Below are 72,089 nucleotides of genomic sequence, written 5' to 3'. Positions count from 1 at the left end.
CAGACAAATTTCTAAAGTCAAAACACATCAATTCAAAAAATTCTTTCTAATTAGATTTGTACTTAACATTAATTTGTAAAAACCCCAAGTATTTAATTAGATGTTCTGACAGAACTTATTTACTTTTTAGTTGTTCCCTGATTTACATAAACTTTGCTCATGTCATGAAGTATGAGATAAATTTAAATTGCAAACCTGGTGGGGTTTTTCCCCACTTAGGAATTTCACTGATACTACGTTCAAATTAGTTTCATCTCCCTTTTCTCTAAATAGTGAAATTACTTTCCCTTTGCACTGAAACAATAAATCTGTCACTTTTCAGGGAAAGGGTGATAAAAGATCTAAGAAAGTTTCATAGTTCTATTCCCATTTTTCCTTAAAAATAAATTCTACTAAGTTACCTCAAAACTCACTAAAACATTTCAGCATTTATAAAACCATTCAAATGATATTTTAGAAATTCACAGTAGAAAAATCACATTAGTTTCTAATTAGTTTACAATGTCATAAATGTCTGCAGAAATAAATAAAAAATCTCTCTTATCTGTGTCTCTTATCTACCTTTTAACTCAATCTGAGTTAAAAGTCAGAGAGATTTTCTGAAGGGAAAAAAATATTCATTCTTCCATTGACTGGACTTCTGGAAAAACTTAGTTTGACTAATTAAAAGCTGATAATACAAGAGAGACACAATAATACTTAAAAATCAATGTGACCAAGGACAAATTCCTATACACATCAGATTTGAGACTCTCTTATATAACATAGGCTAATTTTACTTTATTTTAAATTATCCCCCAGGATAATGGGATTTTTTTTCATATTTCCAAGCTTTCCCAATTCCTTTGGGGGGGCGGGTTGCAAGGCAATGGGGTTAAGTGGCTTGCCCAAGGCCACACAGCTAGGTCATTATGAAGTGTCTGAGGCTGTATTTGAACTCAGTTACTCCTGACTCCAGGATCAGTGCTCTATCCACTGTGTTACCCCCACCCATTCCTTCTTGAAGGATAATTGTCCATGTTTCCAGCCTAATAAGATTCCTTTCAGTTTGTATCATGTCTTCCCACTTGGAGAAAAAAATTTCCAAGGGTTTATTGAAATCCCTTAGGGAGATTTTCCAAAGGAATTTCTTTTTGCTAACAATTCACAAAACATAGACATAAAATCAAAACAGATAAGCAAAATTGCAACTTTCCCAACTGTGGGGGGTGGGGAGGAGGGGGAGGAGGGGGAGGAGGAAAAGGGGACCTTACATTTGCTCAGAAGAGTTTGGACCAAGGGGCCAGTGAAGTCTCTCTGGCATAAACCTCTAGGAGTTCTGCAGATGAGGTGGATTAATCTGGAAAGTTTAATGGGCAGATTATGTGGGGAAACTAGTAATGAGCATAGGACTATTGGAGAAAGGTTCAGCACCATAATCTAATCACTTCTTGGAGTACCAGATAGATTGGGAAAAATTCTACCTGAGAACTCTGAAGGATGTTTTCCTAAGGGTTTGCTCCAAGGCCTAACCTCCCTCCCCCAATATCTTCCTGGTTGCTTCTGTCACAATTGAAATTAAGATTAACTGAGGTAGAGAGCTCCAAATTATTGGTAAAGTTAGCAGTTATCAGTACAAGAAATCTGAAGCTCCTCATCAAGTCAAAATAATCTGACCAAGGGCAGAAAGTGTCATTTTTACAAAGAAAAGGAAAGTTTCCAAAAACTAGAAGGCAGTCCAATAGATGGGGGGAAACAATATGATTGGTTGGAATCAAGAATCTGGGGCTAGGCTCTACTCATTCTTGCATCTTGTTGCTGATTTGTGTTCTCTTGCGAAGTTAATTAATGGTTCCTGGATAACAAATCAGTCTTTCTTGAAAGCCTGTTGATGGGATAGAGATAACACATTTCTTTTATTTAAAGTGATTTATAGGGAAACTGAACTTTTATACAACTCAAAAAGGAAGATTGAGCGTCTGGTCCTATGAACTTCTGAACCTGACTCAGAGACAAAGAAATGTGATTTAAGCAGTTATACAAGATGCCATTGGTTAGTACAGAGTAGAATCAATAACAAAATGGAATCCATTTGACTTTCTCACACCCCTCAATCCAAAGAGTTATACCCTAGAACCAAGTCCCTTTGTACAACCAGCAGACTTTGGCTCCAGTGACTAGGACCCCCTCTTTGAGGATGAGCACATAGCTTTTTAATAATTGAGGATTCAATTCCTAGCTATTCTCTGCTATAAAACATGGACTATGGTCCCAGTAACAAAGGGATATTTTTGTGTGGAGGTAGGAAGAAGAGGGACTTAAAACTACAAACAGACATACTAGTGAGTTTTGGGGCAACCCAAATGGAGTTGCTGCCTATTGAAGACAAGTTCTGACTGCTTACCTAAATCTCCAATCTATCTGGTACTCCAAGAAGTGATTAGATTTATGGTACTGGACCTTTCTCCAATAACCCTATGCTCATTACTATTTTTTCCTAAGCAACTGGAGATTTTTCCCTAAGTAATCTGCCCATTAAACTTTCCAGATTAATCCACCTCATCTGCAGGACTCCTAGAGGTTCATGAGAAGTATCAGTTCATGCCCTAATCTCTGATGAACAACAAAAATGATTCTTTTCGTACATGGCCAATTGGAAGAGTTGTAGACAGACAAGAGGTCTGCACAGTCACTGTGCAATGTCCCTCCATCGGTCATAGTTCATAGCTAAAACTCCCACAAACTTCTGTTCCACAGCCATTGGAAAGCTACTAAGAAGGGTAAGAATTCTCCATGACTCGCCATTGTGGTCTATTCCTCTAGCCAAGGATGGAGTAGAACCTGTTGAACCACAGGACATAGAGCTCTTGGGTGCTGAGTAGCGTAAACTCTCTGTTTCAGATTCCCTAAGGTGTTCCTGTCAGAGTTGTCTGCCCCTGACCTTTTGTCTTCCACCCACTCCATTCCCTTAACTGGGTGTTATCTACTATCAAGATTCAACTTCTCCGATTTGATCTTGCTTATCCCTACTTTGACTCTCCTATTACAGATTAGAATTTGTTTCTTCCAATTTCTCTTGATATGATTGCATCCTTCTTCTCAAGGCTATACTTCCTAGGTTTTGCTTTAATAAAGATTTCTAGTTGGCTGCCATTTTGTCTGCTTGGAATGCATCTTGCAAGTACCCCCTGGAGAAAGGATATGTCCTCAGTGGTCATCTTTCATCCAGGGCTCAGAACAGTTTATATAATTCAGGATTGAAAATTGTTGTCTAGAGAATAAATCAAAGTTCAAAATTAAAGTTGTTGACTTCTAGAATTTCTCAAGCTTTAAACTGATCAATGATGTTGTTGTCCCCATGGGACTTTTGACTCATGATCCCTAGATCACTCCACATTCTTCAAATATCCGATTTGTCACCTTCCAGAAGAGAGGAAAACAACTCCTCCCTAGCTTCTACCCTGCCCCACAGAGTTCAGGATCCCAGTGATCTTGTGATCAGTATATGATTATGGGTCAGTAGAGGAGAGATGTAAATGTCTTTTGACTTTGTGTTCTGAATGTGTTCATCAAAATATAATTATATCATACTCCTCCTCTCAGATCCTCCTTTAATCCCTTTAATTCCATTTGAGTAAGAGTAATGATTGTCTTTGGTAATTCCCCTCCTATCTGCTGATTGGATCTAGGCAATTCATGAACCACAAAATTATAGCAATCTAATGAGAGACCTGGGGCCGGGGGGGGGGGGGGGGGGGGGGGGGGGGGGCAGAGACAGATAGAGATGGAAACAGGGAGACAGAGACAGAGACAGAGAGACAGAGAGAGACACAGACGCAGAGAGAGACAAACACAGAGACAGACACAGAGCAGAGAGAACAAAATAAACTTCACTTTGGAGGATTTCCCCTGTATTTCCACATGCAATACTGAATGTGACATTTGTGCACCAGAAGAAGCAAGAAAAGACAGCTACTCACAGAAGTGGTTGAAGGTTTCCATTGATCTATCACATCTCTTTTTCCAGGTAGCCTGAAATTATTATAAAGAAAATTATTTCACTAATAAAGCAATGAAAGTGGCCTCCAAGATATACATACATAGTCTCCCTCTGTTATTATCTTCCTCTCATCCCTCATTTGAAACTGGATTTTCTAATGTTATTGTAACAGAGTGCAGGTTCTGCCACATCCTACCAAACTAGGTCCATGGACTTTGGAATGGTCCACTGACAGACCAACATGACCACCAGCCAAGATCAATAAAGAGAAACTCATTCCTGGATTGGCTGCAGATTTACTTCAGCTATGGAGAGCAATTAAGTAGAGAAGTTGTAATTTGTATTCATGATAGGTGGATCCATTTGTAGGGGTGGAGGAAGCAGGAAAATTCATCATCAATGCAAAATACATAGATCTTTCAGTTATCTGAGAAGGGTTTCTATCATCAATGCTTATTTGCATGGTTTTTATTTGGTCATTTCAATCATGGCCAACTCTTCATGGCACCATTTGACGGCAACTGGAGTGCTTTGCCGTTTCCTTCTCCAGCTCATTTTCCAAAGAAAGAAAGTGAGGTAAACAGGATTAAATGGCTTGCTCAGGATCACATAACTAATAAATGTATGAGAGAAATTTACCTGCCTCCAGATCAGCTCTCTATCTGTGTCACCTAGCAACTCATCAATGCTTATTATCCATCACAAATAGGTGAATTTGGAAAGGCAGGAGGTCCAAAGCAAGGGATTCAGAAATATAAGACCCAGGTTCACACCCTGGCTCTACTCTCTTTCCCTTTCTCCTTATCTCTAAAATGAAAGGGTTGAATAAATCAATCAACAGGAATTTATTAAATATTTTCTATGTATTAGGTACTGTGCTCAAATGCTAGGAACACAAAGAAAGGAAAACACAGTCTCTGCCCTCAAGGAGTGCACAGTCTAATGGGAAAGACAACGTGGAAATGTATATATGAAGGTGGTGAAAGGTAGTAGTAGGAAGGCTACTAGCAGCTGGGGAGGAAAAGTACAAAGACTGGGAAAGATCTCTTATTGAAAATCTAATAGATTCTAATTAGTAGATATCAAAGTTGTCTTCCAACTCCAGATGCTAATAATTTGTAGAAATGGAGGCTAAGAGAAGGGTAGATACAGTTAGAATTGAATCTCTTCTCACAACTTCCTATTCTCCTATTACTCAGAATAACAACTGATCATTCCCAAGAAAGCCCCTGACACCTCTAGGCAGGGCCCGTGATTTCCGGATTATCACCATATTCTGTATTGTCCACCATATCCTAGATATAGAGGGCTGGTAGCCCAAATTAATTAAAGGTCTATCTAAAGACAACTAAGTATACAATAAGTGATCTGCTTTTTTGCTATAATTATATCATCATCACCATCTTCATTATCGTCATTTATCATCAGCGTCATCAAACCCTTTATCTTCAGCATCATTGAGGATATATCAACAAGCATCATCGTCCTACTCGGTTATCATCTTGTCATCATGATAATCATAGTATTTTATTCAAAATGATCACGGCCTCCTTCCTTCTTTATTTTTCCTTTACCTCCCCCCCTCCTCCCCGTCAGCTCCTCCTCCACTTTTCTCTTCTTCTTCCCCCTCCTCTTCCTCTTCTTCCTTCTCCTTCTTCTTACTCTTCTCTGCTATGAGAATCATTTTACAATCTGTTGGACTGTGAACTGACTTGGAAAAGATATAAATTTAGTACCAAGTTAGAGGAGCGAGTCTAACTGAGAAGATAAAAAGGCACTGGTCATAAATCAGCAGTTCCAATGTGGCATAAAAGCAAAGTGAAAAAATGGAAAATGGATGAAGGCTGATGTTGAACCTGATTATTACCATTTGTTACTGAAAATTAGTTTGTGTGAAATAACTGCCGCAATGAGGAGGTCAAAGAAATTCAGAAAAATGTCAAGCACCAAATACTTGATCCCCAGTCCAACCAAATTGCTCTCACAACCAAGGGCCAAGCCGTTCTGTAATCTGAGGCCATTCATAAAATATTAAAAAAAATGAAAATTAAAATATAATTGTTAGATTTTCTTAAAAACAAGGGAGAAAACAGTTGAGGGAAAATATGAACTTGGTAGAACATGCTGGAAATCACAACTTAGCCAGATCAGCATGAGAGCATAGGTAGATCAAACCAGAAAGACAACAAATGGGTATAAAGGAGACCACAACTTGTGATGACAGTGGACCCGCCATAACATCTGGACTCTAATGTCTTAGTGTCTGATAAATTCAATTTAATAATCAGTGACCCACACATTTTAAAAATTTTGATATTGTGCCTAACAGTTATTAAACTGGCAAAGCTAATTAGTTCCATAAAACTCACCACCTGTGGGGCTGTGAAGAAATAGGTTTGCTAATACACTGCTATTGGAACTGTGAATTGATGCAATCCTTTTGGGAAAACAGAATGACATTTTGCAATAAACTGCTATCAACTGTCCAGATACTTTGACCCCGTGATACCACTGCTCGGACAACATCCTAAGGAAGTTATTGACAGGAAAACATTTGCTCCTGTGAAAAAACATTTCTTTCAACTGTTTGTTTTTTTGGGGTTTTTTTTAGGTTTTTGCAAGGCAAATGGGGTTAAGTGGCTTGCCCAAGGCCACACAGCTAGGTAATTATTAAGTGTCTGAGGCCAGATTTGAACGCAGGTACCCCTGACTCCAGGGCCCGTGCTCCATCCACTGCGCCACACCTAGCCTCCCCTTCAACTGTGCTTGAATGAGAAGAAAACTGAAAAAAAAAACCCAACAACAAGCAACTGTGGAATAAGAATGTGATACAATATCATTATGGATAAAGAGAGAATAAATTTGAAGAAGTGAAAGAAATATTAAAAGACAAGAAGCAATGCAGAGGGAGCAATACAGGAGCAAAATAATACACATACTGATCCCATATAAAGCTATGTAATAAAATAAAATCTGAGGTGCATAGAGAATAAGAGGTTTTTGTTTTTACAACACTTACACAGGACCTAGAATTTTACACATTACTTAACAGATAGCACATTCAAGGTTCATGGCAACCATGTAGGACAGGTACCGCTGTACCTGCCACCACTTTATAGATGAGGAAAACGAGATACGGAGCAGTCAGATAAGGTCACTCAGCTGGGAAAGGTCAAAGTGAAGATTTGAATACAGGTCTTCCAGAATCCAAATCCAGCACCCTTACGTGAGCGAGTTGCAACTGGTTTGTTGCTGTTGTTTGACAAAGTCAACATACATTTTGAAATAAACTGTAAATAACTTGGACTTACAATTTTAGAAAGACTTTTAGATTTTCATTTATTGGAATGTGCTTATTGGTAATTACTGAGTTTAGAAATTTTATTTAAGAACACAAAAAGGTCCGGCTAGGTGGAACAGTGGATAGCGCACCAGCCCTGGAGTCAAATCCAGCCTCAGACACTTAATACTTACCTAGCTGTGTGGCCTTGGGCAAGTCACTTAACCCCATTGCCTTGCAAAAATGTAAAAAAAAATCCACAAAAAAAGATCCTAGGATTTAAAGATGGAAGCGATCTTTGATACTCTTCTTTCATGCATTCAATAAGCATGCATTCAGTGGTCTAGGATGTGAAAACCCTGTCCTAGGTGCTGGGAAAGAAATATAAAATGGTAGTCCCTACTCTCAAGGAGCTTATATTCTCTTCCAGTCAAGTCCCCCATTTCTCTTGAACTCAGTTAAAAAAAAGAGGTAATAAGTCTAGGTGACCTCTCTGAAGGTCTCTTCAGTCTCCACATCTATGGTGTTGTGAAAAATTAAAGAAACTAAACACAAGAAGGTTGAAGTGATTTGCCCAAAGTCACATCATTGGGAAACAGCCCAAATCTTTGAACACTTATCAAAACAGACCCTCCAAATCTATGTGTTTCTACTTAGGAAGACTGAATCTCTTGTTTGAGGTGGAAAGGCTGACTATGGAAATACCAGAATAAAAAAGATGAACTAGTTCCCATTCTCCATTGAGTCAGGTAGAACTGCAAGGCCCATTTCCTGAGTTCTCTCTCAAGGCACTCTAGAGGACTGAGTTCAGGTGTCTGTGGAGGTGTGCTCTCACAGTCAGGTCTTTGCAAGAAGGACCTACAATGACAATTCCCCATTGCAGATATTCCTCCATTTCTAAAAATGTCAAGAAGACAAATACTTTGACTTTGAGTCATTTGCACTGGGAATTCAAAACTACTTGATAGCAAATCCCATCATAGATGGAAGAAAACTCCAAAGCAAGACAAAGTCACTCTTAACATTAGAGGTTCTTAAACTTTTTTGGTTCATGGATCCCTTTTCTAGTCTGGTGAAACCTTTTAACCCCTTCTCAGAAGAATGTTATTAAATAATTGAAGGAAAATGCTAAATTCATTTAAAAGTTCATGAAAATACTTGTGACATTTTCCCATCCTAATTCTCAGACCCATACATGGACTATCCATACATGGACTCCATATTAAGGATGCTATTGTTCTTGCTACTTTCTTTGGAGGGATTGGGTTTTTGCCTACCTTTCTGAGAGCCCTAGAACTATGCATCATGAGTGTTGGAGTGGACTTCCTTGGGGCCGGTGCTTGCATTGAGGTAGATAATTCAGGACAACTGCTCCTTTGAGAGTAATGCCCAAAACCTGGGAACCTTACCAGTCAACAGAGAGGTTTTCAGAGACCCTCAGATGTAATATTCAGGGATCTTAATCAAGAAAGAAGTCACTACATCTGGAAGCAGCCCCTTTTACATTTGGTCATCCCACATTAATGGAAATTTTCTCCATATATGAAGTCTTAATCTACCTCCTTATAAGGTGCAATCATTGTTTCTTAGTTTTAACCCAGGGGTTCTTAATATGTTTTGGGTCATGAAACCAACTCTTTGGCAGTTTGGTGAAATCTTCTCAGAATCATATTTTTAATTGCACAATGCATGGACTTATAAAGTAAATCAATTGGATTGAGAAACAATTATCATCAAAATATTTTTTAAAATCCCAGAACTAGGGGGCCGCTAAGTGGCACAGTAGATAGAGCACTGGCCCTGGAGTCAGGAATTGAGTTCAACTCCGACCTCAGACACTTAAAATTTGCCTAGCTGTGTGACCTTGGGCAAGTCACTTAACTCCACTGCCTTAAATACATGTTAAAAAATAATTTAAAAAAAATCCCAGAACCCAGGTTAAGAATTCCTGAGCCTAGCCTCCTGGACCAATCAAAATGAGTCTATTCCCTGCTCTAAGTGACAGCCCTTCAAATACTTGAGGAAAGCTACTGTTTCCTGCCCTCCTCCACAGTCTTTTCAAATAAATACATTCTCCATTGCTCTCAGTCTTTTCACCATTCTGCTTACCGGCTTCTGGAAATTCTCCAGCTTAGCCAAGTCCTTTCTATTTAAACTGTAGAGCCCAGAAATGAACACAGTCTTCCAAATGTGGTGTGGTTTAGGAGAGAGATATTTTCTGATCCGATTCATCCAGACAGACTATAATGGCCTTGGAGTTTATTGAGAACCAGAAGAAAGAAAATGTCACTGAACATCCAAATTGGCAGCAAATGTGCTTAGACTCAAAGTGCTGGCTTGGTTCTCAGTAGACAAATGGATTGACCTTGAAGGAAAAGGGGCTTTGGGATCAATTTCCATTTGATTTTTTTTTTCCTCCAGAAGAGATGTCTCATTAAGCCAAATCAGAAGTCAAAACCTCCCTGGCCCTGTGGTTGAATAAGCTTGTCCTGAGAGCTGGCTGTGGAGATGTCTGGTGAACTGTCTATAGCTGGGGCATCCCAGAGCTGCCCTCAGCCCTTCCTTAAGGGAGCCCTTAGATCCCTAAGACTCACTTCCTTCATAGAAGGGATAGTGGCAGGCACTGCTAGTCTCGGAAATGACTTCCAAAGATTCATTAATTCCAAAGGTGTGCTTATGGAGGATGGGAAGATAATGCTGATTTCCAGGCAAACTCTCTGGCAGCAGAGACACATTTCTAATTATAGGGACCACAGAAAAGACTTTTTCTTTGACTAAAGTTGTTTTGCTGACACAGGAACTGACTGTGGATGTAAGGCCACATCCTATTTCTTTCATATATGAGTTGTGTCACCTTGGACAAGACTTGATCCCCTCTGAGACTGTATTTTCTCACTAACAAAGCAGATAGGAAAAGTCTTGTCTTCCCTCCTTCCCGGAACTGAAGAATTAAACATGGTGCTGCATAGAACCTTCTTTTTCAACCATAAATTCAAGATTAGAAAAATTACTTAAGTACCTACCAGATTCTATGCCTTGGACAAGGCTCTGGTGGTATAATAAAAAACATTGAAGCAGTTGCTGCCCTGGAGGAGTTTATATTCCTGTAAAATGTATATATATATACATGGCATCATTTACATTTAAAATCTAGTTGTGATTCAGAAAGGGGGAAAGAAATCAACATTTTGAGATTTACCTACTAAGTAAACCCTTTTTTTGACAAATATCTCATTTGATCCTCATAACAATCAGTGAGGTCAGTACTATTATTATCTCCATTATACAGTTGAGAAGACTAAGGCAAATAGGGTATGTTATTTGCCCAGTCATTTAGCTGACATCTGAGGATAGATTTGAACTTAAGGCTTCTGACTCTAAGCCAAGTGCTTTGTCTTATCTGACCCGAAGAAGATAACATATATTAAGGATGGGGAGAGATTCCCCTCCAATTAATTACAGAAGCACCAGATGTTTTGATGGACCCATTCATTCAATCAAAATTGCGAACAATTAGGTGAGAAAAGATCTTAATCAATATGAAAGAATCCTTGAGGCTTTGAGTCATTGGTTGAAAACAGACATGACACCATCCAGGAAACAATTCATGGATTGCAAAGGACTGACTTATCTTGAAGTGTGTACTGGAATGTGACTATACCCCATGCAGCTATGGGCAAAGCAAGAAGACAATCTGGAAGTTGATCAGATCAGTGTAGTTGCAGAAAATTCCAGTCAAGACCCTACAAGGAATTTGAAATCCAATGGAGGGAAATAGAGAATTTCTCCCTTTCTCTCTCCCCCAGATCTTCAATGGTCATGTGAATTGGGGAGATTCTGCAGTTTCATCAGACATTCCCCTTGTATATGAAACTGTTAAGAGAGTCTACTTGAACTGGTTTCTATAGCCATAGCGCTCTGGAGGTGATAGATCAGTGACCCTGAGGTGGTTCCTCAAAGTTCAGCAAATAGCTAAATGTAGAAGGAAAGGACTTTCAATCATTTCTCTTTTAAACCACAATTATTCTCTCCACATGTGCCTCATTACCTTTGAACTATGAGTTTGACTCTTATCTCCCCAAAGACTTTCTGTGTGAAGGTATAAAATGTGTTCTGTTTTTGTTCCAGCTGCCCTTGTTCTTTCTATTTTGTAAAATACCTTTTTCAAAAGTGAATTAATTTTGTTAGATAAACAACAGGAAGAACACTGGTGGGGACCTATGTCTGATATGAGTAGAAAAACACTACTATCTCCGAACTCTGAAATAGCTGTTCTTAGGAGACTGGATCTGCTGATAAAAGTGGCCCAGGAGATGGTGCTACAAAGGCAAGGATTATGTCTTGAAATGCCAAGGTTTTGGAAGGCCTATATAATTTGGCTATCTATGCCTCAGTTTATCCCAAAGTGACTTCTATACTGGCTTGATATTCCTCTCCCATTGACCTATTTTCCTTAGCTTCTCTGCCAGCTATGACCGGGATATACTACATATTTTATTCTCTTTATCACTCTCCATTTCTCACCTTAAAACATGGTGACATCAAAACTAGGGTGACTTGCTATGGCAGGACTGCTGGTATTTGGGAAAATAGGGACAGGCAATTGACTCATCACCTTCTGCACTCTTGCTGGCTCTGCCCCACCATTGGTCTTATGATCCTCAGGATCATAAAATCTCAGAGCTAGAAGGATTTGGGACAGCGTCTAGCTAATATCTGAACAGGACTAGCTCTACACCACACACAAGGTGTTATCCAGCTTCCATGGGAAGAATTTGGTAAGAGAACTTATTGCCTCCCCAGGAAGTTCGTAATCCAGGAACTGTGCTAAGAACCACGATGAACAAAAAACGATAGTCCCTACCTTCCAAAGACTTACCTTCTAATGGAGAGGATGGCTAGAAATAACATCGATGGGAGCTAAAAAGTAGGGAACAGGGAGAATAATTAGGAGTCAGAAAGATTTAGGAGAGGAATTTATGGGTGGATAGCCACACTTCCAAATCCTCCCTCTTGGGATGTTGAACCCCATATATGCCTCTACCCCTTCCATTCATACCTCTTCATTCTGCATTTTGAAACCAAACTGAACAAGTCTTCCACATAGTAGTCCTTCAAATACTTAAAGATATCTATTATGCTTCCCCCCTCCCTCCATCATAGAAACCAGTTCAAATAGACTCTCATAACAATTTCATATAATACCAGGGTGATGTCTTATGGGACCTCAGAATCTCCCCAATTCATATGGTCATTGGAGATCTAGGTAAGAGAGAAAGGGAGAAATTCTCTGTTTCTCCCACAATGAATTTCTCCTTCCTTTCCTTTTTTTTTCGGTTTTTGCAAGGCAAATGGGGTTAAGTGGCTTGCCCAAGGCCACACAGCTAGGTAATTATTAAGTGTCTGAGACCGGATTTGAACCCAGGTCCTCCTGACTCCAGGGTCGGCGCTTTATCCACTACGCCACTATGCCACCCCTCTCCTTCCTTTCCTTGAAAAAAAAATGTGGTTCCCATGAACTCAAGCACCTTCCCTCTTCCTACCAAAACTCAGGGTGCCAGTCCTACTTCACAGCAGGACCATTGCCTGTCAAGAGAGGCAACATAATGTCATAGAAAACGATTGATTTGAACTCAAACACCCAGGTTTCAAATCCAGTCTCTTCCACATGCGAAGTGGTAAAACAATTGGATTTCTCTGTACTTCTGTTTCCTCATCTGTTAAATGGGCAACTTGGGGGCATTTGCCTCTTTGCTTCCTTTCCATACTACATCTATGCTCTTATTTTTCTCTGATCTGCATCTACTTGGAAGATAGTCTGAGTTTTTTGTCCTTCATTCTCAAAGAAGACCAGGACATCAGGGGAATGATGCCATGACAAGCACCTGAATTGGATGCAAATTGGGGGGGGCTGTGCTAAGTCACCAGCCTTGCTTTCTCCTCCAGAGCCATCTGGATCCAGCACCCAGATACGAGACAACTGGAGATGGCCCTGGATGTGAGGCAGTCAGGGTGAAGTGACTTGCCCAAGGTCACCGAACTAGTTAGTGTCAGTTGTCTGAGGTCAAATTCAAACTCTGGTCCTCCGGACTCTAAGGCCAGTGCTCTATCCACCTTGCCACCTGGCTGCCCCGGATAGCTGCCCCAGATAGCCTGAGTATCTTCTCTTTACAGTTGATGGACTGTTTCTCCAGTGTTCTTTGTTTTTCACCAAGGAGTAGAAGTAAACTTATTTCCTCATCCAGCTCCTCCCTTTGTATAACAAAAAGGGAACCTGAGAAAACCTCAAAGGGGCTGTGTTCCAGTCTGTTCAGGTCTCTAAGGGGCCAAGGTAAGAGGGGAATCATGGTGGAACAATGACCAGTGATAACAGCAGTTGGGTCCATGCTCAAGCCAAAGAAGAAAAGAAAGTGAATGACCAGGCAGAAAAAGTCCTCTTCAAGATTCTTCCAGAAGGAAACTTTGCTCTTAATTTCCCTCACTCTCTAGGACTTCTCTCACCTCTCTTCTTCCTGTGGGTTGAACCTTCTGGGGTCTCTGCCTCTGACCAGAGGAATCATTGCTAGGGGGTTGGAGTTGGAGGAGTCTGTTATCTGGGCAGAGATTCAATAATTAATTTGATTGGATAGGCCAACTATGTATAAATATATATGGCGTAATGAACAGGAAGACCTGAATTCAAATCCTATTAACAGCATGTAATAGTCATTTAACCCTCCCTGAGCAAATTACTCAACCTCCCAGTATGGTCCAGGCCATTGCTAGATTAATTAAAAATTCCAGGAATTAATGCTGCAGGAAGTGGAGGAAGGAAGGGAGAAGAGAGGATAAGCAAAGCCCTAGACTCTGATCTTAGTTTCAGTCTCTTCTCCCCTGTGACCAAAGAATGTGACCTCATGAATTTTAGAGCTCTAGAAAGCTTTCCATCTTCCCATCGATGCTCGTGCGACTTCTCAGAAAAAGCTGATGGCGGTGTCTGCTTCCAAAGCCAAGGACAGACTGGATACAGATTTAAAGTTCTACAAAGAGCCAGTAGAAAATCTAGACTATATCTAAGGACAATGCTCAGCAACAGGACTCGAAGGAACTGTGAATTATCTTTGCTACAAGTGGACTGAGATCACCTTCCCTTGGACTCTATGGACTTAGGGGAAAATGTGTCACAGACTTGGGGGGGGGTGACGTTTTTATATCAACTATTCTTACTGTACCACCTTATACCCCTTTTGAAAAGATAATTAGACCAGGGGTGGCTAGGTGGTGTAGTGGATAAAGCACTGGCCCTGGAGTCAGGAGTACCTGGGTTCAAATATGGTCTCAAACACTTAATAATTACCTAGCTGTGTGGCCTTGGGCAAGCCACTTAACCCCATTTGTCCTGCAAAAACCTAGTAAAAACAAAACAAAAAAAAGATAATTAGACCTGGCTGACTAATTGATGATCAATCAGTAGTAGTAGTAGTAGTAGTAGTAGTAGTAGTAGTAGTAGTAGTAGTAGTAGTAGTAGTAGTAATGTAGCAGCAGCAGCGACAGAAACAGCAACAGCATTCAAATAACATTTTAAGATTTTCAAGACACTTTACAAATATTATTTCATTTGATCCTCACAATAACCCTGAGAAATAGGTGCAATTATATCACATTTTTCAGATGAGGATACTGAGGGAGACAGACTAAGTGACTTTTCTCTACTGTGACACAACTTGTAAATATCTGAGGTTGGATTTGAACTCAGGTCTTCCTGACTCCAGATCCAACATTCTATCCAGTTGGCTACCTAGCTGTCTCAGTTATGTTAGGGAGCACACCAGTGGGGATTCATGAGTTATAAAATTTGAAAACCATAAAACCCTCAGGGTTATCCCTAGAACACTGAGTGAAGATATATTTGTTTAGCTTCCTCTAACAATCATATAGATTGAAAATAGAAAATCATTCTTAATACCTTTTCATTTATCCTGTAATAACTTCATCCTTTCTCTAAATATGCTTTCCAAACATCTACATTGCCTCAAGACCTTCCTACTCTTCCTCTTTTTCCTAACATAATTCTAAGTTGTAGTAGCCAAATCTCCAATATGTCAATGAGTTGGATTTGGGATAAGGACTTCCAGAGACTAAATATATATTAAACCTAAGTTTACCTTCTTACAACTTCTTCCCTCTATTCATAATTCTTTCCTCAGAGACCAAGGAGGACAAATTTAATATCTCTAGCACAAGACAGCTCTTGATATACTGGAAAAAAGTTGTCCTCTCCCCTCTCAGATCTGGTCCTTTCAAATGAACGTTCTCTAAGTTCCTTCACCAGATTTTCATATGGCATGGACTTAAACGTTTATAAGTTCCTTTGATTTCTCGAAACCTTCAACCAGAGCTGATCACCATGCCTCAAGTGTTATATGATCAGAAGAGAATGCAGAGGGACTTTTGCCACTTTCTTCCTCGAAGTTACGCCTCTTTAACGTGCCAAGAAACTCCACAATTTGCTTGGCTGTTGTCTAGCATTGATGACTAAAACAACACGATCTTTTCCAATGAACTGTTATCTATATAACTCTCATGTTGTAACTCATACAGTGGACTTTTTACTATGAAGGAAACTTGGCATTTCTTCTCCTTAATTCTACCTTTAGGCGAAGCTAGGTGGCTAGCTCAGACACTGAATAATTACTTAGCTGTGTGACCTTGGGCAAGTCACTTAACCCCACTGCCTTGCAAAAATCAAAAGGCAAAAAAATTCCACCTTTATCAAATTTGACCCATCTTTCCAATCTGTCATGATCCTTTTGAGTCCTAGATATGTCCTTTAGTATGTTAGCTGCACCTCCTAATCTTGTGGTATTTCACAATTTTACAAGCATGACATCTATGTTTTTTTTAGATCATTGATAATATTTCAAATTAGGAAAGGTCCCTCCTCAATCCCTGGTACACTCTTCTGGAGATCTTCTCTCCAGGAGACATGGAATGATTGATGACCAGCCTTAGGGTTTGGCCATTCAGCAAGCTCTGACTCCATCAAATTGTCAGATGAAGCCCACCTTTCTCCATCTTCTCCACAAGAACTAAATTATCCAATGCTTTGTGAAGACCAAAGCTAACTATATCTACAGCATTCTCTATGTCAGTAAAAAGAAATGAGGTTAGTCTGGCATGACTTGTTCTGTTGGGGAGATACTTGCTCTTGGTGATCATTTCTTTATTAAGGACAATCAGGGGAGGCCTCCTGGTTGGTTGGCCCAAGATTGGCCTCTAAATTCTCATCCCAAATTCACCAACCTTCTCTTTAACAAAAGATTCTCGAATTTCACCAGAAATTGCATGTGACCATACTACAAATAATGATTGAACCTCTCTTTTTTTCACTTCTTTAAAAGTTGAAATATTTGCCCTCTCCAGTCCTGCCATACTCTGCCCATTCTCTCATCTTTCAAAGGTCATTGACAATGGCTCAGCAATTTCCTTGGTTATTTTTTTCAGCACCTAAGGATATTATTCCTCTGGGACAATTGGTTTACCTTTAGCAGGGACAGATAGCTGCTCTCTTATTTTCCTGCTACTCATCTGGACTGTCATTTTTGTTGTGATCTTGTCGGTCCAGAGATCATTCTCCTTGACAGAGGAAAAAAAGATGCAAAAGTGACCCTAGGCATTCTTGTTCAAGTGACCATCAGTTCCCATTGTCCCGTCTGCCATTAGCAGGAGTCCTAATCTTTTTATGATCCTCCCTTACCTTCATTATTATTTTTTTTTGAAAACCAATCCCTTTTTATTGTACTTTGGTTTCCTCTTCCATCTCATCTCATTCCGAATATCGACATTCCTGACATCATTTTTACAGGGCCATACTGTACTCGTCCTCTGATATCTGTCCTTGCCTCCATCTCCTACATGGGTCTTTCAAAATCAAAATCGATTAATGATCTAGTTTCTTGTGCATCTACATGGGTTTATTTGGACAACTCTCCATTTTTAAATTTTCCTCTAATGTTCATCTGGATGACTTCAAAGGATCATTCTCGACACTTTCTCAGCTCTGGCACAACTGCAACCTCTCCTCATTTTATTTTCCCCATCAGCAAAACGTGGGGGTTTCTTTCTGTAGGATTATTGACATGATGCAATTGCCAGTTATTTTTGGAGGAAGATGGGAAAATAAATAACTCTGAAATTATTCATTTCGACTTACTGGCAAGTACTCACACAGCTACTTGATTCAGATCCTGATCTCTTGTCTAAATCCTTGCAACACCCTCTTAATTACTCTCCTTGTCTCAAATCTCTCCCCACTCTAACTCATCCAGCACTGCTGCCAAATTTAGTTTCTGTAAGCACAGTTCTGGTCATATAACTCCTCTATTAATCAACTCCAGTGACTCCTTTTCTTTTTAGTTTTTGCAAGGCAATGGGGTTAAGTGAGTTGTCCAAGGCCACATAGCTAGATAAGTATCTGAGGTCAGATTTGAACTCAGGTCCTCCTGACTCCAGGGCCAGGGAACCACCCCTCCCATGACTTCTTGTTTGTGGAACAAATTAAATGTAGTGAGTCTTCCCTGAGAAGGAGGCCAGATATCTATTCCCTTTAGGAGGAATTTAGACTTCTCTTGAGATGTTAGGGTCTCTAATGGTACGTGCTCAAGCTCCTATGTAGAATGCTTCTCCCACTGTTAGCTCCTAGTGATTAGCACCCCATTAGCACCCCATTCATTAAATAAATTAACATCAATTAACTCTTTCTAAAAATCGTAGTTTTTGAAGAAAAGAGACCTGGAATACAAATACCCTTCCTCCATCTCCAGAAGGGATACACACTCTCCCCTTTACCATTTTTGTCTTTGGGGAGAGTGTACTCTAACTTTAACATAGTTTCTACATTGCGTTGGTCCCAAAATTCATTTCCAAATAAGGCATCTCTACTGAATGAGTGCTTGTTTCAGGTACTGTTAGGCTGAATCTTGATTTATTCTCCTGGCTTCTCAGAGTCTCAAATCTTGACCAATTCTCTGTAAACCTTCCAACACTGTCTCTTTTCTCTGACTTATATCTCACCAGACAAGAAGTCAAATCAAGGGGAGAAAAAATGGTCTGGGAGACTGGTGCGCTTTAATACCCTCCTTTGTAGCTACACAGCCAATCGTAGAGATTTCTCTTCCCCAAGGGGCTCATAGACCAAAACCAGTTACAGAATATCTCCCAGGCTTCAAGGAACACCGGGGGATTGCACTAGCCTAACCCTCTGAGCAAGCTCATAATGATTAGCTTCCTTAGTCCCCCATTATCTGGAAACTCCACTATTTGATTTTTAATCCCTTGAACAGCCTGGCCCCAATTTACTTTTCTATGGACACTAAGACCTTCCCTGCACTCTGGGATCCAAACTGGTCTTCTGTCTCTCACATACATGATGCTGCACAGCCCATCTCCATGGCCTTGCCCTGGCCAGGTACCATTTCTGGAATGCCTTCCCTCCTCATTCTATATCACAGACTTCCTTCTTTTCATTATAATTCAGGCATCATCTTCTAGAGGAAGCTTTTCAGCTTTGCATGATCTCCCCAAATCTTAGTGCTCCTTCCCAAACTACCCCATTTATTTTATATTTATCTAATTTATATTTATATATGCACACACACACAGACACACACGTATCTATATATCTATCTCTATATCTATCTATATCTATCTATCTATCTATATGTATATATATATATATCTGTAGCTACGTGGGTGGGCGTAATCCCCATTGTTAGACCATAAGTAGTGCTTCTGTTCTCTTTATCATCTAACACACTGAGCCCAAACTCTCATCCCTGAACCACCTCTAGGTCTCCTGTGTTTATCCAGCGTCTGTGGTCATGTGCTGCAGCTCAGAACAAGTTAATCAAAGTGAAGCAACAGCTGGCATTGGTGGATCAAGGGGAGTGGACCCTGCACTAGTAAAATAAGAAGTGACTCTTATCTACAGCTCTGTGACCCCTCAATGTTCAAGTTCATATATGACTGTTCACTCTCTTTCCTGGAAAGCAATTCTCTCACTAATTGTGGGGAAGAAGTTTCTTCTACCACTTAATTTCAGGATAAGTAATTTCCCACCCAACGGACACCAATGGGAAGCTTCCTTTGGAAAATGGCTTCCCCTTGCTTGTGCGTGTCATTGATTTGGCAGGCTGACTATCCCCTAGGTGGGTCTCCAATAGGTTCCCCAACATTTAGTCTTTGTAGATGCAGAAAATAACACCAAGAAGGCAGCTAGGTGGTGCAGTGGATAGGCCCTAAAGTCAGGAGGACCTGAGTTCAAATTTGACCTTAGACAATAATTGCCTAGCTGTGTGATCTTGGATAAGTCACTTAATCCCATTGCCATAAATAAAAAAAAGTTTTAAAAATATAACACCAAGAGTCAGGTGCTATAGTTCTCTGATGATAAAAAGTGAAAGAGACAGAGATAGAGGGATAGAAAAAGAGAGACAGAGAGACAATTTGTTAAGTACTGACTAGGACCAAACTCTGCACTAAGCATCAGGTATCGAAAATACATTGATAGTTCCAACTCATGGACAACTTTTCATTCTCTAAGGGAGGAATTTAGTATGTGAAAAAGCTAGAGGGTAGGGGGGCTCAGTGGTTTCTGATGTCCCTTCCTACTGCATGATCTTATTGGAACAATTGGAAGGCCAGGTTTGTGGCTGATCAACTCAGGGTTCCAGAATCCGAGTTAGTCGGTCAATCAGTGATGGCACAGTGGGTAGAGTATTGGCCCTGAGATCAGGAGGACCTAAGTTCAAATTTGACTTCAGACAATTATTAGCTGTGTAACCTTGGGCAAGTCACTTAACCTGGACCACCTCACTTGCAGGGCCATCCATCTCCAGTCATCCTGATTCATATCTGATCACTGGATGCAGATGGCTCTGAAGGAGAAAGTAAGGCTAGTGACTTAGCACAGCACCCCCTCCCCCACCATTCAAGTCCACATCATATGCTTGCCATGACATCATCTCTCTGATGTCATGCTCTTCTTCAAAAATGAAGGACAAATGGTCAGCAAGCGTTTATTGGCGCACTCACCATGTGGCAGGTACTATCCTGGATGGTACCTCCAGGCCAGAATCTGCCTCTCAGAAATTTCCACGAACTGCTCCAGTCTCTGTTCTCTGCCCTCAAGCTGAACAAATCTGATCCTGCCATATGCAAGGGTTCCTTCAGTTTTTGAGGATGGAATGGTAGAGAGGACTGCTCGATTAATCTATTGATTAAGATGCCACTGTAAACTAATTCCCCTGCCCTCACAGTGTGCACATAGATGGAAAGCCAAAAGGGTCCCTAGAGGCCATTTATTCCAACCCTTTCATCCTACTGAGGAGGAAACTGAGTCCCAGGGAAGGGAAGTGACCCACCCAAGATCACAGGAAAAAAAAAGGAAAAGAGCTAGGATTTGTATCTATTTCTCCTAACTCAAGACACAAAATAACTCTTAAGATGACTTTGGGGTGGGAGAGAGCACAGGCTGCTTTGGAATGAAATCTTGAAGGAGACCGATATTTCCTGGGGACAGACAGAGCGGAAGAAGGAGAAAGTTCCATGCATGGGGGACACTAAGTCTAAAGCAAGAGTATTCCAATGGACAACAGGAAAGAAGGTGGAGAGAAGGATTTGGGAGACGACAATGTCTGTCTAGCCTATAGCACCACATTGGGAAGCTCTCTCCCTTTCTTGTTCTGGTTATAATACCCTATTCCTCCTTGGATGGTTCTCCCAGACCATGTTGAGAAAGTTTCTTTGGAATGGAATCTACTGATGACTCTTCAACTTTGTGGTGCTTGGACGAGATGTGCCCTGGAAACTCAATCCTTTGCTGAGCTCAGGTTCTGATAGAAGTTCAAGAAGCCTGTAATACGGCATCTTTATCTCCCTCTCCTCTGCCACCTCTTCCTGAGAAGATGGGCATGTTCCCCCAGCCCTGCCAGGCTGAGGCAAACTAGGACACAAGTTACATTCATGAAATAAGGCCTCAATCGACTCAGTAAGGCTGTCATAATGATCCGAGAAACTAGGCATCTGCATTTGAACCAAATTGCTCAAGATTATAATCTCTAATTATGAAATCTCAGGCATCATAGCAGGGAAGAAAATTGTAGGCAGAGGAACCTTTCTGGCCTTTCTTAAATCAAACTACATTACTTAGCCTGCATTCCCCTTGGAATTGACCTCTTAGCTTCTCTGTGTCTATATAGTCTATGTACTATATAATTTATGGATAATGATGGTCATATAATTATTACATCTATAAATATTTACCCATTACCTCTCCCATTAGAATGAGATCCTTGAACAAAAGATTGTGGTTTGTTCTCTTTGGTATTCCCAATGCTTAGTACAAAGTCTGTAACATGCAAACGCTTAACTGTTCATGGAATCATTGAGTAGTTGAATGATACTCTGGAGTGAGACAAAATTCTCAATATCCTCTTTTCTCCCATGATGCTCAGAACACGGGGGGGGATATCTGGCAGAAATTCCAGTGTTTTCCTCTTCTTACCCCACCCGAAGCAGAGCAAGCTTGTTTTGCAGGGTTTGCCTCCCCCTCCATCCTCCCAGAGAGCCAATCCAAATCTGAGATACAGAAATAGTGATGATGGCATGACCATCCTTAGAATTAGAGCAGCCCCAGAGTGGAATGGGTTAATGGGACCTGGGGAGGAGAACTTTAGAAAAATAGACTGTCCGAGTCGAGGGAGGTGATTGCCCCATAATTCTTTGCCCTGGCCAGACCACTTTTGAAGCCCTGGACTCAGGCCTGACTGCAACAGAATAGAAAGAACCTTGAATAGCTGGAAGCTGTCCAGAGCAAGCAGGACAACCAGGAAGATGAAGGACTTTGAATTTTTAATGGATGAAGACTGATAGAGGGAAATAGGGAGGTTCAACCTAGAGAATAAGAGAAACATGTTGTGTTCTCAGGTCTATAAAGGGCTGTTGCATGTAAAAGGGATGAAATGTTCTGGATTTTGCAAAATGGAAACTAGAAGGCCATAAATTTAGGTTACTATGAGCACATAAACCCTTCTTAATAAGGGGATCCAAAGGAGATGAGTGGGCTGCCTGTCTCTAGAACAATGAGCAAAGACTTGTTGCCTTGGTGGGAATGTTGAACTGGGGTTTTGGATAGGTGTGGGCAGAGGCAAAGCTAGGGAATTATGGACCTGGAGCAAGTCTCATCAAGCATGGTGGGAGTAATGGGAAGAGTCCTAGCTTGCCAGTCAGACTTAAATCTTGTTTGTGATCTCATGTACATTTTCTTTAACCTCTGTAGGCTTCAGTTTCTTCCTCTGGCAGGTGAGAAAGGAGGATCCCAAGACTGCTGAAGTTTCTCCCAGCTCTAAATCTAGGAACCTATAAAAAGAATGTCTCAGTTTGGTGCTTGGAGGATGGCTCCTCGGAGGCAGAAATCCTTGCACATTCTTGTGGACTGCTCCAGGAGGGTCTGCCATGAGACAAAGGACAAAAGGAGCAGGCAGGTAAGATTCCTCATAGGCTTCTATTCAATCCAATTTTTCTTGTTATTTAAATGGTAAGTTCTATTGTGGCTCTGCTCAAATACTGCAGATTTTGGCAGTGAACTCTAAGTTCAGTGCCCCAGTGGCAAAACCCTTCTCACCCTTCCCTAGTTACAGTTTTGAATATAGGTGGAAGCACACAACTTCTGACATATTTGTTACAAAGATTTTGTTTTTCTTTAATCTTTTCCCAATGACATGGGGATGAGGTAGGTGGGGAGGGAGAGAAAATATATTTCTCTTAACTAAAAAAAAATTCAAAGAAGACAGACATGGCTTATAACCTCTGAAAAATCTGTCTTTAATTAGATGTTTCAAAGTCTAGAAAAGCACAGGTCCAATCGCTATTCTAATCCTAATTGTTTCCCTTTCCCCAACCCTCCCTTCATGACCCAGTTCTACAATTCACTTTAGGTATGATGACGAGTTCAGACAAAAAACAAAGTGGACAATTAATTTTTAACATGCCTCATGATGCTTCTGTCTAGTTCCACTTGAAAACACTTGGCCTGGCCCCTTTCGGAACCCTGGAAGATCTAATTAAAGATTGTCTTCATCATGGAGCCCATTTTGACTCGGATCCCTCAACTGCTCTGCTTCCCTGGGCACACCAGCCTTACAGACCATGAGCTACTCATTCTCTGATGCATTCTGAATGAGTCTGCTCTGCTACTCAGAAAGCTCTGGGGTTTCCCCACTCTTTTTGTTTAGAGAAGAAAGGCTCCATTTTTTTTGTCTTTGCCTCTTTTATTGTCGCTGTTTAGAATATCATTCTTTGTACATAGAAGGTAGTGGAGAAATAACAGCAGACTGGTTTTAGCTGGCTCCGCTACTCTAATCGAACTCTGATCTTATCGCTGGGGCATTCCCTCCAATGTAAAGCTTGCAATCCCTTCAAGTCTGATTGATTTGTGCTACTCTTGTACATGCCATTCTAGAATTTCAACATACAGGGAACGGGATAGGAAGCAGAGGTCTAGCCTTGAAACCCTTGGTGAAATCCCTCTACCAAATATTTACTGTGTGACCTCAGTCAAGTCACTTGAAAACTCTCTGCTACCATGTTGTTGCCTTCTTTTTGAGAGGGAGTTGCCACAGGGAGAGTTACACACATGGATGAAGTCCCTGGTCTAGGTGGAAAAAAACCTTGCCCAGCTCGGTGCCAGATGCCAGAATCAATAGCAACAACAATTTCTGTGGTCCAGGAATGTACATTCTACTCTGCAGAAAGCTCAAGCAAGAACGAGATAATTTGGGTGAGAGCGCCAGCAATAAGGATAGTCACTGAAGACTACAAGACAGAGGTGGCCGGCAAAGGAGCCCAGTATCTCAAATTTAGAGATAAAAGTAGAAGCATCAAACCCCTTCTCCCTTTGCTTCCCCCCCCACCCCATATCCACAAGTCTCCACTGGGGAATTTTGACATTTCGGTCCTAAGTATTTCCTCCCCAGGGAGACTGACGTGATTGCCCCTTACTATCTGCTTTTTCTTCAAATTACTTATCCCATATAATACTCAGTTTTCTCCTCTGTAAAATGAGGAGTTGGATTAAATGACTTCTAAGATTCTTAGGAACTCAGAGCTGACGCATGACTGCCTGTGTAATGTTGGCCAAGTCATTTATTCTAGATGGTCCTGTTTCCTTATCTGTAACTGTTTCATGTTTCGCGTGAAATGTATGGGGTCACCCTTTTAGATTTCAAGCTTCAGGAGGATAGTCTTGGTGCCTCCTATTAACTTTACATATGTCTTAGTATTCAACATAGGTTCTTAGTGCATGTTTGTTAAATGAATGAATGAACAAAAACATGAAAGAAAAGTAGGCATTACCTAGGTTAAGTATTGTTCAAAAGCAGTGAAAGTGGTTGGACTAGATGAGTTCTAAGGTCCCTTCCATTTCTTAGTATATGAATCTACATCACTCTCGACTTTCCCTTTTTATTAACTGTGTGACCTTGGATAGGTTATTTACCCTTTCTTCATTTGTAAAATGAGGGATGAGGCTACATGGCCTAGGGCCATCCTTCTCTCAGTTTACAGCAATATCCTAGCTCTAAATCTATCACTGGCCCTATAGCAATTCTGGTGGCTTCTTCCAATGTTTCTGGGTCCTCAAAAGTCATGCTAATAAGGTTCATGGTCATGAGGCATTCACTAAGCATTATTGAATTTGAATAGGGTCTAGACCAGACTAGAGAACAAATGAGAACATGTGAAGAGCTTCCCCAGACAGAAGGGACAGGGGTGTCTAGGTGGCGTAATGGATAAAGCACCGGCCTTGGAGTCCGGAGTACCTAGTTTCAAATCCAGTCTCAGACACTTAATAATTACCTAGCTGTGTGACCTTGGGCAAACCACTTAACCCCGTTTGCCTTGCAAAAAAAAAAAAAAGACAGAAGGGACAAAGACTCCTCTCTAGAAAGTCAGCATTTTATTAGGGGATGTTCTATGACTGGGAACATGCCCAAGAAATGGTACAAAAGTTGCCAACCAAGCAGATGGATCATAAGGAAAGGGATTGAGCCTGTCCTGGGGTGAGAGAGGGATTATGGGTGGGCTGCCCAAGGGCTGCTCAAGATAGCATATAGAATGTTGAGGAGGAAGGAAATATTCGGAGAAGGCCCTTGGTGTCAAAGATTTAAAGACATAAAGAGAAGTCATTGAGGTCATTTCCTAGCCTGAATTAGAGCCTCTGGATCTCCTGAAGGGTTTGGGGTAGAGATTTTTGGTTGACCCTTAGCTATGCACAATATGGGGCAGATTTGTCACAAAGGAGCTCTCCATTGGTGATTGATATGCTTCAGGACACTGCTTTTGAACAATACCTAACCTAGGTAATGCCTACTTTTTTCTCATGTTTTTGTTCATTCATTCATTTAACAAACATGCACTAAGAACCCATGTTGAATACTAAGACATATGTAAAGTTAATAGGGGGGACCAAGATTGTCCTCCTGAAGCTTGAAATCTAAAAGGGTGACCCCAAACATTTCACATGAAACATGTAGCAGAGAGCACAGCACTAGAACTGGGATTAGAAAACCTGGCTTCCATTCTAACAAGAGTGATCTTGGCCAAGCTCCTTCAGCCCTCTGGCCTAGGTACCCTCTGAATGCCCCTCCACCGCCACATCTACAATCCAAGATCCCTCTTTCAGCTTCAGTTTCCTCTTCCTCCTTCTTTCCTAACTCAAGGAGTTAGATGTAGGGGGAAGGAAGAAGGTAGGAGGGAGAGGGAGAATTTAGAAGTAAAAATAAAATAAAATTGAATTGAAAAATGAAATAAAATGAAGCAGTTGACCTAGATCTACTGATACCATATGGGTCTCAGTTTCCTGCTAAGTAAAGGAGGAAGTTGGAGAAGCTAGTAGGCTTCTAAGGACCCTAAAACACAAAGTTATGTGAGACCTGGGGTGGAGGGGTAGTTGACACAGATGGAGCGGTAGCCAAGTCTTCATGGAGAAGGTGCCATTTGAGTCAACTTCTAAAATCTCAAGACTTAGAGTGATAGGAACCTGAAAGTGATCTCACCATTTTGCAACTGAAAAAACAGGAGTCCAAAAAGGGCCGGTGATTTGTCTAAGGTTGAGCAGCCAATGAGCGGCACATTCATATCTCATAATACAGTTCCAGAGGAGAAGGCTCTTTCTAGTCCAGCTCCCTCAGTTGCTCAATAGAGAGTGAGCCTGAGGCTAGAGCTGGGGAGAGCCTCACTCAAGGTCTCACAAATAGTATTGAGTTGTTGATAGATAGGAGCTGGCTGAAAAAACAAATCCAAAATATTGTTTGTTTTTCTCCCTAGGCTTTTTTAGTCAGGAGAGAGAGGATAGGGGCAAGGAAGCAGTGAAGAATGAAAGACAAACTCAGCATTTTCCCAGAATGCCATTCACTCCTCCAGGGAGAAATCTTATCTTGGAAATGCCAGAAGATTCCTCCCCAACCGGAACCGGGAGGTGGGTGGGGGAGGGGCTTCACTTGGAATAAAAGGAAGGGAAAACCCAAAGAAGAGGGTAAATCCTGAAGGGCAAAGTTGGAGCCAGGAGCCCAGCAGATCAAGGACCCTCAAGTAGCAGCTAAGAGAGCCAGAGGTAAGTACTGAGTAAACCATCCTCTGGGAGTGGGAGCCAGAGCTCCTTGTGTGAGGATGCCCAGCTCTATAGGCTTGTGGGGCTTAAGCCTGAGCCTGGAGCCTAGGACAATGGACAGCACAGAGCCGGGCTTTGGCCTCTGGGACCCTTATCATAGTATGGCCCCCATGGAAAGTCTTGAACTTGGGGTCAGAAAGACCCGGATTTGCATCTCATTTAATCAATTGGGCAAATCACTAAGCCTGCCTCAATTTCTATATGGAGATGGGAGTGTTACCTGAAGTAGCTACCTGGGGGGCTGTTGTACAAATCAGATGAGATAATGCTTGTAATGTGCTTTGCAAAAACCTTGAGTCACTCTAGAGAAATGTGAAGGACAGTCTCCCAGTCCACCTCCCCTTCCCCACCTCCATCAGTTTACGGACATCCTAGAGGTTTAACAGTTTAGTCAGGGCCTTCTGTGCCTCCAAACTCTATTTACAATCTCTTTATGAATTTCTTTGATTGGGTCAAAAAGGTTTGGCCATTGATTAATCCCAAGATTATTTGAAAAGGTTGAAGGATGAGCTAGCAAACTTCCTCCTTCTAAGGCTTGTTATCTAAATTAAAAAAAAAGAGTAGGAAAAGAATTTGCCCTTATGGGGCTTGTTTGGTTGAAAAGTCTCATCTTTGTGAATATCCCCAGCAGAATTCATCATCTGAGATGGTTCCCTAAACCTGGGAACCTCCTCCTCAGGCACTCAGTTTCCTATTCTGTAAAATGAGGGAATTGGTCTAGATGGACTCTAAGGTTTTCAGCTATTATTGCTATTTTGCTTCTGCTGGAGTCCCCTTCCCTCCCCAACATCAATGAAATCACAGATTTGAGTCAAACCAAAAAATCATTACACTGCCTGCCTCTCTCCCAAGGTCGAGAAAAGTGTTTTGTAAACCTTGAAGCCCTCCAGCAATGCAATCTGTCATTACCCATACTTCCCCCCTTGTCTCCTATCTGTACTCCCATTTCCACTGCCTTCCTTCCACAAGCTTCTTCATCTTCACAGCAATAAATGTCTGAGGGATACAACCCAGCACCATTGCCCCTATTTTATAGAGGGGGAAACTAAGATTTGAAGGGGATGAAAAATGAGGCTATGTAACTTGTCCTCAGGTCCCATGAAATGTAAAGACACAAGAAATCCAGACTGATACTTCCCCCTCTCAATTCCTTTTCCTTCTCTTCCTATCCTGCTCCTCCCTCCCCCCTTTCTTTACTTCCCTCCCCCTTGGCTCTCCTCTTAGTTCTCTCTTCTTTTCCCTTCTGTCTTCTCTTCTCATCCTTCTAGCCTCTTGCCTTAACCCACCCCACCTCCAGGGAACAAACCCAGAGACACCAAGGATCACTGGTTCATAGATTTGGGACTAGAAGGGATCTTGGAGCTTTCTACCATACCCTGATAATGGGAGCACCTTTAATCCTGGACAAGCAAGAAATGAGCTATTCTCCCCTCCCCCGATAAAATGTCTAGGTTCTGTACTGCTTGATTTTTCCACTCTGCCTCATTTTATGGTTATCTGTTCCCACGGAGGGGTGAGGAGGGCTCATCAGAGTGGGACCAGGATATGAGCATCTTCCACACTTCCAGCCTGGACCAGATAGGAAGACCCATTCTTAACAAAAGATCCAGCCAGCCCCCTTATTTATAATTGAAGGAGAACGAGGTGGCAAATGGATAGAATGCTGGGCTTGGAGTCCAAAAGATCTGAGTTCAAATGTGCCCTCAGACACTACTAACTGGGTCATTTTAGACGGGTCACCTAAACCTCTTTACCTCATTTTCCTCATCTGTCAAATGAACTGGGGAGGACTTGACAAACCATTCCAATCTCTTTGTCTCAGCTGAACAAAAGAAACAGCATTGTTATTGAGTTTTCCACGCTAGTCTTGAACTCTATCAGTTGGCACCACCTCTTCCCCCATTACCTGTATTTAAAAGAAATTTATCCATAAACCAACAATCAATATTTATCAGAGGCTTATTGTATGCTCGGCACTGTGTTAAGTCTAAAAATATAGTTCTTTTTTTTTTAGGTTTTTGCAAGGCAAACGGGGTTAAGTGGCTTGCCCAAGGTCACACAGCTAGGTCATTATTAAATGTCTGAGATCGGATTTGAACCCAGGTCCTCCTGACTCCAGGGCCGGTGCTCTATCCACTATGCCACCTAGCCACCCCCAGTTATTCTTTTTTGATGGGAAATGCATCTTGGAGGACAGTGTCTCCACAGAAAGACATTCATTAAGGACATACCCAGGATTTTCTATGGGAATTTTGTCTGCCCCTAGGTGGGAGGCCATAGGACCTCCTGGAAAGAGTGTTGGAGTCAAATATTAGCTCCCATAATGATATTTTAGGTGACCACAGGCAAGGGACAGCTTCCTTGAGCCTCATATTCTTCATAGGTGAAGAGGGGATATCACCAACCTTCCTCATAGGACAATGGAACAAGGAATATGCTTTCTGAGCTCCTTAGGGTTGCCCATCCATGAGGCATGGCAACATCCTTAGGACTTTTAGAGAGTAACCTGGGCATTTTTCATTGTTAGGGACTTAACACAAAGAAGGGGACTGAAAAGGATAAAGGAAGATAAAGAAGGAAGAAGAAACTTCTTTGTGGTCATCTATCTCAGGTTTCCAGTCATGAAATTGATGTTCATTTGGTTGGAAGCAGAGTTGGAAGGAAAGTCCTAGTGATTTAATTGGTGTGAGGAAGTCCCCCTGGGAAATCTCCTTCCATGGATCTGTGGAGGCTAGTCGATTGGGAACATGGATGGAGTAAGTGACTGGCACAGAGTCACACAGTCAGCATGGGTCAGAATGGGCCTCTGATCTGGTTCTCTGATCCAGAGGAGGAACCTTTGTCTATCTTGTTAGACTTTCCCCTTACATGCAATATGCACTTGGACATGCATCTTACTCCTCTATCCCCACCTCCAGCCAATAAGTAATGGCTTAGCTGCACATTAAGCTATAATTCTTCCCCTAGGTAGGGGTGGGATAAAAATCTGAACTCAGTCAGGAAGACCTGAGTTTGAATCCTCCCTCAGGACTGTATCATTCTGAGCAAGTCACTTCACCTCTATTTGCCTCAGTTTCCTCATTATTAAAATGAGAATAATAATATCTCCCAGTTCTGTTGTGGGCTCCAATGAGATAATAAATGCAAAGTATTTGATAAACTTCAAAGGGCCATGTAAATCTCAACTATTATTTTCCCCCAAGTCTGAAAAAAATCAGGAAAATAACTTTATGTTTCTGTTTATTTTTTGGACAGCCCACACGAGTGGACAGGGACAGTGTGGTGCTCGTTTAAAGGGGCCTGGTGTTAGACTTTTGACATCATTCTCTCCATTCTTTTTATCATCCCTCGAAGGACCAGCTAGGATGGAGGTAGGTTCGAAGGTCACGGTCATCAGAAGCACTCGGGTGGTGATGGACGATGCCATTATCCCAGCAGAAATTGTCATCGCCAATGGCCAAATAGCTGATATTCTGCCCTTTGGAAGCAGGGTCCAGAGCCAGGAGAAGGCAAGTATGAGGGCCGCTCCATCCAATCCCAGAAGTCCCGGGAGCCTTTGGGCTTGTGTGGAGGTGGGCATATTTGCAGGCATCTCTCTGCTGGGGTAACTCTCTGGGCTTTGCCATGCAAATTAACAGAGGAAATGATCAGATTTTGAAGAAGAGAGTAAACCTTTTCAAGAGTACAGCCTTATCTCCAGCTCAAAATTCTTTGCTCAGTTATGCAGGACTTAAGGGACAGACTATTCCCTAAGGCTTCCTGCCATTTACTCTTCCCCTTTTCCAAAGCAGCTATCCTTCTGGTCAACCCTCTAGGAGGCCTCCTCTTCCTTTCCAGGTCCTTTGGGCAATACCCACTCATCTTCCTGCTCATTTGTCCCCATGGACGACCCCCACACACACAGCTCACATGCCACAATTCACTCAGTGAAGTGGATGGGTACAAATTCTCCTCCCTTCTCCTACTCCATCCCACTCTACCCAAGTAAACATTTTAAGAGGTTCCTTCATTTAGAGGAGAACCCTCCCCCCTTTCTTGTAAATGGATTTAAAGGTGTTGGGTTTCAAACAGGTGATCAGCTTTGGCATTTCTATCCATTAGCCACCACACCAAACTGGACTCACTCTGCTTGACCCTTTAAGGTAGACCTGAGGCTACAGTGGCTGCAAGCCACAAAGAGATAAATGAGGCTCAGCATCAGAAAGAAAAAAAAAAAACAACTTTCTACCAATTGGCATTGTCCATGAGTGGAATGGGTTGCTCTGGGAAGCAATGGGTTGCCCCTCTTTGGAGGGCTTCAGGCACAAGGGAGATAATGAATGGCTGGTATGCTATAGAAGTAGTTGGTTGAGGGATTGAGGGATTCCAACTCAGAGGCGCTGGGATTCTTATCACATGCAAGCCAAGGAAAAAAAATAAAAAATAAATAAAAAATAAAAAATAATAAAAAAAAGAGGGGCGGCTAGGTGGCGTAGTGGATAAAGCACCAGCCTTGGAGTCAGGAGTATCTAGGTTCAAATCCGGTCTCAGACACTTAATAATGACCTAGCTGTGTGGCCTTGGGCAAGCCACTTAACCCCATTTGCCTTGCAAAAACCTAAAAATAAAAAACAAACACATGCAAGCCAAGGAGATTGGACATGGTAGCAGAAGGTAAAAAAATCACCCAACTAGCTATTTCTCTTGCAAATACTTGTTTTGTTTGCATGTGGTCATGGCCATTAAACTGTAAGCTCTTTGAGAACAGGGACTGCCCTTGTTTCTCTTTCTGTATTCCCCAGTCCTTATCACAGGAAACTATAAACATAGTAGGTGCCTAATAAATATTGATGGATTTATTGATAGTTATATACAGATCACCATTAATTCTTACTTCTCAAAATGAGACATGGACCAAGACGTCTCAGAAAACTCTCCCACTAAACCCATCTCTCTTTAGGACCCCAGGGTCTCTTTTACAATGCCTGGCCTTAACAATTCAGCTTAACATTAACAGTTGTTACTGATGGCCATGGTCCAGGGAGAGGACATGAGGACACTAACAGGTTTGTGCCAGCCATAGCCAAGTCAGGTTCATGAGTCAAAGTTTACCTCTTGTCAGGATAATAGTCTGACCTAGTTAAACACCCTTTGGTTCTATTTTATTGGTATCTGCTGTTGACTGAGCCCTCTGTCCAAAAAAAGTAATCATGGAGTTGTTGGGGTCCAATGGAGCAACTCAACTCTTATTTCAATTTCTGTCTTAGTTGCCAAGAAGAATGATCTTTGGACTGAGAAGCACGTGAAGCTTGAGAAAATGATTTCTAGAGTTCATAGACAAGAAAAGTAAAGAGAGATTAGGAAAACTTCCAGCTGTCCCCAAATCACCTGGTTCAAATCAACTCTAACCTCAGATCCTGAAAATCTAATGAATATAATTATTGAGCCATGCTTAGCAATTTTTGAAAAATCATGGAAAACTGGGTGGGGTGGTGCCACAAGTTTGAGGAAAGCAAGACCTTGTCCCAAATTTCAGAAAGAAAGAAAATGAAAGCTGCAAACTATAAGCCTCTGAACTAGTTGTTAATTTTTGGCAAAATTCTAGAAGATGTTATTAAAAGGGTGGTTGATGAAATTCTCAAAAAGGAAACAACAGCCACAAAGACCAGGTTATACCATATGAACTTTATTTCCTTTTGGGACAGCGATATTGACCTGATAGATCAGGGGGATGCTATCAAGTTGACCCCATATTTAGCCAAACATCTGACGAAGTCTTTCATGCTATTTCCATAGAAAAGGTGGAGAACCTTAGAGCCAATAACAGGTCAAATATATGGATTTGGGTTGGTTGAGGGATTGATAGCTACCTTGCAACTCAGATGCTGGGATTCTTATCACAGGCAAGTCAAGGAGATTGGAGCTGCTAATTTGATTGTCTTCATAAATCTTAATTGGATATTATAGCAGAAGGTAAAAAAAAACATCTAACTAGCTATTTTTCTTGCAAACACTTGTTTTGTTTGCACATTGTTGCATGATGGAACGGCCATACCTAAAGAGTAGTCATGGTTTCACGACTCTTTGGAAGGAGATTTCCAGTGCCTTGGTTGCCCCATTCAGCTCTGGACTGTTCAGCCTTACAGCCAAAGACTTATTTGAAGCCCATAACTTGAAGATGCTTTTCAGATTTGTTGGTTGGACAAAAGTGAGAAGAGTAGTGGCTGACCTATTGGGTGATAGTCATGCTCCAAAAAGATCTTGAGAGTCTAGGGCACTGAGTTGAACTAAATAAAATGAAACCAAGTAGTGAACAAGTATTTCTAAATATATATTAAAAAAAGCTGACACAAACTTGGTCATGAGAGGCATAGCCAGGGATGAACATGTTTAACTACTGACTCCCTTTTCAGTGGGCCCAAGACATCCTTTAAATTTAATCTGCATTATTTTAATTCTAACCTGCTTCTCAATACCTTTCCTAAGTCTAGACAATCAGCAAACTCTAAATGAAGTTCTGATTTCCAGTTAGCTGATGTCCAAGTTGAAAATTTAACAACCGACTCTTAGGGTCAGTATGAGCTGGCTCTAGTATCCCCTTGGGCAGGACTTCCAGGAATAGGGAGGTGATCATCCCACTGCCCTCTGCCCTGGTCAGACCTTATCGAGAGTACTGGTTTGAGTTCAGGGCACCAGAGTTTAGGATAGTCCTTGATAAGCTGGGTAACCTTCAGAGACAGTTATTTGCATAAGCCTTTCAGGTTTCCTGAGCACTTTAAATACATTCTCTTTCCTAAGCTTCTCAACCTGAAGCTATTGCCCTCATTGTAAAGGGTCACATGACTAGAAGGTGTCCTTGGCAGGATTTCAGTACGCGTCTTCCCAACTCTTCTGTTCAGTGATAACCAGACATAGTGTCCAAGACAGAAAGGGGAGATTCTCTCTGTTCTCTACCTTGTTCAGATCACAGAGAAACTAGAGCTACAAGGGGTTGTGAATATTGAAGTCATTCATTCTACAAAGAACACTGGGAGGTGGCAAGACTTGCCCAGAGAGTTCATCTTGAGACTTGGGTTAGGATCTGGACATCCAAGCTCCTAGTCTAGGGTCCTTTCCACTGGAGCCACTCCCCTCAAACTAGAGGAATTCCAAGTCTTCATTTGAAAAGAAAATGTGCCTCTGATGTGACTTTGAGTAAAGATATGTTTTTTTATAGAAATGATTCTAGAATATTATCTTCTTTGTCGAATGAGACTATGCGGAAAGCACTTTGGACATGTAACGATTTTGGAGAAGTGCCAGTTTTTGTTGTTACTCTTCTCCTTACCAACCCATAAGGTAAGAAATTGGCCTGGAGACAAAATTGAGGAGCCAACTCTCAACCGGATGCCCTTCAGTCATTAGTCATTTCTAAGCTTCATGAGCTGGTAGAGAAATAGATCTGAACTAGTGAATAGAAAAGACTGGAAGAAAGATGAATAAAACATTAAAACCAAGGCAGCTAGGTGGTACAGTTGATAGAGCACCAGCCCTGGAGGACCTGAGTTCAAATCAGGCCTCAGACACTTAATAATTACCTAGCTGTGTGACCTTGGGCAAGTCACTTAACCCTACTGCCTTGCAAAAAAAAGCACAAAACAAACAAACAAACAAACAAACAAATAAATAAGTAACTAAAACATTAAAACCAAACACTGAAGGGAGCAGAGGAAAGAAAGACTGTTACAGTAACTGTTAAATTTAATCTATAATGAAAAAACTATTCACAATTGAGATTCAAAGTTTTAATAAACTATCCTCTTTTTCTGTGATATTTGTATAAGGAAATATTAATGAGTTTGGATTTCATAATACAAATTTTAGAAAAAGGAAAAAGGGATGAAAAAAAACTAAATTTTAATGGGTTTGAGATAAGGATCTTCCATTTTGATCTTTGTACACCTCGTTGAACATGTCAAGTTTCTCTTTGGTAAAATGAGAGCATTGAACTAGAAGCCCTCTCTCTGAGCTACAGGTTCTCTGAACCCACCATGATATCTGAAATTATCTCAAAAGCAGATAAACTTCTTCAAAACAAAACCAATATTAATTTAATTTTAGCAAAAGGCAAGGTGTAATTGTAGAGATACATATGCACATATGTTTATGTGAAGATATGTATGTGTGTATGTGCAGGTCTTGGCCTGGGGATGTCCTCTATTTATGGAATAATAATCACCAAATCACAGAAACAATAAGGTTCTAAGACCAAGTTAGGTTAAAGAAATCCCTAAAAGCCAAGTTAAATTATCCTTATTATTTGACTTTCCAGTATTTCCTCTATTTTCCCACCAATCATCACCAAGGATAGTTCCAGGAAGCCATTATTAATTTGGCCACTTCTACTCAGTGGAGTTCCATCTCTACCCAGAAGGGCAGCTAGGTTGGCACAATGGATAGAACACTGACCCTTGAGCCATGAGGACCTGAATTCAAATCCAGTCTCATAAGCTTGCCACTTACTATCTGTGTGACCTTGGGCAAGTCACTTAATCCTGGTTGCTTTGCATATGGGACCATCTTCAGTCATCCTGATCTAAACCTGGTCAGTGGACTCAGATGGCTCCAGAAGAGAAAATGAGACTGGTGAATTAGCACAGCACCCCCTCACTCAAATGCAATTCACATGCTTGTGATGGCATCACCTCCCTGATGTAATGTTGTTCAAGAATGAAGGACAAATATCATCATCATCACCATCACCATCATCATCATCACCATCACCATCATCATCATCACCATCATCATCTCTACCCAGATGATAGTTTCTTTCTTTTCTGCACTGGCATGTTAGGACCAGCCATAGTTTTATTTTTTATTTTTTTTTCTCCTGGATGTTACTTAGGGTCCAGCATCTTAAGGATTTACTTTCTGCCCAAAGGAGTTTGCCTGATTCTTCCCCACCCCCTGCTTCTGCTTCCCTCCATTTTCAAAGTTCATTCACAAAATGACCAATTTTCTTGAGACTCTTTAAGATCATTACATAGAAGCCATTCTAGCCCCCTAGATTTCTGTGTTTCCTTATACTCCACTGACTCCCAATCTCCAAGGCTTCTACTCAGGCTCAGGTCTTTTCTTCTCATGAGATCAAGCATCCACTTAGGGCTAAGACTTATCCTTCACTTCATTTTCCTTTTTCCACCCTTCTCCAGGTACTCGATGTTGGTGACTTGGTGGTCATGGCAGGTATCGTAGACTCTCACGTTCACATCAACGAGCCAGGACGTACAGCCTGGGAGGGCTTCCACTCAGCCACCAGGGCTGCAGCTGCTGGAGGCATCACAACCCTGGTGGACATGCCACTGTACAGTATCCTGAGCAGTGGGGAGGATGCTGGGAACACGGGATGGGATGGTGCCAAGTGTGGCTGAAAGGAGGGAGGAGAGGGATTCAAAAATGGGTGAAGGGGTCAACAGACTGAAGCTTGGCCCTAAAGACTCCCCCACACAACCTGCAGGAACAAACAGGCCACCTACTGTCATGGTGTTTCCAACATTTAATAGTTTCATGTAGCTTCAGGATTCATTTACATTAATTTAGAGCTAGAAGAGATTTTCAGCATCATCTAATACCTAATCTTCATTTTACAGATAAGGAATATGAAATCATATTGTTAATAACCAGCATTTGTATAATATTTATACATGTTATATGTTCTCTGTATGTTTGTATAGATTGCCTTGTTCTATCTCACATAGAGTTTAAGGGACTTGTCCAGTCTCAAAGTTGCTCAGATTCTACATTTCAAGCCCTTTCCATCACACCATACTGACCCCCTTGTAGAGGGCCAATATGGTGTTGGAGACTGAGACTATGACTCAGAGTCAGGAAGACCTGGCTTCACAATCTGCCTCGGAGACTTACTTGCTGAGGGATCATAACTGAATCCCTTTACTGCCTGAGTTTATGCCTCATCTATAGGATGATGGGATTAGACTGAATGACCTCAGAGAGCACTCCCAGATTTACACCAATGATTCTGCCACTTAAGCTCTCTGTGCCTCAGTTTCTTCATCTGTAAAATAGAATTCAATGATATCCATGGTAGCTACTCTGTGGAGTTGTGAGTTGTAAGTAAACTTTAGAATGTCAGCATTAGCTGACTTCTGTTTTACTTTTATTATTATCATCATTCATGGAACTATGTAAAAGGCCACTTCATTGGAAGGTTTGCCATTGTTCCCTCTGCATCATATGTAGCGGGAGGAGATTAGACCACGGGTGATGGCCAAAACTGTCTCTAGGATCCAGCTGATTGCTCATGGAGCCTGGGGCTTCTACTACAGGCTGGTTTTTATCCCAGCTGCTGCAAATGGGCAGCTTTTACCATTTAGCTGCCATGGCTAGTTTGGAATGACAAGACAAGAGTCATCAAAAGAGAAGGGTGGGCCAGGCGAGAATTGGGGAGCCACACTCACAAAGAGCGGGACTCAGCAGTTGCTTCCTCTATGGCATCCTTTCATGTAAGACAGGGTCCGTGTCCATAAGCATTACTCAGGGTAACTCTTCTCCGTCAATCCATCCATTCATTGGAAAGTATTTTTTTAGCTTCTACATGTTTGAGAGAGACAGAAACAGAGAGAGAGAGAGCTGAGAGAGAGTGCACACACACACACACACACACACACACTCTCCTCAGTTCCCTAGACAGAGACTTTCTGCAGCTTTTAAAAATTTGTTTTTGTGTGGTGCAAAAAATTAGGATTTTCTCAGAGAAATGAACTGTACTGAGCCTCCTGGAGATGATCAGAGGCTTTCAGAGGACTACCTTCTTAATAAGGGACTCTGGAGCTTTGGGGGGGGGGGGCAGGACTTTTGACAAAGCTCAGCCCGTCACCCCCAAGTATTACCAGTCCTTCCCATCTGCTGTTCATTGCCACTCTGTGACATCCCGGAGATGGTCTCTTAGCTCCCCTTTAAGGTAGCTCTTGGGATTACATGGGCCAACCCTGCCCTCTTCTGGTGGACTCTGGGCCCTCAGATGCTTGTGAATCCTAGCAGAGGATCACAATTTTAACACAGAAATGCCCACCCATCACTTTACAGATGGGGAAACTGAGGCCCTGGAATTGAAATGAGTCAGTTCACTCAGGGAGTGCATGTTAGAGGTGGTCCCTATGATCCCAACTCAGCTCTCATACCATGTCACTATGTTGTCTTCAAGAAAAAGAGGGATGGGGAAGCTTCTGGTGGAAGATTTGCACTAAGAACCCTGTTTGCTAAACTTAATACCAGTGAATCCTCAGAGGCTGGCTGGCCCTGTCTTCTAGCTGCTGGTCTTTCTGTGCCCACTGGCTCTTCTCACTTCCTCTCCCTGCCCAGCCTTTCTCCCTCCACTCTTCCCAAAGCCCAGCAGGCCCCCTGCCTACCCTACCATCTAAAAGGGCAGAAATGGTCACCCACGTGGACCCAAGGCTGACCCAGAGAGAGCTCACACCATTGGGTGGGTGGGGGTCTTCTTAGCTAGGAGGGAAACCCCACTTACTGATTTCTTTTTTTATTTTTATTTTATTTTTGCTTTTTTTTTCCACTTACTAATTTTTCTTCTTCTTCAGGAACTGCCAGCCTCCAACGACCACCTTGACCAATTTCCACACCAAGTTGAAGGCAGCCAGAAGACAATGCCACGTGGATGTGGCCTTCTGGGGTGGGCTGATCCCTGGCAATGTTGTGAGTAGCGGCAAGATGCTTACTCTAGAGTTAAATGCTCCCCAGAAACCTCAAGCCTTGAATGTAGAAGAGTCAACAGATGTCAAACTCTCAACAAACATTTTCTATACACCAGCTATGGTGCTCTCAGTCAGGTCAAAAAAAGAGCAAAACCCTGAGCATTCCCTCCAGAATCCCACATCCTGATGAGGGAGACAATATGCAAATGACTAAGTACAGCAAAATAGAGGCAGGGGGAGATACTCTCTGAGAGAAGCTGTGATAGGAGCTGAATCTTAAGCCTGGGAATCTAAATGTCTGTTCAATCAATCAATCCAGCCATTCATTCAACACTTGTTCTATTCTACAGATGCCAACAAAAAAGCACAAAAGTGTCTGCCCTCAGGAAGCTTACATTCTACCAGGTTTGGTTTCCCTGGATCCCTGCCATTATATTCACTTCTGACATTGCACTTTCATCTTTGTTTAGGAAAGTTTGGTTGTTGTTGCTACTGAGGCCACTGGAGTTAAGTGACTTGCCCAGGATAGCGAGATTCGTGCTCAGGTCCTTCTGATTCCAGGGCTGGTTTTAAATAATAATAATAATAATAGTAATTTATTAACTTAATTTAATAATATAAAATTTAATTTATTAATATTTTAATTTAATTTAATAATACTAATTCATTTTAATGTTCAACAATCAGTCCTTAACCTGAAATTCATGAATTTGCTTTTATTTTTAATTTTTTTTTACATTTTGATAAGTGAATTACAAAATAATTGGTTTCCTTTATAATCCTACATATTTTATTTTATGCATTTAAAAACATTATTCTGAGGAGGCCATAATTTTTACTAGACTGCCCCTAGAGGAATCAGACACACACACACACACACACACACACACACACACACACACACACACACAAGCAGACAGTTAAGAGCAGCTAGGATTGATCAATCAATCAATTAACGTGAATTTCTATGTACCTATTATATGGGACGTCTGGGTGGGACAGTGGATTGAGCATTGACCCTGAAGTCAGTAGGTGGGGAGTTTGGACTCTGCCCCAGACACTTGCCACTTACTCGCTGTGTGACCTTGGACGAGTCACTTCACCTCCATTGCCTCACATGTAGGGCCATCTCCAGTCATCTTGATTCACATCTAGTCACTGGACCCAGATGGTCTTGGAGGAAAAAGTGAGGCTGGTGACTTAACACAATCCAACTCATGCTTGTCATGGCGTCACCTCCCTGTTGTCCTGGTCTACTTTAAGAGCAAAGGACAAACGTCATTGCCTATTACGTACATTGGGTTAAGCACAAGGCATGCAAAGAGAGGCAAAATCCATGGAACCCACTTTCAAGTCAAAGAAAAAAAAATTCTGACTCCCGAGGAATTTTCCTCTATTATGAGCTTAGCAGCTGTCAAACTTTTGGGTCTTAGGATCCTTTTATTCTCTTAAAAATTATTGACAGCTTCAAAGAGCTTTTGTATATATGAGTTATATCTCTTGATAATTGCCATATTATAAATTAAAACTAATATTATTTAAAATATTCATTTAGAATAATCATTCCATCATCTGCTGATATGAATAACATTTTAATGGAAATAACCATATTAATCAAAACAAAAAAATGAAAAGAGGAGCATTATTTTACATATTTTTGCAAATAGCTTTAATATATGGCTGAATGGATGACAACTAGATTCTCATTATCTTCTGCATTCAACCTATCAAGATGGCTGATACATGGGAAGAAAATTCAGCCTCAAGTCAGTATGCAGTTAGAGAAGGGAGGAGTACTGGCAAACAACATGGGATTATTATGTAAATCACAAACGACCTTTTGCTGGAAGTTGTCTGGTGAACAGTTAAAATTTGGAGAGCCATATGCTCTGGGGCACTTGTGCCTGGTACTTGGTGGAAACTGGCACATAGTAGGCACTAAATCATTGATTGGCTGAGTGGTTAAGGCTGAAAGTTTCAGTCTGGGAGCCAGGGATCATTAGTTCTGCTTCTGGTTTTGCCCCTACTTCACTGTTTGACCTTTGTCCCTTTGAGCCTCAGTCTCCTCATTTATCAATTGAGGACAGGCATAGGATCCTAGAATTTTAAGATGCCAGTAGCCCCCAGGTCTAGTCAAAACCCTATGGAATAATAATGTTCCTTTTGAATTCAATTCAGGATTGGAGATGGGAAGACTGAATGAAATGCACATTTAAATGTTCTTTGAAAAGAACAAAACAGTCACTTTATCTGACTATTCCTTATCAGATCCATGAGAACATGATGGCGCCTCTTTTATTTATCATCTAATCACAGAATTTCAGAGGTCATCAAGTTCCCTATTCCTGAACAGGTCTCCTTTCTCCAATTTATTAGATGAGGGACACCCAACCTCTTGTTTGAAGCCCCCTAGTGAGAGATAGAGTCCAGGGCTTCCTCAGACAGTCTGATCCACTTTGGTTCAACTCTCGGGGACAAGATTCTCCTGACATCTGGAATAAATCTGCCTTCCTGTAGCTTTAATTCAATGCCTCTTCTTTGGCCACTCTCCTGGGGCCAGTCAGAACAAGTCAGATCCCTCATCAATGGGAAAGAAAGCATTGAAGATAGTTATCTGGACCATGTTGATCTCCAATTCTCCACCCTCATTCGGTGCCATTCTTTGATCTTTGCATACATGACGTGTCATCCACTCCCTTGACCACTTGAGGAATTTTTTTTTGCTTGACAAGCTACAGCAGTAGATATCTTTTCCAAAGTGTAGTCTACACTACCCAAACCAGTCATTCATGTAACCTGTGAAGAGCTGATTATAAATGAATGATAAAGTTTGGGGAGGACCATATTTTCCGATTCTCAAATGACTACACTTGGACTAACAAAAGACTTTCTCTTCGCAACACCTCAATTGAAGTGCATTTTTTTTTTAAATCAATGCCATAAAACTGAGATGGAGAACTAGCACACTAAATGATAGTCAGGATGCAAAATATTGTGACAAACCAGTCACCAGATTGAAGCTAATAAGATAAAACTTGATAGGGATAAAGTCAAATCTAACAATCAGTTTCGAACAACTAATATCACAACTATAAAGTAGGGGAGATCTGGCTAGACTGTAGTTTGAAAAGAATCTGGCGGTCTTAGTGGATTTCAACCTGTATGTGAGTCAGTGGTGTAGAGCAGCCATCAAATCTTCCAGGAATGAGGAAAGGAAGGTACTGGAATGGGTCAGTTCTGGGCAAGAATATTGATAAACGTGTTCAAAGAAAAGTAATAAAGATGGTGAAGAGCATTGAGATGGAAAGTTTAGGTGAAGGAGTGTTTTGTAAAAAGAAAAGAAGGCTCGGGAAGAATAGGAATGGAGGTTTCTGTCATAAAGGATTTTATAAGTCCTTTATGGACTCTTCATATGAAGGAAGGAATGGATATATTCTGGCCCCAGAAGGCAAAGTCAGAAGTAATGAGGGAACCTGAGAAGGCCATTTTAAACTTCATGTCAACAAAAACCTCACTCACAATGACAATTGTCCCAAAGGGGAATGGGCCACTTCAAGAGGGCAGGATACCCCCCTCCTTGGAGGTCTTCAAGCCAAGACTGGGAGACACACTAAGGGTGCTTCTTGTGGCAAGGACTCCTTTTCAGATATGGATTGGACATAGATGATCGAGATCCCTTTCAATCTGTAATTCTAAGACTCCCAGAAAATCCAGGGCATGGAGTCATTCTGATATTGTGAGGAATTCACTAGGAGAGGTACATCAGGTCCTTCTCTGGTGTGGGGCAGCTTTAGGAAGGTGTGGGGGGGGGGTTGGGGAGGAGAAGTGCTATCTCTGAGGATTCCTCTCCTTCCCTCTCTCCTCAGAACTTGCAATTGATTAAGTTGGATGTTTATGATAATAACAAATCTTAACCTAAATGATCAATTTTGTTGAAACCTAGAAAGCCTCCCATAGACTATTCTCTGGTCCTGACTTACTTAGGTTCCTCGTTGCAGGAATAGAAACTCTAGCACAATCAGGTGAAATCCTAGAATTGTCCAATATTGTAGCCAGGAGGGACCTAATCCAAAGCCTCCAGTTTCCTGCAAGCCAGGGTCCCTTGCCTATGGTTTGCTTATCTGCCATCTTTGTCCACTTGACCTGGCATCTTTCTATGATCATAGATGTGCCCTTGATTTTCTTGAATGGGCATGACTTGAAGTTCTCTCTCTCCTTTCTCTTTTAGACTGACCTCAAACCCCTGATGGAGGCTGGAGTGCCAGGATTTAAATGTTTCATGATTGACAGCGGGGTGGAAGAATTCCCCCATGTCAGTACCAAGGATTTGCACATGGCAATGAAGGAGCTACAAGGAACAGATTGTGTCCTTCTGGTAAGGCTTCCCTCTCCTCATCTATGTAATTTCTTAATGAAAAAAATCTGCATGGGTGATGAGAGCATCCTTAGGAAGTGTATTAGAAGGAAACGGGCTGGCTCCCATAAGTGTTATTTCACAACAATCCCATCATATAACTGGCTGAAAGGCACAGAAAATGGCAAATTCCATGAGGATTCTTGTTCAATCACTACACAAAGACTTGTGTACCAGTAGAGGAAGACACTGCCTTCAAGATTATGCTACAGTAAGATGTCTCCCACGAACATGTCAAAATGGAGACATTCCCTGAAAGCTATAACAACAGAGAGAACCATACTGGACAACCCTCTGATCCTTAATATCAAATTAGGGATGAAATAGCAGATTGTATACTTGATCAAAGTATTTACAACTGTCATAGAGCATATTTATCCCAGAGTTCAATTTGAAGAAGGATTCCTTATAGAGGAGGAAGCTTTTCTAGATGCTTCAAAAGCCTCCAAAAGGAAATCCATATCTACTCAGAAGAGTTTGGCCCAACCATCCACACAAGAAAAACTAGGTGGATGAAAAATACCTTTTTATCCAGTCTAGGATGTGCAATGGAATACACAAAGCCTCCTTTAGAAAAGCACACACACACACACACACACACACACACACACACACACACACACACCAGAAGACCCTGAAAATGGACAATTGAACATGATTGAATGGGAACACATGACTGAACCTTTTGAAAATGCAATTATTGTAATAATATCAAGTTTCTAGGATAACGGGGCTCTCTTTTTAACTTCATCATCTTCCAGTGATATCATATGTTCCCAGGCCAGGAAAGAGCACAGTCTCCCCAGAATTTAAGTTCATTCACAAAAGAAGGTGGTAAACCAGGTCACTTCCAAAGTCTTTCAGCTCCAAGTCTGTATCTCTCCTGACCCTTCCTTCCCTGAAATTTTCTAAGGCCTCATTGAAAGTGGAAGAAAAATAGTTCTCTCATCTTCACCGCCTGCAGCCAAGATGTGTTATGGATGTTACACAGTAATAATAATAGGAGAAAGCATGGAGAAGGCACCTACTATATGCCTGTCACTCTGCTAAGTGATTTAGAAATATCTCAGTTGGTCCTCACATCAACCCTAGGAGGGAGATGTTGTCATTATCTTCATTTGGCAGATTAGGAAATTGAAGCAAACAAGGGTTAAGTGACTTGCCCAAGGTCACAAAACTAGTAAGTGTCTAAGGTTGGATTAGAACTCTGATCTTCCTGACTCTAGCCCTGCAACTTTAACCACTTCATCACCTAACTGCCCCTAAATTTGGAAAAGGGTCAATGAAAGGAGCTGCCATGACACGGTGATAGGATCACCGGGGAGGTGTTAAAAGACCCGACTCTGGATTCTGACGCTGTGTGGTTAAGCGAGCGTCTGGGCTGTTGTTCCCTCAGTCTCAAAAAGATGGGTTTGGATTATATTTCCAAGATCTATTTCAGTCCTCACGTCCTAGAAAAAGAGAAATGCAAAATGGCAACAATGACACTAGAGCAAATTTTAATATTTATTGTCCCCTGTATTCTCTGTAGTTTCATGCAGAGGAAGAGATGGATTTGGAGACATCTATCAATGGAGGTAAGCTACTTAGGCCCTAGCTTCCTTTGATTCTAACTTACATTATTATACTATCATTCTATATTTTAATTATAATATCATTCTTATGATCTATGTTGTTATCATTTTTTTGGTTAATATTAAAATTGAGACAATTCTTAGTGACTTATTTTGGTTGATGCTAAGAATAAAAATCTGAGACATCACTGCAATAGAATCACCTCCTGAATCAAATTATATTAAGGGATTGTCATTGCAAAGATGTGAATGACTGGGGTGGCTAGGTGGCATAGTGGATAGAGCATCAGCCCTGGAGTCAGGAGTACCTGAGTTCAAATCTGGCCTCAGATACTTAATAATTACCTGTGTGGCCTTGGTCAAGTCAACCCCATTGCCTTGCAAAAAAACTAAAAAAAAAGTTGTGAATGACTAACATAAAAGGATGCCTAACACATTTCCACCAGAATTATTTTCTTTGCATATTGTGGAGACATAAAGGATGGGACAAAATATTTGATTCTAAAGTGAAAGACTTTCCTGGTTATAGTCCAACGAGGTGCCATACCACCTATCATGCTTCACCTGGGCAACAGGAGTACTTTGGGCTATAATGTTTTAAGGATCTTAAAAGCAGGATCCTCTTCCTCCTTCCTACTCTCCCATTCCTCCTTGGGATTCTTGAAGTCATTGCCCTCAGAGCTGAGAGAACCATCATCTGCCTTGGAAAAAGAGCCCAGACATAAGTAACCTTATTGTTTGTAGAGGTTCATCACCCCAAGTGACTCATAATTTGGGCCATAGCAACGCACAGGGCATCTTCTCCTAACATGAAGTGCAATCTATATCATTGAAGTGAGTTTTCCACAAATGGAATCACAAAGCTGTTGAAGCAATACTTGGCAATCCAGTGTAAAGGGTCTGAACAAAGATGGCAAAGGCAACAGGTTCTGATGCTAGCTCTCCTGTTTACTGCCTGGGCATGTTGGGCAAGTCACTTAATAGACCCAAGTCACAGTTTCCTCATCTGCAAGAGGAAGGACTTAGACTAGATGGCCTGGGAGGGTTTTCCAACTTTAAACTTATGATTCGATTCATGAGCAAGTAGTAAGTGCCCATCGGGTAACAGGCATCAGGGATCCAAAGACGAAGAAGTAGATAATGATAAGTTTGGAACAACTGAATAGACATTCACTTCTACACCAGTGTTGTCTTGGATCCCACCAAAGACTGTGTTCCTGGTCAGGATCCTGATCATAGGATCCAGGAAAATCCAGCAAACATTTATTGGACAGCAGATTAAAACTGGGGGAGATAGGGGTGTAGGTCAGGGGACCTTGGAAATCATTCTTTTTCAGTTGAGGTTCAGAGAGTCTCAATGACTTTGCTGAAAATTACACAGAGAGTCATTAGTATGGCTGACCCTGGCTCTCTGAATCCAAATCAAGCATCCTGTCCACTCCACCATGCTACCTCCCTTTAATTTCTTGTAACTCCTGAATTCCATGGATGGAAGGTTCAAGTAGATGCCAAACAAATAGCATATCTCTTCTTGCACTACATGGCCTTCACGGGCCCAGGTGTCTCTGGGATTCAAGGTCTTCTGTAGGTCATGCTGATCTCCCTTTACTCTCCCTGCAGAACCCTCTGAGTACAACACATTCTTAGCATCACGCCCAGATGCTATGGAGGTCAAGGCCATCCAGACCATTTGTGAACTCTGTCTACAGTACAAGTAAGTGGGAGAGCACTAATCACATCCTGGGAGGGTCTTGTGGATCTAATACAGTAATGAATAGGTGGGCAAAATAGGCATCATGGAACCTCCAGGCTGTTCTTTGTGATCCAGTCAAGGCTCTCTGGACCTGCCTTCTATCTAATGAGATCACATGGGCAGTATTGGTTGTGCTTTGGGCATCGCATTAGGCTAAATGACCTGTTTGCATGATGCTTCATCTTTCACTTCTGTGCCTTTGCCCTGGTTGTATCTCAAGCCTGGACTGCCCTCTTATCATCACTTTTACCTTTTAGAATTTCTGGCTTCCTTCAATATTTAACCCAAACATCACTTTCTGGAGGAGGCCTTTCATAGTCTCCCTTGTACCCCCAGTTGGTAATGCCTTCTTCTCTATGGCTACCTTCAATCTACTCTAAATGTATTGTGCATATGTCTGTGTGTGTGTGTGTGTGTGTGTGTGTGTGTGTGTGTGAGTATGTGTGATGGTATATGAAGGTGCATATAAATAGATAGATGATATAGCTCCAAGAATTTATAGAGATGGTATGCCCAGCAGAAGCAACCAGTATATTAAAAAGGCTTGAGTCTAGGTCATCTGAGGATTGGATAAATTGAGATGTTCAGTCTGGGAAAGAGAAGCCTCAGGGGGGAATGCAGTAATTGTCTTTACTATTTGAAGGACAATTATTTAAAAAAAGGATTCTGCTTTTCTTTCTTGACCCCTGATGACTGGCCTAGGAACAGAGTCAGTATTTGGCTGAATGCAGAGAAAAACTTCCAAACAATCAAGAGCTCTTCTGAATTAGAACAGGTAGCCCTAAAAGATAAATAGTTCTCTCTTACTTGAAGACTTCAGGTGGAGGAAGTAGAGGTTGAATGCCCTCAGGGATGCTATAGGAGCCATTTTTGTTTGGACCTGGCTTGGACAAGATGTATGCTGAGTTCCCTTCCACCTCGGAGGTTCTGGGACTGCTTGATTTTGTTGACACCCCAAACCTACCTCTCTGGGTCTTGTGGTCATGTTGACTGATAGCTGACCTGGTCTTGTCTTGAAACTCCTTGTCTGAAAGGTCAGACTGGATGATGGGAGACCTCAAAGTGACAACAGCTGTTACTGAAGCTGTTGCTGGGTGGCTAGAAGACCAAAATGTTTCTTTGGAATTGAAACTCATCTTTCTAGGCTGGGGAACAGTTAATCATATCTGAAACCATTCCTCAGGGAACTGTTCTCAGCTCCAAGGTGGAGCATGAATGTTTGGGGGTTTTGGGGGTTTTTTTTAGGTTTTTGCAAGGCAAATAGGATTAAGTGGCTTGCCCAAGGCCACACAGCTAGGTAATTATTAAGTGTCTCAGACAGAATTTGAACTCAGGTACTCCTGACTCCAAGGCCAGTGCTCTATCCACTGAGCCACCTAGCCACCCTGTGGAGCATGAATGTTGAGTGAGTCACTTAAGACAAATAATCCATGACCTATGACCAATCAGAGACCTCCTTCCCAATGAAGTCATGTTGGAGTGGTTTGTATTGAGCATTCTGAGAGGACTACAGATGAAGTATTCAAGTCCAACTATTTCACTTTACCCATAAAGATGTTAAGGCCCAGGAGATTAAGTGATTTGTCAAAGGTCACAATAGTATCATAGATGACAGAGTTGGGATTGGAAAGCCAATCCTTGGACTCCTGGATCATGTTGTTTCCCTTTTCTCTTCTCTTCTTTTCTCTTCTCTCCTCTCCTCTCCTCTCCTCTCCTCTTCTTTTCTTTTCTTTTCTTTTCTTTTCTTTTCTTTTCTTTTCTTTTCTTTTCTTTTCTTTTCTTTTCTTTTCTTCAAGGCAAACGGGGTTAAGTGACTTGCCCAAGGCCACACAGCTAGGTCATTATTAAGTGTCTGAGACTGGATTTGAACTCAGGTACTCCTGACTCCAGGGCCAGTGCTTTATCCACTATGCCCCCTAGCTGCCCCTGTTTCCATTTTCTTGAACAAACTCAACTGTTCAATTCATTAGTTCAATAAAATAATTAATTTGATTGATCAGTCAACTGACTAGCATTTATTGAACACCTACTTGGTACATTCCTTCCAGAATCATCTCTAAGTTGCCCCATCAATGTATTGTTTTTCCAGAGTTGTTTTACTCTTCTTTACCCATCTTTGTATCCTTGTTACTTAGGAAAATAGTACAAGTAGGTGCCTAATAGATGCTTATCGCCTGGCCTTGGCCTATCAATCACCATCTTTGCCTTGGAGTTGCAAAGACATCAGTGAAAATAGTTCCTGAGCAGGAACTCATGGAGTATAATGGAGATGACACACAGACAAGGTCCTTGGCCAGGCCTGAAGGATAAGTGAGAGATGACATAGACCCTACTAGCCAGAAACATACAATTTAATGGAGTTAGAGGGGAAAGGAGAAAAATATTTTAGACCCTGTGTTTCCTCTGCTACTAGGGTGAGATGCCATATTGTTCACCTCTCGAGTGCACAAGCCCTGCCAATCATCCGGGAGGCGAGAAAGAAAGGTGCCCCCCTCACCGTGGAGACTACCCATCACTACCTCTCCTTGGCATCTAAGTATGTACCCCCTGGAGGCACCCAATACAAGTGCTGTCCACCAATCAGGAGCAAGAAGAATCAGGTGATTTGTGGGGAGCTTCAAGGAGGGGGAAGGGTTAGGGAGAGGGACCAAACTAAGGCAGTCCTTCAAAAATTGCCTAGACCCTGAGGAGGTGATGAAGTCTCTATCTAGGGCCACATAACCAGTCTGTGCAGAGGCAGCACTTGAACTCAGAATTTCTGGGTCTCTCTCTACTACCCACCCTGTTGCCTCACTTTCCCTAAGAATTCACTCTATTTCTCAGATACTCTTTTCTCAGACAGAATATTTATTTCTCTGATAATTTCTACTTTATCATCTTTGCTTCTGCTTCTTTCCTGGTAGCTAATATGTCATTGATTGTAGAAAATGCTTTGCAAACCCTCAAGCACAATAAAAATTGTAGCTATTAGTCTGTCTCTTTCCTGAGAGATTTAACGTATAAATTGTATAGGTGGGGCAGCTAGGTGGTACAGTGGATAGAGCACTGGCCCTGGAGTCAGGAGGATCTGAGATCGAACCTAACCTCAGACACTTAAAAAAATTACTTAGCTATGTGACCTTGGGCAAGTCACTTAACCCCATTTTCTTGCAATAAAACCAAACAATAAAAAAAATAATTTGTATAGTAGGGCCCTCCTCCCTCACAAGTGGCCCCTGATTTGATCTGGCTCTCCAGAGCATGGTTGGGTGAGAAGAATCCAAAGAGGGTCCATGTTGAGGAATGACTTCAGAACTCAATGTAAGGAAGTTTACCCTAGAAAGCATGTCTTCCTGCCACTTTGAAGTCCAGAATAGGTCACACCTTTGAGACTCTACCCTGACTTGTCTTCCCATCTCAGGATCAACTCTGGATGGCCTTAGAGGAGGGTGACATTGACCTGGTCATCTCAGACCACTCACCTTGTACAGAAGACCTGAAGCACCTAGAAAGTGGGGACTTCCTGCAAGCATGGGGTGGCATCTCCTCCTTGCAGTTCGGTAAGAATCTTTAGGAAGGGTCTCTCCTAGCAAGAAGCCATGTGGGAGTTTGCCTTACAGTAGAGAGTATAGAGAGGGCTGAACTCGGGGTCAGGCTGATCTGGGTTGGAATTCTGCTTTCAATACCTCCTAGCTATATGAGCCTAGGTAAGCCACATCATTTCTTGCAGCCCCCAGTTGCCTCATCTACAAAAATTGGGGAGAATAGCCATTAACCTCAGAAGATGAAGAGGAGGATCAAATGAGGTGATCCATGCAAATCTTTAATAGTAGCTGCAGCTACTATTGCCATTGTGATTACTATCATCATGATGAGTCTGTGGGGTCCCTTGGATTGGAGAAGCAACCTAAGTCCTTTCCAGAGCACAAAGTTTAGTCTATAGTAAGGCTTCATTTTTTCATTGAATTTTTTTCTTCTTCCATATCCTCAAATGTGTTTTCCCCTTTTGGCTACACCCACTACCATCTTTATCCAAACTACTTGCCCTTTCCACAGGTTGGAGACTCCGAGAGGGAGGGAGATCTAAATGGCTGCTGTTCTATCCAGTCATTCACGAAGTCTCTCAGACTCTTGGATGGGCATTGAAAAGTTTGGCCTTCAGTCCTAGTGTTGGAAGAAGACAGCCAGAGGACCTTAGGCAAACCCCAGTCTGCCTCATCATGAAGCAGTAGATGGATCCCTCAACTGGCAGCCAGAGATAGGGATTCTAGGTTCCTCTGATCTGTTGCTGCCTAGACACATGACCTTGTCCCTTCTTAAGACACTCCCATGTAAAATGAGACATTTGGGTTCCATGATCAGGTGCCTGAAGGAGGGTTCCATATGTGATCCTAGGAAACCATTGATGATTTTATGTAGAAGACAAAGAGAAATAGTATAATTTGATTTTTAGAAATGCCAACAGGCAGCTGTTGAGGGTGAATTGGAAAGATGAGGCCTAGAGTCCAATTAAAAGGCTACTGGGATATACAAGTGATGAGGGTCTGAGAAGCAGACAAAGGGATAGAGGCTTTGAAGACAGAAGTGACAAGTCCTGGAACCACTGCACATGGGTAGGGGGAAACACTGTACCTGTTTTTCCACCCTGTGAAACGGGGGAAGACAATGGGCTTCCCATGTCTCCATGAAAGTGTGACGTATAGAAAGGGGCCTTTTCTTTCCAGCAGCCATGCACCCTTATTCTTGTGGGCTCAGACTGGAAGGGGTTAATCATCCACTGCTTCAGACATCCTGGTAACTGCCTTTTGCTGTGCAGGCCCTCTGATAGCCGCGGCCTGCACACTGCTGTAGTTAGCCGTGGAGATGCCAACAAGAACATTGGCAATTTCCCGACAGTCCGCCAATGCTCCAGTGTGGCTCCTGACTTCCATTTTGTGGATTTGACAACTTCTGGGGAAGCCTTTTCAAGGCAAAATGTCCCCTCAAGTGACCAGAAATCAGGGAAAAATTTGACAATTAAATGGGGAAAGAGAAGGCTTGATTTTCCCCATTCTCTTTCTGTAACCATAAGCCATTAGCCTGCAGTACCTCCCTTCCCCACAAGATGGAACACCCTCCTGACCCCAGCCTCCTATAAGCTTGAATTACCTTCAAAGCTTCCAGTTCTCAGCCTTCTTTGCCTTGGAAATTTGCTTTCTATTGTTTTGTACATTTGTTGCACGTTCCATTCTCCTGCCTTCCTTCCCAACTGAATGGAAGTACATTGAGGGCAGCCAATACTGAGCCCAGAGACATAGTAGAGGTAGATCAAATAAGCCTTGTTTAATTGAGTCAGTCTGAGAAGGGAGATGGGAGCCTTCTCTTCACCAAGTGTGTGTCTCACATTGTGTGCAGGGGTCAGTTTTGGCCAACATGCATACCCACGATCCTGTATACCCATCTGTATACAGGTCTATCACTTTTCTGGACCTCAGCACGCCTTAGAGGGTTCTCCCTTCATGATGTGGTCAAACTTATGTGCAAGAATCCAGCCAAACTGAGTGGACTAGAGGCGCACAAGGGGTCATTGTGTCCAGGACAAGATGCTGACCTGGTGATCTGGGATCCAAATAAGGAGTTTGAGGTAACTGAGGGTCATAGGATGTACCCACAAACTCAGAGACTTGTGAAACCAAGCTCGAATGTGGGAAGACCATGAGAAGGGTAGGAAGAAAGATGAGAGGTCAGAGCATAGTGGGAATAGGGGAAGTTCTGAAAGGTGAAAGATCATATGAAGGAAGTAGAATTTAAATTGGGCCTAGATATAGGTGAGAGCTAAACAGACAGAACCCCAAGAGAAGATCAATGAACTTATATTACTATAGGAATAAAATGAGCCCCAACAGCCTGACCCACTCTCCTGGAGCTATGGGCTAGCACACTTCTAGTCACTTCCTCGATAGCAAGTCTATTCAAATTCAATTGAACCAACATTTATTAGTATTCTCTCTTTAGAGAACTAAGCCCAAGGAAAGAGTGATGAATCAGACCACAATTCGTGATTCCTGCCCTCTAGGAGTTTACAATCCTGTGGGGCTGGGGGTGGAGGTAGGGGAACATGTGGCTATTAACAACTGATCCCATTGGTAGGAGCAGTGAAGTTAGGAGGAGAAGGTTTGGAAGGCAAAGACCACAGAATAAACTTTGAGCAGGTTGAGTGTGGAGCATTGATGAGATCTCCAGATGGGAGATGTCCAATGGCTGTACAGGGGGTTGGGAGGGGGAAATAGAGAAGAGGAGAAAGCTCTGGGTACTCATAGTCAATCAACTCCTCCCTCCTTTGGCTCTACTGGGGTATGGTTGAGAATAGAATAATAGTTAAAGCCTCCCTTCCCTTCCCTCCCCCATTTCCCTAAGGACGGATGGGAAAAAGGTAGCTTAAGTCATTAAGATGTGTGTTCTTTCATTTCAGGTCAATGAAAAAATGATTCAGCACAAAAATAAGGTATGAGGAGGGGCAAGGTTGTCTCATTTTTTTTTTTTTATCATAGATGTCCTCAGGACAGACTGGACATGTTGTTTCCTCCCCAGAGCACCCAGTCTTGGTTGCCAGTGGGCTCTAGGAGCTGCCTCTATAAAATTTCCTTTCAATTGTAATAGAATCATAGGAAGGGCCTTAGAAGGGTCTCTCACCATCATGGAAGCTCACACTTGAGATAGATCCTAGAATTTTAGAGAAGGAAGGGGACTCTAGGACCATCTATCCAGTTTGTACCTCAGCATGAATCCTTTACATTCACATGTGTACACACACACACACACACACACACACACACACACACACACACACACACACACCATGGCCCAGAGTTCCTGGTCTTTGCTTGAGGACCTCCCAAAGCAGCCTGTTCTACTCTTAGAACTCTCCAATCATTAGAATCTTCTCTTTCCTTCCAGCCAACATCTGTTTCTCAGAAGCTCCACCTTCTATTCCCAATTCTACCCTCTGGATTAAATGAAGCTAGCCTAATCCCTCTTCTACATATCCGGCCTCTTCCTTTCTACCCTACCCTACCTCAAATCCTCTCTTCTCTAGTTTCTCCACCCAATCCTCCTGTGCCACAGTCTCCATCCTCCCCCTCCCCCTCCTCTGTCTGACCTTCATAAACAGTGACCCTCAGAAGTCTGGGGCTGGCCTTGGGCAGAGTGCATCTCCCCAATCAGCCTCTTTTTTTTAAGGTTTTTGCAAGGCAAATGGGGTTAAGTGGCTTGCCCAAGGCCACACATCTAGGTCATCATTAAGTGTCTGAGCTCATATTTGAACCCAGGTCCTCCTGACTCCAGGGCCGGTGCTCTATCCACTGCACCACCTAGCGGCCCCTAGTCTGTCTCTTTTAACAAAGCCTCAGACAGCATTCTGTCTCTTTCAGCTTGACTTGCCCCTTGGTCTTGAGGCTCCTCCCACCCTTTCTCTGAACCGACTATGCCATCTCATCCTCCACTGCCATTTTTGTGGACTGATTTTTAAAAATTCATCAGAATTATCACACTTAGCCACTTCCTTAGAGAGTTACTACAAAAACAATAGGAATGGCAGACATGAACCATCTACAAATATTTTGGAAGAGCTTGTCTTGTGTCAATCAGTGTTCTGGGGGATGAGGATAGAAGTGAACTCTTCCTTGCCCTCAAGATGCTGACATTCTGCCCAAAGTTCAGGGACAAGTCTACTTAGACCAATAGGAGGTAGGACCATCCTGAGCACTAAAGAGTCCATATTTTACTACTGATTCTTTAGTGTAAGGTTCAAAGAAAGAATACAGTCTTACCCAGAACTAGATAAGAGGACACCAAGTTCCTAGACCTCTGGCTGCCATGAATTGGTGTATGACCTTGGGCAAGTCATTCTCCTCTTTTTTGTAAGAGTAGTCCTGAATGAGAACTTGCTGGACAGCTCCATGAGAACAGCCTATTCAAAAGCGGTTTGTTTCCAACACAGCTGACACCCTATCTAGGCTTTCGCCTTCATGGAGAGGTTTTTGCTACCATTGTCCGTGGCAACCTGGTTTATCTGGATGGGAAGTTCTCACTGACACCACTTGGGAATCTGCTTCTGGTACAAAATGGAAGACCCAGGAAGAATAGTATTTCCAACCTCTAATTGTTTTCAAGGCTCAGTTCCCCCCAGAAGCCTTTCCTGATGCCTCCAGATTCCCTCCCCACTGTAAATGTGACTTTACACTTATTTTGTATATGTTTTGCACTTAATTATCTATATATGAGTTATTCCTCACTCCTCACTCCCCAGGAAAATAAACTTCCTGAGAACAAACACGGTTTCATTTTTTGTTTTATATCATCTATACCTGATATACTGTGGAGATTAATACATGCTTATGGATTGCATTGGATTGAATTGATGGGGACAAAAGCAGCAATGTGACCATGACTCAACTTCTCAACAGAGCTAGGGATAGCTTGCCAGAAGAAGGAAAGAGTGAGGATGAGTTTCAAGGTGAAGAGGAAAAATGTTGTGATTAATTTGATTAAATCAATTCAAATTCAATGGTTTGATCAATTCAAAAATTCTCCAAAATGTAATTTGCAGGCTAAGGGCCATCTAGTGTCTATTATTTCTGAGCTCTCCGGGGCTGTTCAAGGGAATGATGAGTCACCGTGGAGTGATTTTATCTGTCTAGCCGGCAGTTTCTAAGGCACAAGTCCCAGGATACTGAGGCGGTTCCCTCTGCCTATCAAAATGCATCTGATGCCTGCAACTCTGCAACTGGAGCTACAGTTCATTGGTTTTTCTCATGTTAAGACAGAAAATTCATCAAGAAAGAGAATGTGTGAAGCCATTGGGGAAGCATCAGAGTACAGGAGAATGAAGGTTAGAGTTGGGAGGTGGGTTAGAGCTTCTGGGGGTGAAACAGTTCTGTCCCTTGTTCCCAGGGTGACCTTCGCTCCTTTAGACCTCAGCTTCCTCATTTGCAACATGAAGAGGTTGGACTTCTAGGGTCTCTTTGATTCTCCTAGTTTCCTGTGACTCATTCTTCATTTATACTTTAGCATGAATAAGCTCATTGGCTTTTTTTTTGGGGGGGGGATAGGTTTTGATTGCAGAAGAAGAAATCAAATCATCACCTTCAGGGAGGTGCCCTATTCATCCACTGTGATGATAAGCCCCAGAGTTGTACAAATTTCCAAGATCAGAGAGGCAGGGCAGTGCAGAGTACAGAGATCTAGGTTCCAGACCAGGAAGACAGGCTGTATGATCCTGGACACAGGATCTCAGTACTCCAGGCCAAACCGCTTTCATAAATTGCAGAAAAGGTGCTGTCTTGCATTGGGTAGAGGAAGTTTACTCTCCAGGGAGTTCCGCAGACCAGTGGGTAGTTTCTCCTCAGAATGCTCAGAGAGGGAAGTGGGATGCTTGAGGTATTGAATTCCCCCTTAATGGAGGGATGCCAGAAGTTAGGTGACCACTTGATGAAGACGCTCTAGTCAGCATTCTTTGGTCAGGCCTAGCTTGGATTCAGTGGTGGCCCCTGAGGTCTTTTCTGACCTGAAGAAAGTGATTCTGGGAAATACTAAGTTCCAAATGCAAACTGATCCACCCTGGCCAGACACTGGTAAGTTGATCCAAAGGTGCTCATTCTGGCAAAAGAGGAAGAAGAAGGAGGCAAAGAAGGATAAAAGAAAGGGAAAGGAAGAGGTGAGAAGGAGGAAGAAAAGGAAAAAGAGAAGAGAGGGAGAGAGAAAAGAAACAAAGCATGACATAGAACCAAATCTTTGGCAGGGGAACAAAGTAAACTGGGGGACACAGGAGCTAGAGATTTCAAAGAATGTTGCTTCTAGCATAATGAGGACATCTCAATAAATAAGCAAACAAACAAATAAATAGACAATTGCAGTTCTTCTGTGAGTGTAAACAAGAATGGATTCTCCTTAGAGGTAGCTGGGGGGTGCCAAGACACAGGGTGCTGGGTCTCCTGAAATTGGGAAGACCCGAGTTCAAATCCAGCCTCCTAGCTGTGGGATCCTGGCAAATCACTAATCTCTGTATGCCTCAATTTCTTAGTCAGTAAAATGGGGATAATATATAATATATATTAATAATCTGCCTTTCAGGTTGTGAGGATCAAGTGAGATATTTGTAGAGCACTTATCAAAGTCCTTGACCCATAGTAGGTGCTCAACAAATGTCATACCTTGCCCTGCTCCTCCTCCCAACTTCATATCGCCCCTTGGATTCATGCTACTCTACTAAAGAGGAATCAAACGAGTAGAAGGCAACTTCTGTTTCCCTTATAAAGTCATCAGGTGGTGCAGTGGTTGGACCAGAGGCACTCTTTGAGAGGAACCCAAGAGTGCCAACCTTGTTTTGTGTCATAGGCCTTTTAGGCAGTCTGGTAAAGCCTGTGAGCTCCCTGTCAGAACAACACGTTTTAGTTTCTGTTGTTTAGTCATTTCAGTCATGTCTCATTCCCCATGACCCCATTTGGAGCTACTTTTGGCATAGATACTGGCAGGTTTGCCGTTTTCTTCTCCGGCTCATTTTACAGATGAGGAAACTGACTTGGGCAGTGACTTGTCCAGGGTCCTCCAACTAGTAATGGCTGAGGCCAGATTTGAACTCAGGAAGATGAGTGCTACTGACTTTGGGTCTGGGACTCTGCACACCTAGCTGCCTCATACTTTTTAATGCATTAAACAATAAGGAGACCAGTTCAGGGAGAAATGCTATTATCCAAATACTAAAGAAACAACTTCCCAGCCCTGTCCTTGTGCTGGGGAGATTGCTGGAATCTTCGCTATCTGTCTTCCTATTTCCTGTCTATCTCCTAGTCAAAGTCTCCAGTAAAGCTGGGGTGGGGGGGGTGCTTCCATATTTACTTCCTGGGTAAATTTACCTTCCAAATTTACCTCCTGGGGCTACTGAAAAGGAAGCCCTTTGATTATGTTAAAGTGCCAACTTTGAGGAGAATGGGAGCTAAAATTAGGGAGAGACCCAAGAGCTGGTGAGATGGGAGACCTCTTCGACTACCTTGCCTGGAATGTCCAGTTTGGCCTCATCCCTTCCTGTTTGCTCAGCTCTGTTTGTTTCTGGCAAACACTGTGGTGGAGGAGGAAGGCTTCTCAACATACTCAGGACCTTGTTTCATCAGGACCCTGGGGCGGATCAGCTGGGCACCTCCTAGAAGACCCTGTTGTCTCAGCAGGAAGCAGAGGAAGTTGGGGTGGGGTGGGGAGAGGAGGGTAAAGATCCCACATCTTGTTTCATCTTGTTGACCCCAGAGAGCCCACAGCCTGAAAGTTATCAAGAATGTCCATTTGTCCTCTTGTGTACCATCCATCAGCAAGTACTGACGACATGCAGACCCTTTGCTTGGTGCTTGGAATTCAAGGACAAGAATGAGACCAGTCCTGCCCTCAAGAAGAGTTCATTCTAGCTAGTATACACCAGGAGGTTTCCTTTAATGGGGAACCCATAGGCCTGGGTCTGTTTTCTATGGCAAGGGCCATGACATTCACAGCAGGGATCTCAGCAGCCTGGCCAGTCCTCCCTCCCAATGAGAGGCCACATCACTATAGAACTTTCAGGTCTGACCTTCAAGACTTGATTAGAATAGAACTTTCAGGTTTGACCTTCAAGACTTGGCGCTGATTGGATGATTATTCATCCTCACCATTTGCCATTGTTTCCATTTTACAGATAATAGAATTCTTCTAACCCCACTTGCAAGTTTCTCTGATTTCTGACTCTACTATTACCATCTGTCTGTCCTTGTAAGTCATTTTTTCAGGCAGTTTGGTACAATGGATGGAATCTTGGCCTTAAAATCAGAAGACCTGCATTGAATCCTCCCTCAGACATTCACTAGATGGAAGGAACTAATTGTACCTAATTGCTAGCATTTATATATTCTCAAGTTTGCAAAGTGCCTTAGAAATATTATCTTATTTTATCCTTACAACAACCTTGTGAGATATGTGTTGTCATAATCCACCTCCATTTTATTGAAGAAACTGAGGCAAATAGAGGTTATGGCTTTCCCAGCATCTCACAGCTACTAAATGTCTAAGACTGGATGTGAACTCTTCCTGACTCCAGGCCCAGAGTTCTATCCACTGCAGTGCTTCCAGCTATGTCCACAACATATCTGGTAAGTGATATCTGATCTTTTCTCCAAAAGACTGAAACACCCACTTGGACAGCTCTCATTGTTAGGAAGTCTCTCCTGAGAGTGCAGCTAAGCTTAATCCACCCTAACACTTACCTGTCACTCTTAGTTCTGTCCTTTGGGGGGCCAAGCAAAAAAAGTTCACTCCCTCTTCTCAATGATAGTTATTCCAGTTCTTATTTTTAGGTTTTTGCAAGGCAAATGGGGTTAAGTGGCTTGCCCAAGGCCACACAGCTGGGTAATTATTAAGTGTCTGAGGCCGGATTTGAACCCAGGGACTCCTGACTCCAGGGCTGGTGCTTTATCCACTGTGCCACCTAGCTGCCCCATGTAACATTAATTTCAAGAACATTCCCTGGCATGTCAATGCCCTTCTTAAACCATCAGAACAATCAATTAGTCACTCTACAAACACTTATTAAGCACCAATTATGAGCCAAGAATAAACTGAATATCAAGGTAAAGATTTGGTCTAACCAAGGAAGAATATAAAGAGCTTCTCCCCTCACCAGCACTGGAAACTAAGCTTTGCAATGAAGCCAAAGGTTGAAGGAATATTTCTGCCTGCTCCATCACCTTGGTGACACAAGCTGGGCTTGTTAAAAATCTCTAAATCATATCATAAATAACTTCTCACTGTCTAGTCATATCTCCACCATCTTGTATTTAGGACTTGGTGCCTTAGTGTATGTGACTGAGGATGTGCGTGAAACCCTCCCAGAGAGTGTTACAGACAAGGGCAGTGAGCAGGTAGGTCATTCTGGTCTAAATGGGAAGCCGGGGAACAGTGAGTCAATGCAGTAAGATCCACACAGAGTCAATGTTGTAGGACCCATACAGACTTTTCTAATTTATTGTGCAACGCAGTAAAAAGAAAGTAGCTTGGAAGACAGAAGACATGTTCACATATAATTTCTGATGCTTACTCCCTATGTGATTTCAGGCAAATTACTTAAGTGCCCTGGGCCTCAGTTTCCTTGACTGTAAAATAAAGGTGTGGAACTAGATAGCTTCTTGGTTCTCTGTTGGTGCTAGATCTACTCTGTTTCTCCCCCTCCCCCCCTTAGACTATAAGCTCTTTGAAGATAGGCATCGGGATCTGTGTCTTTGCATCCTTTTGTAAAAAAGAAAATCCCCATAGAATGTTGTTGCTCAATTGTGTCTGACTCTTCACGAGCCAACTTGGGATTTTCTTGGCAAAGATACTGGAGTGGTTTGCCATGTTCTTCTCCAGCTCATTTGAAAAGATGAGGAAAGGAAGGGAAACTGAATTAAGTGACTTGAACAGGGCCATACAACTAGTCTAAAATTAGAGTTTCCTGACTCCAGGCCTATCACTCTATTCACTGTGAGTCAAGCTCAAGAGAATACTTCAGGTTGATTTATTTGGTTTAGTTGCCAAGGAACAGTTCCATGAATCTTACCTTTGGGAAACTGCAAAAGTGTTGTTGCTGTTAGTTTGTTGATTGGTTGGTTGGTTTTTAATGTCCCCAAGCTTCTCCTTGAGACAAAAGCCCATCTTTCTAGTACCCACAGCCTTTGGAGGTGTTTGGTCATGAGTCACAGTATGGAGACCCTCCCATCTCTGAAAAACTGGTACTGAGAATCTTCCAAGGGCACCCCAGAGACCCATGCCCATGAGAAGGTTGCTGAGCATTTCAAATGAGAGATTGATTGCTCGCGAGATCTGAGCTTAGAGATAATAATATTTACATAGCACTTTCTAGATGAGAATTTTACAGTGTTACCTCATTTGATCAAATCAGGCGACTGGCATTTATGAAATAATCCCCCCAATGGGCATTCCAAGGCTGTTAGAGCTAGTGTTGATGGGGCAGAGGGAGTAAGCTTGTGGAGAGTAGAATGGAAGGTGCCAGGACCAGGGAAGGGCAATGGCATACCTTTTGCCTCCTGTCTTTTTCCCCTTCAGTACCTGTGACTCTCCTCAGTCACTGGGTGTCGCTATTTCTCCACAAACACTGTTCAATCAAGTCTTTTTGGTCTGTATCAGATTGTGAAAGATCAGAATATTTAGAGTGATGGAGATCTCACATGTCAACCACCTCAACCTCTTCATCTAATGAAAGAGGAAACTGAGGCACAGAAAGGTGAGAGGCAGTGCTGAAAGGAGGACAGAGCCCATCAACCCTGGGCTTCAGTTTCCCTCTCTGAAAAATGAAGGGGCCCTTCTTGAGAGTCTTCTCTGCTTAAGGTGGAGGATCCACTGCTCTTCCTACTTTTTAGCTTTCACTTTCTGGAGAAGTTTCACCTTGTGATGACTGGTTTCCAACATCCCTTTCAGCTCTTGGTTTCTCTCCATCACAACAGGCAGGATATAGGACAATTTCTCATGACCTGGATCTCCTGGGTTCCAGTTCCAGGTCCACAACTGACTACATGTGTGATAATGTCCTTGTTCCTCTTAGGAACTCGGCCTTCACGTTGAGGAAATAGAGATAAGGTTTCTTGAATCCCCGAGAACCCAGAGTCGTGAATAGTGCGATTACTCAAATCCAATGTGCTATGGCAATGGGAATGATTATTCTAATTGGGGTCAGGGAGATCTGGTCAGCTGTGGCCCAGTTAAAGGCCACAAGAATGGGAAGGGCACAGCTGGAAACCAGGGAATTACATTTTTAACGGGATCCCAACAACCAGCAACGGAGTGAGAGAATATATATGTTTCTGAAGGATTAAAGGGGAATTTTGGAGAAGGGGCTATGTATGGGAAAATTACTTTTAAGGCATTTTGAAATGCAGTTTCTTATAGATGGAAAGATCCAAATGAACACCACAGGGTTTGGATGCATTTGATGGGAAAAGGTACCGATTCAGGGATTCCGCCTTTCTCTCCGCCCCCCCCCCCCCCCACCTTGGATCAAGGAATCCAGGTGCTTTGACTGGGCTGCTAGTAAGGCCAGGGACTCAGGGCTCAGTGCTTTGAGGCTCAACTTGGTTTGCTCTGTTCCCTAGTCTCACATTGTGCCCCTACTTAGGATAAGTTTCTTCCTCCATGTGTCATGCTGACTACAAGAGGGTCAGCACCCTGTACGACAGCATGGAAGACCCCCCCACCCACCCACCCACTAGCATTCTGGGATCCAGGAACAGAGAGACTTAGAACCAGAAGGGATCAACAAAACCCAACAGAGGACAAAAACACTGGGAAACAGCATGACAAAGAGGGAGAACCCTGGAGTTGGTGTCTGTGAAGCTGTGGCCAAATTCTGGACCTGAAGTCAAGAACATTGCCCCAGACATTCACTAGATGTGTGACCCCACTATTTGGGTATGGCCTGGTTGACTTGGAAGGCCTTTCCAGGTCTAACTCCTATAATCTTCTTATTTGAAGGTAGATGTCCCCTTCAAGTCTAATAATATGCATTTCTGGGATCCAAGATCCCTTCCTTCTTTGTCTTTTTTCCTTCTTTCTACCTATCCTTCCTTTCATCCTTCCTTCCTCCCTCCCTAATCTTCCTTCTGCCCTTCCTCTCTTCCTCCTTCTCTTCCTTCCTCCCTCCTTTTATGCCTTTCTTCCTTCTTTCATACTTTTTTCTTCCTCCCTCCCTCCTTTCCTTCCTTCCTTCCTTCCTTCCTTCCTTCCTTCCTTCCTTCCTTCCTTCCTTCCTTCCTTCCTTCCTTCCTTTCTTCTCCCTTATCTCTTTCTCTTTTTTCTTTCTCTCTCATCCTTTTCTCATTCTTTTCTTTCTTTCTCTCTTACTTTCTTCCCCTTCCTTCATTTCTTTCTTTAATTAGCAGCCTTGCTCACTCTGTTTTCTTTTTGCTTTTTTGACTTATGAGATTTCAACACACACAGTTAAAGATCAACCAAAGCCAAAGGGCATCTATAACAGACAAGTGAGACTGGGACAGTTCACTGGATTTTGGAAGCATCTCATTGCTCAATGTTCCCAGCTAGTTGACTCTTTCTGACCTACCTACGTGAGAACTCCTGAGACAAGGCCAATCTGCTCTCTGCCTTGGCTCTGCACTAGGTCCCCCTCTCCACAGAGCTTGGCCAGTCTGTGGTGTACAGGGCAGCAACTGCACATGGCAGAAGCTCCCTGGATTGAAAAAGGAATAGAATCTGCTTAGAACGTTGATGACAGAGACAGAAAGAGAGACAGAGAGACAGAGAGACAGAGAGAGAGACAGAAACAGAGACTGAGCAAGAGAGAGACAGAGGGAGAGAGAAAGGGAGAGACAGACAGAAACAGAGAGAGACAAGGAGAGAAAGGGAGAGTAAGGTAAAGGGACAGATGAAGACAGAAAGAAAGCTTGAGATAGCCCAATGTGCTTGAGAAAGAGGTAAAGTTCATGCAGAACCAACAGAAGGTAAATGATTTAGGAAACTCCAACTACAGGGACCATTTCAGCCCATCTGGCCTTCCAGAGAGAGCCGGGGGAAAGGGTACAAAGTCTTCTTTGGGGAAAAAAAAAACCAACCTATTTCCTGAGATCTTGGAGGCTGAGTGAGGCATTTCAGACATCTGCTGCTCAAAGAGTCCTTTGTGCCTCCTGGCCTGGGACTACCCTGGAGTCCAGAGGGTGGGCAGGGGCAACATTCCACAACCTGTTAGTGTCTAAGGTGTTTCATTTCTCTCCTTCCCTTTCCCTTTCAGTTGCTGTTGGTGAAGGTGCTGGTTCTTAGAAGCAGAGGCAAATTTGTTGACAGGCCCAGTGGGAATCCTAGTTCATCAGCTCATCCTGCCCACTGTAATTTCCCCTCATCTGTAAGGGGGCAGCCAGAACACAGCTCTTGGCTAGTGGGAGAGGGATAGAAAAGGGTCAGTCTTCCTCCCTAATTTGATGAATTCTGTGGGTCGTGCATGCGGTAGGGTGGGTGCGCTCTCTCCCTCATCCCTACAATATCACAAGAACAAACCTGAAGATTTTTGTATCATACAAGGCTGGCTTTCATCTACCTTCACAATTCAATTTTACATCTCTTGCCTGCTCCTCTCAGACAGGAGTCCCATCCTGGTCTCTGTGTCTTTGTTCAGCTTTCTCCATCAGGAGTCAGTCTCCTGTCTTCCACCTCTTCAAAGCTCTCAGTTGCTTCAAATCACAGAGCAAGCCCAGCAATCCATAGGAAGCCTCTCCTGGTGGTTCCCACTGCTAGTGCCTCCCCCCAACCTCCTGTCTTTGTTTTGTGTATGTTCTTTTCACTAGACTGTAGCAATCTATTGACAAGGCCTAGCAACTCCCCCTCTGAACATCTCTTCTCTGTTCCACCCCGGAACATCTCTTGTCTAGTTCAGCTCTGCAGCATCTCTCCACTAGGCCCCTTCTCTCCTCTGAGCCTGTCACCTTGCCTCCTTGCAGGCCTCATTACCTCACTCACCTGGATTATGGCAATAACAGCTAATAGTCCTGCCTCTCTCAAGTCTTTCCTCCCTCCAGTCCATCCTCCATTCAACCAGCAAAGTAGTTGTCCCAAAGGTCCAATTATGTCATGCCCCATCTTTTGTCCCCATTCATTGGCTCCCTATCTCTTTCATATCAAATATAAAATGCTGCTTGGTTTTTAAATCTTTTCTAACTTGTGCCTCATCCCCCACACTCAGCCTTCCAGTCTTCTTATACCCAACACAGTGCCTCCAAATGTACTCTATGATCCAGTGACATTGACCTTTTTGTTCCACACATAAGACACTGGACATTCTCACGGATTGCCCCCTGTGGACGGGATGTTCCTCATTTCTGCCTCCTGGCTTTCTTCAAGTTTTAGCTAAAATCCCAGCTTCTACAATTCTTTCCTGCTCCCTATCCCAAAGCCCGCTATTTAAAATGACCTTCTTTTGTTCAAAGCAAAAGCAAAATGGACAATAGTAACAAGTAGCGCCCTGGATGTGAGGACTCACTGAGCCCTTTTCAGGGTTGCTCCATCCACCTTGGGGCTTCAGCAATCTCCTAACTCTCACCTATGGCTCCAATAAACATGCCCAGCAGTCACAGCTCAGCAAAATGGTCTTGGCAGACAGGATAAACTAGGTTAAGGGTAACCCAGGAGTTTCAAACCCTTCCACAAAACCCTTCAAGCAGTAAAGACGCCCCCAGTGGAATGGGTGAATGAGAACAATGTGTTCGAGTGGTCATAAAGGCACTGGAAGTGCTGTGAAGTGCTTGGCACTTGATCAGATATCAAGTTCATCCACTGCATCTTGGGCCATCACCGGTTGTCCTGACTTTTGACTTGTTGATGGACTTCCATGACTCTGGAAAAGAGAATGATGACTTTGGGCAACTCTGCCTCCTTTAAATCCAATTCATGAGCAAGTGAAGATATCACCCCCCATGGATGTCATTGGTCCTCTTCAAGAAACAAGGACAAATAGCACCACTGTGAGGAATATGGGGGTGTTTAGGTTCCACAAGAATATGAAGGAAGAATTATTAGCTTACATTACAAAGACTGGGGTCTGCTTATATTGTTGCCTATGGGCAGGTACTGAAATAAGATAAAAGATTTAGTCTCAATCTCATCAAAAACTGATGAGAGTGCCCCACCTAGTTCGGACCTTCTCCTTTGTGGTGCTCAAGGTGGTTCTTGCTCATTAGTATAATGAGCAGGGCAGGGAAAATGTATGGGGACCAATGTATCAATTAGATTGTGACCCCAGCCAATGATTGGCACAAAGGGGCAGGAATAAAGCCTTTCAAACTGCATAAAAAACCTAACATTTTGGGGATTCTTTGCCCCTCTCCCACTTTGAGAGAGGTGTGCCATTAAGATATCTTAATAAAAAACATTTTAATCACTCAACTAAGCATTCACAAGCCATTTATAACAACCACCTCCCAGGGATACTGCATATAGCTTGTTCATACGTAGTCATTTTCATGTTACATCCTCTCCCTCTTTGAGGCAGTGACTTTTTTCCTGTCTTTCTATAAGCCTATGGAAGCAGGGTGGGGGAAAGAGTAGTTTATTAAATGAACTTTAATAAATGCTTCTCAACTTGATTTGACACATAGACTCTGGAACTATCTGAATTCCCACTTTCACTGACCAGATGGGACCCCAGAGACTGGCTCCTTTGTCTCTTCAGAGATCTAAGTTTAGCCTCAGATGGAGGCCAAAGTTCAAAGTCATCTGGATCTTGAGCCCCCACCATTATACCTAGTCTTCAGTTCATATCGATTACCCAGCCAGACTGAATGGCTAGCATCTATATAGTGCTTCAAGGTTTGAGAAGGGTTTCATATGGATTAACTCACTTGGTCCTCAAAACAACCCTGAAAATTAGAAACAGTTATCTGCATTTTGGATGTAGGGCAACTGATGTGATGAGAGGAGATGATTTGACCAGGGACACACAATGGAAAAGTAACCAGAGCAGGATTTAAACTTAGCTTCTGTCTTCAAGTTTAGAACTTTATCCATATACTGCCTAGCTGCCAGGAAAGCTGGGTTCAAATAAACCTAGAAAAAACTGGCCTAGAATGATACAAGCCTGGGACATGCCACAGAAACCTTCTGAATGAATCAGGAACCAAAGGAGCTAGGGAATCTCTGGAGAGCTCTCACTTCTTCAGTGACTTTGTATTTCCTCATCTGTGTGAATGCTGGGTGTGAGCTTCCTGAGGAGAGGGAGCCTGTCTTTTTCTGTTTGGTTTTGTATCCTCACTGCTTAGAATGATGCCTGGTATACAGAAGGTGCTCAATAAATGATTGCTATTTTGCATTGAATGATAGTGCTATGAAGAGACTGTTCAATGTAGTAAACCATGCAAGGAGTGTGTGTGTGTGTGTGTGTGTGTGTGTGTGTGTGTGTGTATGTGTGTGTGTGTGTGTATGTGTGTGTGTGTGTGTGTGTATGTATGAGAGAGAGAGAGACAGAGAGACATTTATAAAGGGCTCAGTACATGTAAGACACTGTGCAAGAAAACAAAATAGTCACTTTAAAGCATTACATTCTTATGAGAAAAAAATAATACATGTATGCATTATGGAAGGGGGTAGGAATATGCTTTTACTCCTTGCCACTATGGCTTCTGAGCCCCCAGTGGTGTGTCTCTCATTTACAACAAATCAGTCTCTGTGATGCCATTGACCTTTAAAAATTAATCATTCTTTTTAAAGTTGTGATTTATTTAATGATAAAGCAAAATCAATGCTCTTCCCAACACTTACTCAATGGAAGTCAATAAAGGCCAACACCCCTAAACATAGATAACACTTTGCCATCCATAGACACAGAATCTGTGGGGAAGAGAGGGCACAAACAATTACCTGGCCTGGGGCACATCTGTAGGAGATGGGATTGGAGATGAACTGTGGATTTAGAGACAAATGGGTAAAAAACATTTATTTAGTGAAAAAGAAACAGAAATAGAAAGGGATAGAGGAGTTCCTTAAAGGGAAGTGGGATTTAGTAGAAGATAAACTATTCACACTATGTCTTTGCTATTTAAATTGACCTCTGGCTCTGTTCTCAGTGCTGATTATTATTTTGGCATCATCCCAGGCAATATTGGCCCAGGCTGGTGATGGAAATATTGAGACATCCAGCCATCATCATTAACTGAACTATTTGGAAATAGTTTGCTCACCTATGACATTTATAACAAAGCAGTCCAATGGTCTATTTAAAATTAAAGTGACCTTGCCTTAAATGAGGCTTGTTTCACAGTGAGAACCAGGGTATATCACAAAAGTCTGTGTGTGTCTTATGTAGGAAGCCTTCACAGGCTTTGTAAATGTACAGTGAGACCCCATCCCCATAAAACAAGCTAGGCCACAAGGGCTAAGGGAGTGGGTGACTACCTGGGATGATTCCCAGGGTACTGGGAAGAGCCCCAGGCTTTTATGAATTCAACAAGGATACAACAACGTATCTGCTGTGTGTTAGTCACTAGGCTAAATGGCAGTAAGTCAAGGTTTGAGGAAAGAAAGAAGAAAGATGAACATTTCCTGTCAAAGAATCCTGCTTCGACAGGGAAAACTACATTAAGATGGAGTGGACCTACAAAATACATGCAAATAACAAGTCAGGAGGTCTTAGACCTTTACACTTTATTTCTAAAGGTCTCTTGTTAAATTAAAAATAATAACAATAAACTAAAAAGTCTGAAAGAACGAATTTGGGAAGTCAGTCTATCAGCCATTGCGGCCAAGATCAGTTGGTACATGCAAAGTAATGACAAGTCAGGAGGTCTTAGACCTTTACATTTACCTCTAAAGGGCTCTTGTTAAAATGAAAAACAAGACTAAACTAAAAAGTCTGAAAGAACGAATTTGGGAAGTCAGTCTATCAGCCATTGTCACCAAAGACTAGTTGGTCCTGTTACTTCCCACTGGGACAGCTGCTTAGAGGAAATGGGTGGAAAGACAGCCTCAAGCCCTGGTTGTTAAATTTCAGTGTAATGTTTACTAAACTCTGAATGCCACAAATTAGACCTTGATTTATTGTTTTATTGATTGCTTAGATTTAAGAGAAAAGGTGGATAATGAGGATTCCATGTAAAAGTGGATCTTGAGGTCCATTTGTGTGTGCTTAACATTTACCAGGACACTCTTGGTGGGGGCTCATCTATTTGCTGTTGGAAAGGGAAGGGTAGAAGGGAAGGGGAACCGGTACAATCAGAGGGTCTGGTGGAGAAGGGGAAGGGGAGCAGCCCCTCCTCAGAGATTCTTTCACTGTCGTTTTCCCTCAGGGTTACCTGAAATCCAGGGAAAACTCTCCTTGGGTGCAGTTACACACTTCCTGGCCCCTGGCAAGCTTTGTTATCTTAATGTGTCACTCTGAAGGGCTAGTGGGCACCTCCTAAATTTATAAAACTCTACCATAAAGAGGGTTGAAGTCCTGAATCCTGTCCCGCCCCCCATAAAACTGGGGGCCCTCCTGGAGGGAGCTGAGCGCTGTCTGAGGCTTTTCATCTCCTTCCAGCCTCGGGCAGCCAAAGGTTGGCTGCCTGCACTTCTTGGCCGGGTGTTGGCAGGACCTCCCCTGGGTCCCAGATGTGCTCCCAGGGAAGGGATGACCTGCTGCTGGGATTCACAGCTCTGTAAACTGGGGCTTCAGGAGCATCTCTCCTCTTTCCTTCCATGGTGGGGGAGGCTTGGCAGGCACCCCGATCTCTGCTTTCCCTCTGGGAGGGAAACAGAAGAAAACACCACTCCCCCCAGAGCCTCTGATCTGGAGGGGGACAGAGGTGGGTTGTCCCCATTTGCTGCTTTCTGCAGCTGAATCATATCACTCCGAGATGAGTTTATTCATTCCATTTTTCCTCTTCAGGTGGGAGCATTAAAAGGCTATTTTTCTTCCTCTCCATTGACACCAAGTTATGTTTGTTGGAGGACACCTATTTCCTGGCATTTGTCAGGGATAGACTTCCTCAACTCCTTTGCTCTGAGCCTCCCTACCTTCTCTCCATGATGTTGGGCCTTCATTCTCGAAGAAGACAATGACACCAGGGAGGTGATGCCATGACAAGCACATGAATTGAGTTTGAGTTGGGGGGGTGCTGTGCTAAGTCACCAGCCTCACTTTCTCCTCCAGGGTCATCTGGATCCAGCAGTCAGATAGGAATCAGGATGGCTTGGAGATGGCCATGAATATGAGGCATCAGGGTTAAATGATTTGCCCAAGGTCACCCAGGTGGTAAGTGGCAAGTGTCTGAGGCTGGATTCGAACTCCTGTCCTCCTGACTGCAAGGCCAGTGCTCTGTCCAGTGCACCACCTAGCTGCCCTCTTCTCTCCATAGGAACCAGCAGAGAGGAGCATAGATTTTGAGCTTCAAGGGAACTTAGTGGTCATCTAGTCTAGAACCCTTATTTTACAGTTGAGGAAACATTAATGGGGGGGGAGTGGGGAGACCTGACTTGCTCACAGGGAGTCAGGAGCAGGAGATATGGGAACTTTATCTTTGAATTATCTTCAAATTCTGGGCTTTTCTGTATCTCCAAATTTGATTTGTTTGTAGTAACAGATGAACCAGTTTTCAACACCCAGTAGAAGAGAGAGGAGCTGGGAAGGATAGGGCACCTCCAGTGAGATTTTTGAGGGAGAGAAGAGGAATAAAAGACAAAAAATATGAAAATATATGGAAAACCTTGCCTATATGAGACAACAAAAAGGAAAAGTCAATGGGGGAGCCTCCGATCCCAGAAGATTCAGGATCTGTGTTAGGTGGTAAAAGAGCTAAAAGAATGGAGGGTCAGAACATAGATGCACCTCTACTCTAAGGAAGATGAAGAATCCTAAAATCCGTCTTCTCCCACTTCATCCTTTTTCCTTGTGTTTAAAGAATGCTATATTTTACTGACTCAGATTTATAATGTGGCTCATTGGATAGAGATCCAGTTTCTGACATACCTGACTTTTGGAACACCAACCAGCCACATCCCTTAACTTTTCAAATTTCTTAACCACTTGGTAACATTAACTGGCAGAAAATGTGTCAACCTACTTTGTTAGGGGGGGTTTTCTCCCTTGAAAGTACATACAGACTAACAAATCTAGACCCCATCCCTATCTCAGACTTCAGAATGGAGCTATCAGAAAATCAAGGGTACTGTTCCCCCCAGAAGTTGGGTTGTGTCTGGGTAGATTCCATGAAGACTGTTGGGGATGAGAGAGCACCCCAGTTTCTGGGGGATATCTGGGCCAGCAGGGGTTGGAAATGTCATCTGAACAATTCAATGACGGTAGCCAGGATTTAGCTTAGGGAGCTAAAGGCCAGAGTATCAAGTTCTGTGTGTGGGCAAAGGTGGCTCAAAGGGTACCAGCTGTGGGAGCCTATGGGCATTGGATACACTCCAGTTCAAATGTCAATGTGGTCTTGAGGCTGGCATCTGTCATTTTGGAGGTGAATATGACTAGAGGAAGTCTAACTGTTATATTAAGTGTTAGGGTTTCTGAGGGGCTTTGTGTGTGGAGAAAAAGGTTGTGAGCCTTGGAGAGAGTGAGCAGAAATGGAGTTTAAGAAGAGGGTTTCCGAGTGAGAGGCAGGGCAAGGGAAGGGCAGGGGGATCCCAAAGTGTGTAACTCCTCTCTGATCCAAGAGAAAGTCTACACCAGCAGGGTAAAAGCAAGTAATCCTCCAAGTATCTTTGGGAAAGAGAATGTCAAATGGAGATGATCTTGGGCATGGGCTATATTTCACCAGGGTGATACTATGGGTCACCTGTGATTTCTGATCTCTGCTATTCATGGCAATAGTTGTCACCAAGGGTCAGCCAATACCTAGAAGAATACTTGCTATTTAAGTCCTTCACAAATTTGTTAAACAAGGCAAACTTTAATTCACTTTCCTATTTAAAATCACTATGTACCTGAACAAAATCATTGCAACCACAATAAAACAATGAGCTTTTGGTTTGGGGAAAACAATTTTGACATTAAATATGGAACTGACACAAATAGATCAAGAGCCATTCTCCACTGAAAAAGTAGAATAACTCTCAAAGGAATTACAGACTTCACTCATTAACCATTTCACCTGCCCTGTGCCACCATGTCCTAGAGGGCTTAATCCTTTCATGCCTGACCTGCCTGGGGAATGATGGGTGGTTGCCAAAATCTCCTGTTACATTGAGTACCAGCTCCACTTCACTCCCTGGCCCTCTCATTACCATTCCATTTCATTTGTAGACCTTGTCTGTATCCCACCAATGTACCCCAAACACACACACACACACACACACACACACACACACACACACACACACACACAACTTTCCAGTTCTGGAAGTCTAAATGAATCAACTCCTTCAACTTTCCTATGGCTCTGCTCATGATCCCTTCCCAAACTTCCCAAATCAAATTGTCCCTTGCCACCATTCCACTATGTATATTGTCTACTCTTTTAGAATGTAGACTTTTTGAGAACAAAGGGTGTCTTAGCTTTTGCATTTGTATTCCCAGAGCTTAGTTCATACTAATACTTTATCCATTCATGCTTTCAATAGATATATAAAATATTCTTCCAAATTAATATAAAAAATTAAAATTAAAATGAACTTAAGGTTTCATTTCATGCCTGGAAGATTTGCAAAGAGGGAAAAAAAGAGGAAAAAAATCAGTGTTGAGGGGGCTTCTGAAAGATGGTTGTGCTAAACATTATCAGTGGGACTCTGAATTGATCCAATAATCCTAAAAGTGATTTAAAATTTTGTGGAAGAGTGACTAAACCATTTGGAAGATGAAAACGTGCTCCACATCACTGATAATAATATAGTGAAAATACCATAGGAAGAATTGAATAAACTGAGGCAGAGCAAAGTAAGCAGAATGGGGAAAAAACCATTTCAATAATGACTACAGTAATGGAAACAGAAAGAACAGCAATGCAAAAATGAACACCTTGTAATTATATTGACCAATCTTGGCCTTGGAGAAGGAATAAGGAAATGTGCATCCCATCTTTCAATGAAGAGTTAGGGGACCATGGGTGTGGAGTCTTACTTTTTTTGTGAGATGCCTTTAATTTGTGTATTGTCTCATTGGAGAATGGAGAGGAGAGTGATATCAATGAATATGTGAAAGAACATACATTAATTCTCTATCAAGTATTGTGCCACATTTGGAAGATATAAATATAAAACAA

General features: G+C 42.4%; 1 protein-coding gene across 2 annotated transcripts; it reads left to right on the top strand.

The window, feature by feature from the left end:
- Positions 1 to 26,714: 26,714 nt before the first annotated feature.
- On the top strand, positions 26,715 to 54,694 carry LOC141490626 (allantoinase, mitochondrial-like). 2 transcript variants are annotated; one of them, XM_074190734.1, is made up of 12 exons: positions 26,725 to 26,907; positions 30,319 to 30,473; positions 36,135 to 36,286; positions 38,538 to 38,652; positions 42,880 to 43,026; positions 44,597 to 44,642; positions 46,260 to 46,353; positions 48,806 to 48,992; positions 49,793 to 49,931; positions 51,822 to 51,994; positions 52,823 to 52,855; positions 54,350 to 54,694. In XM_074190734.1, the coding sequence occupies exons 2-12, from the start codon at positions 30,330 to 30,332 to the stop codon at positions 54,509 to 54,511; spliced, it is 1,392 nt and encodes a 463-aa protein (XP_074046835.1). In that variant the 5' UTR covers positions 26,725 to 26,907; positions 30,319 to 30,329; the 3' UTR covers positions 54,512 to 54,694. The 2 variants fall into 2 exon arrangements, with proteins under 2 accessions (XP_074046836.1, XP_074046835.1); XM_074190735.1 differs by lacking the exons at positions 51,822 to 51,994; positions 52,823 to 52,855; positions 54,350 to 54,694 and adding an exon at positions 50,428 to 51,815 and having other exon boundaries at positions 26,715 to 26,907.
- The last annotated feature ends 17,395 nt before the right edge of the window (positions 54,695 to 72,089 follow it).

This window comes from Macrotis lagotis, chromosome 6 (assembly GCF_037893015.1).
Source record: "Macrotis lagotis isolate mMagLag1 chromosome 6, bilby.v1.9.chrom.fasta, whole genome shotgun sequence".
NCBI lineage: Eukaryota > Metazoa > Chordata > Mammalia > Peramelemorphia > Peramelidae > Macrotis > Macrotis lagotis.
The sequence above is the reverse complement of the archived record's forward strand: the minus strand, read 5'-3'. Positions and strand labels throughout refer to the sequence as shown.

What these genes read in the sequence shown, in the direction of transcription:
- LOC141490626 (XM_074190734.1), top strand. Translation starts at nt 30,330, where the DNA reads ATGGAGGTAGGTTCGAAGGTCACGGTCATCAGAAGCACTCGGGTGGTG. An exon ending in ACCCTGGTGGACATGCCACT is followed by an intron (nt 36,287 to 38,537) that starts GTACAGTATCCT and finishes CTTCTTCTTCAG; the next exon opens with GAACTGCCAGCCTCCAACGA. An exon ending in GAACAGATTGTGTCCTTCTG is followed by an intron (nt 43,027 to 44,596) that starts GTAAGGCTTCCC and finishes TATTCTCTGTAG; the next exon opens with TTTCATGCAGAGGAAGAGAT.